Below are 72,089 nucleotides of genomic sequence, written 5' to 3' on the forward strand. Positions count from 1 at the left end.
CTAAGGCATGAGGGGCATGCTAGGGGTGTTATGCACACATGGTAACTAGCATTTCCCTAATATTGGTTGGTTGTAATTACATATACATAGAGAAATATAATGAATTGTTGATTGGTTGCAATCTAAGTATTTTGGGTAGTGTTTTGGACGCTCTCTCAGTTGTACATGTTCTTCTCTCTCTTTTGTTGCTTCTCATAGGTGGATTAATAACTTTAAAGGACATTTCTGAAAAAAGTTTCTCAATAGTGGCGAACTTGCTGTAGAATAGAATGTTTCTATCTAGACCAGAAAAAGCCAAGTCTGGTGGCGAAACATCTGCACGTGCACCAGTGGGTGGATGTTGGCTAAAATAACGTGTGCGCTAGTTTATAGGTGCCAGTAGAATGTTTCAATTATTACTGATCGGTTATTAATAAACCATTTTTTGTAGCACAGACTTGCTTTTCTTTTGATAGTCATATTAACTGAGAACACCTTAGTAGGGGATCTTCTCATTTACGAAGGAGCACTTTGCTCTCTCCATGTAATCCAGTGAGTCACCTGCAGCCATTGAGAGGTCAAGTCAGCACAGCAGCACTGGAGAGAAGAGAGTCTCTCTGTGTGTGCTCTCTACTCCACTTGCAAACCAGCACAGAGGTTGCTTCCAGAATGGCTGCCTGGCCACTTGTTGAAAGAGCACTCTCATCAAACTCCAGCCAATTTTACACTGAGTGAATAGTTACGAATGTGCGGATCAGCATCACCAATGCCCGCACACAAGTAATAATGTGAGATAGCAGTTCCCACTTATCCCAGAGACAGCTCACCGAGAGGGACCAGAGTGTGTTATAAGGCATCAGGGTTTACACCCGAATGTGGGTGTTTGGAAAAGGAAGTAGTACAAGTACAGTGGCCACTGAAGAAAGGACAGCCTGGTGGCAGAGAGGATGTTGGAAGTGAAAGTAGGATCAGGAAAAGAGGTGCTGAGGTGGAGGAGCTGTTTAAGCAAAACAAATGGTTAATTGTAGGAAGGTTTTGAATTTAACACAAGTCACTGGCATTGTTCTGGGCTCCAGACCATCGGTTTTCATCCTGCCATGGCATTGCAGAAGCGAAAAGACCAAATGCAAATCAGGTTTGGTCCCACCCTAAAATGGCCTGAACTTCTTGGTCACTTTCCCTTTGCATGAGCCTACAAACAACCCCAGACATGTTTCAGGCTCATTGGGCATCATTAGTTAGGAGAAGCTTAGGTCCCCTTCTTTTAGAGAACATGGGACATATTTCATTGGAGTTCTAAAATCTGAAGATTTTATGGAAGTGTCCAAGTCACATAAGCTTGCAGATTGCAACCATGTGTGCCAACATTTGGTCAATTAATTTCATTCTAGTCTAGATAAGCACTTTTTAATTCCAATGACTTAAATATTTAGAGATCATCCATCCAGTGGCAGTAACTTCACCTGGTCTTTTCATCCCTTCTTGCCCAATGCCCAGTCAGTCACCTTCCAGAGGGTAGTGTAGTGGTAGTTCATGTGCCCCTCCATGGCATCTACCACTGGTCCATCATTCAGCGCCATACTGAGTGATGTCATCTGGCACTAAAGACAGTGCATCCCATGACGCATCAATCAATATTTCTGCACTGCATGTTGCCTCGGAACTCTACAGCAACACATTTCAAAAGTAGTCTAAAAAAGGAGTGTACGCCAGGCAAGAAGTAATGAAACGTATTTTGGGCTCAGCTACAGATGGGAAAGCTAAAATCAAACAGAATCTTGAACAGAACTGCATGAAAAGCGCAGTCGTAGTTACACCCCAAAGACAACTCTTTTATAATGGTACAAGCTAATTAGCATCAAAACACAATGCAACATTAGGTCTGTCCCCCAAATGAAGCTAATTGGTAGAACTATGTTATTCCATGTAATATCCAGAGATGATTTGGTCCCGTAAATCTTACCAGACCACTCTCGACCCCCGCTCTGACGTCACAGTCCAACCCATGTTTCCCACATCATGGTGCCAAAACATTGAGACATTTGAGATGTCCAGCAGAACATTATTCATCTGCCACCAGACATCTCTGCATGTTTTCTCATGAGAGTGCAATCGATCATAACACTACAAGAGCCTTCAACTGTTAAAAAGTTAAGGACTTAATGTTGCAGGCTTGGAGCTCTTTGAGCCACGTTCCAGGCTGAGCTGTCCTGGGGGCGATTTGAAACCACCATGGGGCATTTTGAAACTGTCAGTAGACCAGTTTCCAGAACTAATATGCCGAATTATAAAATGGTTCTACATTTGGTGCCTTTCCCCCGCACCCATAAGCTTCATTTGCTGACCTTGAATGTATCAAGAGCTGTTGAATTCTTTCCGCAAGATCATGGGAACATGTAGTTTGCAATGTGCTGCCAGCTTCTACCACTGCTTGGTAAATTCATAAAATCATTTGTTTTCTAATGAGAGTGAGCACTCAGACCTATTTGCAATGTTTAAATCTAATGTTACGTCCCTCATACTCACCTGTAATTCAAACCTTATTTCCTTTCAGTTATTTATTTAGAATATCATTAATAGGGGCATTCTCCAGCTTAATGCATAACAATATGTGGCCACCACTAAAGCCCCCCTCCCTTTTTAGTGGACTATTCTTGCAGCTGATAAGTTAGCGCCTTTTTAATGCGCTGAACATGCATTTCCACTTCATTTCCATGCCTACCTAAATGGCAGCAAATGTAGAGATCTCCTTAGGAAGGGGAGCTGTGGTCCACACTGATGGTTCAGGTGGGCGAATGTCCTGTGGAGGTCCCTCTTTAGAGGATGACCTGACAATCGGCAACCTTCTAGGGCAGAAGTAGGGGAATACTCCCTGTGCCACAGTGCTGGCCTAATGCCCTGGAAGGAGGCAGGACTGAAGGGAGTATAAGGCTATGGCACTGTCCAAGTAGGTGATGCTGTAGTGAAGCTGGTGGTGAGAACAAGCCCCTGGTATTGGATTGATTGGGCTACTGCATCCGTATGCAGGGACAGCCGACTGAAAGAACATGAGAACTGAGGGCTCTGCTTGTGTTGATGAGTTTGGGCAGGTGTGTCATCCCTGCCGTCCTCACAACTGGATGATGTGGCGGGAGAGATTCATTGGAATCTGGCCTGCATTAAACATTTGCATTCCGGACGATTATGGCCATGATCTAATTGCAGTTCCTTGAGGTTGTACTTCGCAGTGTTCCCCAAGGATCAACCCTTCTTTGGTGTACCCCACTTCTCTTTTGTGCTGCATATGTTTCCTATGACAGTATTTTCCTGCTTTTTACTGTCTTATTTTCTGGCAATCTAGAGGGCTCCAAGTCCCATGATGAGTTGGGCATTTTCTGAACCTAGGATGTCCCCGGACCCAGCTAAATCCAGACACGGGATACCTGTGCTTGGAATACGCAATTTCACCAGCAACCAAAGGTGCAGATGTGTCAGGGTCTTCTTCCTCCTCAGACATTTGCTTGTGAACCACCTCTGTCTCCTTCACGTCCTGTTCTTTCTTCTCCACTTGCACCAACACCTGTATCAAATCCTTGGCTGCAATCAGTCATCTCAACACCTCTGTTACACCCTTTTCCCTTCTCCTTTTCTAAACATTTGTTATGGCAATGTCCAGGTGCAACTTTCCTGGACCCGCAACTACAATGCCCCAATCTGGCACCATGTGAGTTATCACTTGCCAGTCATCTCCAGTTGAAGCCAGCAAGATCTAGGATAAGGACTCCCTGAATAGCCATGCTGCCTCCAGATCCCCCTCCCCTGTCCTCTCCTGTGGCACTGCTACTCTATCAGCACTGCCTCCTCTTCCACCATATCCTTCATCTGTTCTAGTGGCAAACCAACAATTAGCCTTGCCTCCTCTCATCTTGCTGAGACACCCCACCTCAGGCAACATCTGCTGAGACACTGAATATATGGCACCTACAGATCCCAGACCCATAAGAGGCACACCATTCTCCTCCAGGAGCTCCACTTGGTAATTTGCATGTGCGTCCCACGAGAAGATCACCTAATTGTCTCCTCCAACCCTCCCACCTCCAAGTCCCTGCCCCACTTAAGCACATCAATACACTCCTTCTTGGAAAGGATAGTAAAACAATAATAAAAATAACAACAGACTGAAAAGGGAAACAAGTGGATCCACACAGCATTCTCAGGCACACAAAGAAACATTATTAAAACTGGAAGCATCTTCAGTTCTCACACACAAGGGAAGGTTGTTTTAAGTTCACGTTGGTTACAAAAGGAATCGGATGTTTATCTTTTTTTTCTTTTTTTGGGGTTTAAAGGCAAGGTAAGGGGAACAGATGGACAAAGTCGCACACGACCTAGTAGGACAAACTCACACTGTGAAATGGGATTATGAGTACATAAGGAAAATGCCTTTTTTTAACTTTTTGTAATGACGTATAAGGGAAAAGAAACAGAGAAGGACAGAGGAAACTTTTTGGAGCAAGGGAAAGTACGGGCAAAAATGAAAGGCGACAAAGTAAGTCAAATAAACAGTACGGGCAAAAAAGAAAGGCGACAAAGTAAGTCTAATAAACAGAGACAATAGGGGCTAAAGTGCATGCAAATATATAATGCACTGCCATTAAAAAATCACCAACCAGAGGCAACCAGGGAGCGTATGGATGACGGCAGCCTGAGCGCGAAGCTCCCCATTTACTGGGTGTAAAGGGAATCAGAGCCCCCCTATATCACCCCTCCTGGAACAAACGTACCAGAGTTTCCCCGGTGGGTGCACCCGGGGCACATTGCCATGAGGTTTGTGGTGAAACGGCCAGCTGGAAGGCAAGATTTTGAATGAAGAAGACCTTTGGGGAAATGGAGGAGGAGGTGCCTGTCTAGCTGCCCTGGGCTGGCTGCCGCACACTGGTACTCAATTCTATTGCACCATTATAGATCAGGGGCCCAGGGCCGAGTTGCGGTTGAGGAGCACACCCTGGAGGGAGGGGCCGGGTTCCCCCCCATGGTGGGTTTTGATGATGGGAAAGGGGGTTCTGGTGACCCCGGCGAATGTGGCTGAGTTGGGGACACAGAGGTGGAGGAGAGCTGCAAGGAGGAGGAGCACTGGCCGCAGGGTGCAGCAGGATGCACTGAGGTGGGAGACTTCCGCTCCTCCACCCCGGTGGAGTGGACAGAGGCGCTGCATCCCACCCAGGGAGCTGAGGTGCCCATGGGCTCTTGCGGGGCCCATGCCTGAGGCTGCCATCGCCACCCCCAGGGAGCAGTGGGGGAAGGTAACGGACAACGACAGAGCTAAGAGGGGTGATTCCAGGAGAGCTGGGCCCATGTGGTGACACCAAAGGAGACCAACGGGAGGTGACGCCTCCCTTTTCAGGGGCGTGTGTCCTCCTCCCGGACACCCCGCTCCACATGCCCAGCTCCCTAAAGACTGTACCCTGGGGAGGGTGGAGTAGTTCAGCAGCTGAAGGAGGACCACAGAGAACGAGCTGGAGAGCACTAGTCCCCCCAGCCCAGAGGGGCCAGGCGCAGAGTACTCGAGGTGAGGAGAGCATGGAGGCAAGGGAGGCATAGAGTGGTCTGCAACCGGGGAGTATAGGGCCCCCATGATGAGTCATCTGAACTGGACCCTTCCACTGGTGGGTCAATCCATAGGGCACAAGATACATCTCTTGGAACATACTTGAAAGCAGGTCAGCCCAATTCAGTGGGGCCCCCCAGACACGGAATAACACGCCCGCCAGTGAGGGATGTCGTATGGACATGAGATCTAAGCTAGCTAGCTTCAAGGACACACGGAGGGAGGGACCACAAAATAAAGACATTGCTGCACTGATGGAGGCGATCCGAAGAATTCAGGCAGACATCAGGGGAAGGGCCGATAGAGGATCAACAAGATGGAAGATAGACTGGAAGAAGTAGAGCACAACCAATCCTCTCGGGATGCCATAGAGATTCAAACGGATGTGAGAATGTCAGAAATGGAATGGAGAGAGGGGGAGATCACACTGAAAAGGTATCAGGTAATAATGTCCCCATACATAATGGTGCCAGGAAAAGCCATTGCCAACCTTATATATGGTGACATTATGTATGGCGACGGGTTGCGGGGATGTCCCCTGCTCCCATTGTAAAAAAATAAAATTAATCAGGGGTTGCAGGGGTGTCCCCTGCATGTTCAATGTAATAATGTCACTGCAAAAAAACGCCGAAAATTTTTGTCAGGAGACGTTTTTGCGGGGATGTTATTACATGGAACCATTGAAAATGGATGATTTTGAGAATAGAGAGAGGCGGAGCAATCTGAGACTCTTTGGGATGCCGTATAAGGAGGGGGAGACAGAGATGGACTTGAGGAGAATCCTCCACAAAGTCACTAAACTCATTTTTGAGGATGTCACCATTGATGAAGCCAAAATATAGATGATTCACAGGGCCACAGACCAGAAGGGGGTCCCGGATCGGTTCTTGCCCGATTCCACATTTATCCGGATAAGCACAAGATCCTTGGGAAGGTGAGGAAGTAGGGCACAGTGATGTACGGTAACTCCAGAGTAACTATTTTCCAAGACCTCTTCTCACTAACACTCGCAAGGAGACGTCTGTGCTCACCCCTAATGAAGTGCATGAATGAGAAGGGAATCCCATATAGGTGGGGTATCCTGTTTTCCATAGCCTTCGAAGTAGATGGGACTAATTACAAACTGGTCAGAAAGGAGTTGAGACTGTCCACCTGACAACCAGTAGACAGTGCACCCAGGGGATTGCAGGGAAGAGGTTAAGGGGTGTTAAATGACTAGTGGGTAAGGGTCTCTGAGATAAAGTCATCTGCCGTGCTGGGACCCGTGCAATAGAATCCGGTTGGTGGAGACTGATACTAGTGACCTTTCATGGTTCTGTTTTAATTCCCTGTGACATAGTTCAATTTGGTATGATAAGGATAGCCGGAGAGCAAGGACAAAGGGTTCGTAGTGGGATAACATGATGCGCCCACAAGAGAAGGCACTCAAGGGAGCCAGCTGAGGATTGTAACTCTTAATGTTAAGGGCTTGAACTCACCAACTAAGAGGTTCCTGGTTGCAAGGGAATAACGTAGGGTAGAGCTGGATGTTATGTTTCTCCAGGAGACCAAATTTTTAAAGGGGAGGAAAGAAGAATTTCCTGTGGTTTGCCGGGCCAGGTATACTGGGGGTCGGGTCCGGTAGGAAGGGTGGGGGTGGGTATCCTATTTAACAGAGCACATAATGTGGTGTTGTTCAAGGTGTGGTCAGATGTGGAGGGGAGGTTCTTGCTGGTCTCAGGCACCATTAGACAGGTGTGTTTTATGTTTGCTTTGATTTATGCACCCAACCAGTGGCAACTGAGATTCTTGAAGAATATCCTCCGGAAAATAATGGTGGAGAGTTCAGCACACCTCATCATTGGAAGCGACTTTAATATATGGGCGGGCATGAATTCGGATAGGCAGGGGATGCAGGGCAGGGCACAGGAGCTGGGGAGGCCCTGCTATGGGTAGATCCATGAGACTCTTGAATTGTATGGGCTGCAGGACATGTGGCACCACTTTCATCCACAACAGAGGGGATAAACTGTTTACTCACCACCTCATGGAACCTTCACTAGGGTAGACTGTGTATATGTCTTAAGGGGTCTGTGTGAGGAGGCGTTTAACTCACAGATTTGCCCAACATGTTGGTTGGACCACGATATGGTGACAGTGGACTTGGGTTGGGCAGGCATGAACCCAGGGGGGGCAAATGGAGATGCAGCGGTGGATGGATGGAATTGATGTTCTGACAGGAGATGGCTAGGGATATTGAGGAATTCTTCATCACTAACCACACAGGGGAGGTAGACATAAGGACTGTGTGGGAAGCTGGGAAGGCAAACTGGAGCAGGGTATTGATTAGGGAAGGGGAGCGGAAGAAAAGGGAGCGCGGGCTAATTAAAAATAGGTTGTGGAAAGAGATAAAATACGTAGAAAAACTAGCACAGGCATGGGGGAAATGGGAGGAACTGGGACTCCTTGAGGAAGGGTAGATAATATGCAACCTGTAGTTCCTTGAACAAGAAAATCTTCGAGAAAGGCGATAAGGCAGATGCGCTTCTGGCAGCCAGATTAAGAGAGCAGAGAGCAGATAGGTGGGTGGTGGAAATCAAGGGGGGTGAGGTAAAAGACACATCCACGGAGGGGATCCAGGAGGCATTTGCCTCCTTCTATGAGACCTATAAATCTGAACGTACCCCATGTGCAGGAGGGATTGCGGAGTACTTGGTGAATGCTCCCTTAACCAGACTGAAAGACGTTGAATCTGCCACACTGGAAGCCTACATAACAGCAGAAGCCATTTGGAAGGCGGTGGGGAGACTGCCGATGGGGAAAGCCCCGGGCGACAATGGGTTCACCATGGATTTCACAAAGCATTCCTCAATGTCTTATTGCCATTTATGGCTTAATTGTTTAACAACGTGATGAAGACGGGTAAAGCCCCAGAGTCCTTCTCGAGGGTATTGATACCAAAAGAGGGGAGGTACCACAAGAAATGTGGTGCATATCACCCGATCTTACTGCTTAATATAGATGCCAAAATATACACCTGGTTGTTGATGGTGAGATTTGAAGGCTACATGCCACATTTAATCCATCCAGATCAGGTAGGCTTCATTAGGGGAAGACAGGGGGTGGACACAATGAGGAAGACTTTACACCTTATGCACAAAGCCCGCGGAGTGGGTGGGGATCCCTTTCTTTTCTCAGTCGCTGCCGAAAAGGCCTTTGATAGTATGCAATGGGAGTTTCTCAAAATGGTGCTTGTCAAATACAGTATAGCGAGAGGCTTTCTCTGCGGGATAATGGCATTGTATACCTCCCCTAGGCCCTGCGTAGCGATGAACGGGGGATACTCCTGTTAGTTTGAGTTGAGTAGTGGGACTAGGCTGGGTTGTCCTCTTTCCCCCTCTTTGTTTGCACTCTCTTTGGAACCCCTTGCCCAGAGGATTAGAGAGAACATCAAAGTGGAGGGATTCTGTATAGGAGGGGTGGAATGCAAAGTCGACCTACACGCAGATGACATGTTGCTGCACATAGTAAAGCCTCTGATGTCCATACTGGCGGCTGTTCAACAGATAGAGCAAGACGGTGCACTGGCCAGACTTAAGGTCAATAACTCTAAGATCCTTTTTCCGCTGAACAGGGATAGGGATGGGGACACAGGAAGGGTTGACCCGCTGGGGATGCAGGTTATCTTAGGAACATTAAAATACCTGGGTATCAATCTTACTAGAGACATGGGGGAACTTTTTGGGGCCAATTTCACCCCACTGATGTCCACAATTAAACTGGACTTGATGAAGTGGAGTAAGCTTACACTATCATGGTTGGGGCGATACAAATGGTTGTCCTCCCAAGACTCTTGTATCTATTTCAGATTCTCCCTATCTGCATCCAAGATCCCTTCTTTTGGGAGATGAAGTGTTCCCTGCTGAGATTTCTTTGGCAGGGGAAGAAGGCCACGATAGCATGGGAGGTACTGGTGCTGCCCAAGGGAAAAAGGGGGCTAGGGTGGGTCTGTCAGATGTGAAATGGTATTACAAGGCAGCCCAACTTGGGGTTCTGATGCCACATCTTAGGGCCCAGGGGGATCTCCAGTGGATCTCACTGGACAACCTGCACCTGTGACAAGCTACGGTTAGGGAATGGTTATGGGTACCAAGAGACAGAATCACTGATAGAATCCGGGAACACCATATATTGGGGACCACCTGGGACATTTGTGGAAAAGGTGCTGAAAGGAAGGGAGTCAGTGTGGCCATCCCCGTTGGGACATCTGTGGGCCCCGGGAGTCAGAGTCAAGAGAAATTGAGGGCGAGTTGGGAACGGGATCTGGGGGGGAGAATAGACCTCACCCTGTGGGGAAGTCTCTGTAGGGGTGCCACGAGACCTCGATTTTAAGTCAATATAAAAAGCACAACATCAAGCTCCTACATAGGTGGCAATTTAACCCAGTCAGACTTGCTAAATGTATCACAACGTCAGCCCACTTTGTTGGTGGTAGTGTTGAATTAAGGCCAACTCCTGGCACATGTGGTGGGGCTGCCCAAGGGTGAAGTTTTACTGGGATGACGTCTTGGCGTGGATTAAGGAGGTGGAGGGGATCAGCCAGGCCAAAAGCCCCTTGTTGGTCTTATTTCGGGCTGAGGCGCAGGATGGGGAAAACTGAAGGCTGCCCGGGATGGCCTCAGCCTTACTACTAGCAGCAAGAGCATGTCTTGCCACAAAATGGAAAAGTTCCCACAAGCTGGATAAAAAGGAGTGGGCTAATGTTGCAAAGAACCTTTATGTGATGGAATGAATAACAGCGGGATTGCATGGCTCGGCTGGTCCATTGGAGGTGGAGTGGGGAGGTTTTGCTGACAAATATCTGAGATCGGAGGAAATGTAGGTTGAGGGGGAGGTGAGAGAATGAGAACAGGCGCATGGGTCTCTACGAGTGAAGAAGCAGCAAATGGGGCTGGCAATATTAAGGAATTAGGAGAACAGAGGACGCCATAGCGGTGACCTAGCGCCAATGGTTAGTGCTTTAGGTAGTCATAGGAGAAAAACCATTTAAAGAAGGGGGTTTGAGAGGGATTGATGATACCAGCTGGGGAGGTGGGGGCGTGGGAGTGGGGGGGAAGGAGAGCTGTTTATTGTTGATTCTTGAAAGAGGGAGGCAGAGGCGATGTGTTTTCCTTTGTTATGTTAAAGTTGATTGAATGTATGCCTTGCAAAGTTGTGCTAATACTTGTATTAAAACTTTCATTAAAGACGAATAAAAAGAAAAACACCAACCAAAATGTAGCAACACCTCAGTAAAACAGGGTATGAACTTTCCCGGAGAAATACTGCTAGTATGGCCTAGAATAGCCCACAAAGATAAGGTAAACATGATTTTGTCCTTATGTAAGGCTCCTGGACCTCAAAAACACACCCAATAATGCCAAATGAGTCATTGATGCTGGTTGTCCCATCAAAGAAGAAGCCTGTCAGCCTGGACCAGCGGTGCTGGCTGGTGCACCATTATGATTGCCAGTAGGTCCTGCAGAATCTCACAGGAACTTTACCAATGTGCGTATTTGGTCTGAGATGTGATCAAGACTGAGCAGCGGTTCATTCAGGAATGAGGAATGTGATTGCTCAAGGGCTACCTGAACCCTTAATTATTTCGATGTAAACAATCGTTGCATTATAACAACTTATTGTTTGCTCCACTGGTTGCACCATCTACTACATTAAAACATGTGATTGTGGATGAGAAAAAATAGAAACCTATCACACCACTATCCCGGGCCCGTTAAGGTTTGCTTAACTTGATTATGTAAGTCTCCTTTTGAGAACAAGGCTTTGGAGGCCTTGTAAGAATTTCTATCTGAACAAAAGAGAGCAGATATGTTATGCGGAGTGGTAACAAATCACCCAATGTCATTATGGACATGTTATACATATTTCTGGTAGACGTAGGCGAGTGGACTCCATTTTTACCCTTCTTTTTTCACTTCAAGGAAGTGACAAGGGAAGGAAACAGCTATCATAAAAGAAGAGGAACATTGAGCATGTGAGTGTGTGAAGATGACTGTTTGACTCTGGAGACCTTTAAGGGGAAGACTGAGGGGTCCAAGGGCTTTGCTGAGCCACTGGATGATGGGCTTAATGTAGGTGTTGGGAGGATCCTCTAGTCAGTGTCCTTTGTGGATACTATCCACAAATTAGCTAGCCTGGAGCTCTCTCTAAGCTGACCAGAATTGCTAAAGAGGAACAAGTGCTTCACTTTAACCAAAGTCAATTTCATTAACACAACACTAGTAGTGTTTGTGAAGATACTGTTGTAACTCAGACTGCAGTATCAAAGAAGTCCCTTTAAAGCCCCAGCAAGATGCTCCAGGAGCGGGCAAGACCATCACTTGATACTGTGTTCTAGATTTGCAGGTTTCTGACCATGTGTTTCACTGTGTGATAAATATAATAATTAATTGTCTCATGGCAGATGACTCGCAGCGCACGCTTGTCTAAGCATACATTGACACTGTGTGGAAACAGGAAACTTGGGACCTGCACAGGAAGCACTAGAAAGTGGCAGGAAGTGAAGGTGAATCCAGACAACATGGTGGAGAGGCCAGATGAAATCTTGACCAGGCCCGTAAGCCCAAAATGGGGCCAGGTTGATAGAGGTGCATCCAATTTCAACTCTGCCCCAATCACAGTTCACAGCTACATACACTCACCAAAAACGCAACCCAGGGGGAGGTGGGAGAATCCTATGAAACTCCTAGATCCCAGTTTGGAGGAGATTGTGGCTGGCATTTGAGCAGCATTGCAGAGCAACACAAGGATCATGAAGGAGGTGTAGGATGGGACAAAGGAGGATGGGATGGTTAAATGAGGAGGGGAAGGTGGCACAGAGGATGAGACATGGTAATGTGAGATGGTGAAGGTGGTATATAAGAGGAGGAGGAGTAAAAATCCCAAGGGAAATTAGGCATAAAAGAGGGGATAAGAACAGATGATGAGAGTAAGAACGAAGAGAAGGAGAAGGGCAAATATTTAGCCAGGCAGTGTAAGAAAGAACAAGGAGGCTACTTTGGCCCAAGGAAGATGAAGGAGTAAGCTCACGTCCAGGCAAGGAATTCAGAAGTGGAATGGTCAAAGTAGTTGAGCATTGGAGGTCCTGAGCACTGTGAAAAGAAGGGAACAGGTCCTGGAGACCAGCACGGTATTAGTACATAGAGGTGTCAAATCCCACCCCATCTAACACTGTTAGAGATATTTTACCTATACAGTTGATTGATGCAATGACAAGAATTACTCAAAGAGTATTGTGGAACCAGGACTAACAATATGGTTTGGAAAACTTGCAAGGGACTGCTGATAGACCTTCGAAGGTTCGGGAACCCTAGAAATCACAGGACACCATTGGGGGGTAAGGAGGCATTAAACCTAGTGTGAAAGTCATGTTAATTTGTTTTATCATTTTTCTGTTTTCGCTCCCTTATTTACCTTTTCTTTAAATAAACCCTGCACATCAAACGTACACACTCCAGCGTTCTGTGCATCTTGTGTGGGTTTCTTTGCAGGGGTGAAATGTTTAAAGAGCTTTTTACCCTATGTTTTCTTAATGTCTTGATTAAGGCACAAGACATTGAGATACTGTATGTACAGTACCAACCTTTGTGGATTATTTGTGAGTTTTGGCATGAAACATGGATCTATGAAGGACCCACCACACGTATTTCAGAGGTTCACACAGAACAACCATTGCCAGTGGTTGGGTCCATACCTGTGTGTGAGTGCCAAGGCTTGGGGGCAGATGTGGGGTGTTGCTCAACGCCAGTCTTCTTTTATATTCTGATGCGCTCCCTCCGTCAGCCGCAAAGTAGTGAAATGGTGTGGGCTGGTGCCCAATGGGGAGCTCGCACCAAAACCTGACTCTACCACTCAATATTTAAGTTATGACTGTGATGAAATTACCACTTCACAGACTATGTACATGCTTTACTATGAAATCTAATTGCAGTACTAAAATGACTGGTAAGTAAATCAATGAAAAAATAGATTCAAGTGTATTTCGAAAAGTCTTGCTTTAATTTCAGTTGTTGAACACGGTATCCGCTATACAAGTTTAAATATCAAGCAAACTATGCGTATTTCTTTGGAAAAAGGTGCACAGAGGCACACATATTGTTCATTTCCATCACATCAAAACCTTGGAAATTAAAAATAGGTCTGCAGTTCTATTCTCTGCAGCTACAATTAGAATGAAACTCATGACAAAGACATGCATCTATAATAAGATCTCAGTGGAGCAAGGAAGTAAACAATTGTGGACGGATTAAAAACGCCGTTTTGATTGAAGGCTCATGCCTCATAACGTATGATTGCTTTTTTATTATTCATGATATTGATATTGTACAGTATGAGCTGTATTTGTCATGGCTAGACCTCAGAATTGTACATTTCTGTGTCACACCCTTACTGTTTGTGTATTGGAATTAATGAGAAGAGGTAAATGATCCTTTCTTAGTTAATTGCCCAGAACAAATTGTTCAGGAAAGGTCTTAGAACCGAGATTGTTTTGGTTATGTCGTGGTACACTGTGCGAAATAACTGGAACGAAGGAGGCTGAACCCACATTTTTCTAACGTACGTAATTGCGGTTGCACAATTTATTCCTGCTTAAGAGAACAGCCTTTGGGGATTCTGTGATGCAAGTATCTGTTGCCTTTACAGGGAGTAATGGGTAAAATGAAGAGAAGTACTGGAAAGGGTGACTGCTGTGATCAGGGGAGTGTGTTGGAGCCCTGTGTGTCAGTGCCCCTTGGGCTCAGATATCGCTCTGCAAGAAGCCACCAAATTTCACTTTAAATACCTGTTTCGCAATCCGCAGTCTTCAGGTCTGCGACAAAATGGCCGAGGGTGGTTTATCTCCTTCTCTGCAATTCCCTGTATTAACACACCAATCTCAATTTAGTGCTGACTATTGTTGTATTCCCACTTATATTAAGAGAAAGGATGCCATTTCTAACAGAAGTGACATCATCGTGGGAACCATTACAGGTGATGGAGACAATCCCGGGTAATGTGCCTTAACAATGGGCAAATACTTTGGAAGAGAGTACATAAGGTGATGGAGGGTTAGTAAAATAAGACATAGGGCCTCATTACACGGTAGGCGGTAAGGGTTAACGGTCACCGGTAAGGGTACCAGTGACCGTTAACCCTTCCCGCCTTATTACGAGGTCCCTTTGCGGGTTGGTACTTTAACGCCTGCTTTTAGCAAAAAACGAACCCGCAAAGGGACCAGGGTGCTAATTACAGTACCGCAATTTGCGGTACCGTAATTAGCACCTTCCCCATTCCCGTTATGCCCTATGGGGCAAAAATGGGAATGGGAATGGGGAAGGGCAATGGAGGAAGGGGAAATTACCGCCCTGCCAACCTTGGAATAGGGTGGTAATTCCCCTTTCCTCCATGGCGGGACCGGTAATTTACCGGCATGGACCAAGGTGCTATTAGCACCTTGGTTTACCGCCTTCCGTGTAATGAGGCCCATAGACTGGAGTTCAGACCTAAATAAGGTGCAAACAAGCGCATAATGCCAACATCTACTTAGGAACAAGATGCGCTAAACTTCCAACAAGAGCATGGGAACTGAGAGTACATTCTCAGTGGGAAATGCCATCTAAAATCAAGATGGCGATTGCAAAGACTACCTCCACCATAGTGGCCGGAACCAGTAGCAGTGCTCCTGTGTGTGGCTAGTTGGAAGCTATAAATATAAAACCAAAATGGCGGCTTACACTAAACTTGTGGGCTCAAAACCACCACTTGCAGATACAAGGCCATCAGCAATAGATGTATGACTCTTGAATGAGTGTGCATGCCATAGTGTACTTACCAAATGCCTAATCTACATTGTACACATATGAGAATATCCCAATTCATACACGCCTGGCATAGAGTAAAATTAGAAAAAGTGGCACTGGGCTATATAGTGCCTTCCTTCCGCATATTACATCTGATATAGAGTTCACCAGTTGTAATAGTTGACTATTCAGACAGAACAATATCCCATTATTCAGATGTCATCTGTTTGTTTTGCTAAATGCAGCACTTGGACACTCTTTTGGATGATGCTATAATCAGAAGGCCTTGAGAAACACTGGATATGAATGCAGCCTTATGAGTCGAGTCAAGCACACTTCTTGAAATTTGAGAATTAGTTGCATCAGAAATTAGGGGGGAAAAAAACTCCTTTGGAAATACACTTGCTGTTATTTTTGAAAAATAAATGTCTAAATAAGTAAATTAAGAAACACATGTTCCTGTTTTAAAAAAAAGTTTTATACTTCTATTCTATGATTTAAATTAATTCGTTTTTCTCTGAATGAGACAAGGATAAGGTGGAGTGAACGTTTGTATGTTTACTATCCTTGGAATGTGAGCTTTTCTGTACTACAGGTCTCTTCCACATGTGTTGTATTGTTGTACATATGAGTGCTTTGTACCCAAATCAGTGAGCAAAGCATTTCAATATCACAAACTGTGGAACTCTTTTATAAAAATAGTTAGAAGCCTTTTGTATTAGAGGGACATCTTAAGGCAGCTTTTTATGTAGATAAATGTTCACCAAGATCAGCAAGTGGCCATCACCAAGAGGCACAAAGCACTGTGGTCTTCCAGCAGCGAAGAGGATTTTCTAAAGGTATCAGTCATGCGGTGGCTATCACTATGAAGCATCATAGTCAGGCCATTCTCTGGAGTGAAGAAGTCTCCGTTTGTTATGTTACTTGGTTATGTTACTTGGCATTTATATAGCGCCTTATGTATCATTGGTATGATCTCAAAGCGCTGGTAGGTTGAATGCCCTCGGGAACCGTAGTTCAAGTCAGTAGAGAGAGAGTGAGTCATAAGGTGCGTGGGTGCATCGGATATGTGTGCAGCCGGTGAGGCAGTTGCATGATAGCCGTTTCTTAGCGGTAGGCGTGGTGGTTGGGAGGTCAGGTATATGTGTTCATTCTGGGGGGTTGACAACCAGACTGGCTTCTGGCTGCATTAGGCCCGAGGAGATGCTTAAGTTAGCAGTGTGTGCTCGGCTAGCTGAGTTTAATTAGGATGATGAGGAGTATGTGGTGGCTGTTACTATGTGAACAGTTATACCGAATGTGTCATATTATTGCTGTGTTCTAGTTGTGTGGTGATGTATAGGAGAGAGTAAGCGTGGTAGTGAGGATGGTGGTTATCAGTAAGGCGCTTGAGATCGAGCATTCCATCTGTACCATCTATTCTATCTGTTTCATTTACTCTGTCTGTTCATTCCACTTCGACTGTTCACCGATTTTGTCTGTCTCATCCATTTAATCTTTCTATCCACTCAACCCTTCATCCACATGATTTGCTCCATCTATTCCGTGGGCTCATTTCATCCTTCCCATCTGTTTAATGTGTTCCATCCGATCCATCCTTCCTATTCATTCGATCCATCCATGTGTTCCACCCACTCCATCAGTTTCATCCACTCAATCCGTTACATCCGCTCTATCAGTTCCATCCACTCTATCCATTCCACCCACTCTATCCGCTCCATCCACGCTATCTGTTCCATCCACCCCATCTGTTCCATCCACTCCATCTGTTCCATATACTCCATCCGCTTGACTTGTTCCCTCTGCTCTATCCGTTTGATCCATTTCAACTGTTCGATCCACTTCATCTATTCCCTCCATTCCATCTGTTCTATCCACTCCATCCATTCGATTCACTCCATCTGTTCCATCCACTCCACCTGTTCCATCCACTCTACCTGTTCCATCCAATCCATCTGTTCATCCATTCCATTGTTTCTTCAACTCCATCAATTCTGTCTACTGTATCCGTTTCATCCACTGCATCCGTTCCATCCACTCGGATTCATTCCATCTGTTCTATTTGTTAAAACTACTCATCCTTTCCATCTGTTCAATCTGCTCATTCATCTCATCTGTTCAGTCCATTCATCCGTTCTATCAATTCCATCCCAACCATACATTCCGTTTGTTCCTTCCACTCCGTCTGTTCCCTCTACTCATCCGTTCCTTTCACTCCATCCATTCCATCCACTCCATCCATTTCATCCACTCCGTCCAATCCATCCACTCTATCCGTTCCATCCACACTATCCGTTCCATCTGCTCTATCCGTTCCACCCACTCTATCCGCTCCAGCTACTCTATCCGCTTCATCTGTTCCAACTAGTCCATCTGTTCTATCCACTCCACCCGTTCCATTGACTCCACCCTTTCCATCCACTCCGTCCAATCCATCCATTCTATCCGATCCAATCACTCTGCCCGATCCGTCCACTCCATCCGTTCCGTCCACTCCATCCGTTCCATCCACTCCATCCATTCCATCCACTCCGTCCATTCCTTTCCGCTCCAACTGTTCCATCTACTCCATTTGTTCCATCCACTCCATCTTTTCCACCGATTCATCTGTTCCATCCACACTACGTGTTTCATCAATTCCATCTGTTTTATCCACTGCATCCATTCCATCCATTTTATCCGTACCATCGACTTCATCAGTTCTAGCCACTTCATCTGTTCTATCCACTTCATCCGTTCCATCAACTTCATCCATTTCTTCTGTTCCCATCTGCCCCATTTGTTCTGAATTCCATTTGTCCGATCTATACCTTTTATTCCATCTATAACATCCGTTCCATTCATTCCAACTAGTATGTTCCATCTGTTTCATCATTTCCATTCGCTCCTTCAGTTCCGTCTGTTCCGGCCAGTGCATCCACTCCAGCTAGCACTCTGTTCTATCCACTCCAGCCAGTACGTCCTCTCCGTTCCATATGTTTCATTTGCTCCATCCGCTCCGTCTGCTCCATCCATCCATCCATCCATCCATCCATCCATCCATCCATCCATCCATTTATCCGTTCGTTCTGACAAGTAGACTCAATCCAACCAGCTCTCCGTTCCATGCGTTTTCATTCACTCTATCCGTTCCATTCACCCAATCCGTTCTACCCGTTCATTCCATTCCATTCGTTCTATCCACTCCATCTGTTCCATCTACTCCCTCCACTCAATTCATTCACCCTTTCCATCCATTTCATTACTTTATCCACTTTATCCATCCACTCCATCCTTTCCACATGTTCAATCTAATTTTCCGTTTTGCCTACTTCATCCACTCTTTATATTTCATCCATTCGTTGTATTTCATGCGTTCCTTGCATTTCATCTGTTCAGGCTATTTCTTCTATTCCCTTCTTCTGTTCCATCCAATTCTTTTTCCATTCCATCCAATTCGACCGTTCTAACTACTACTTCCGTTCCAACCACTTCTTCTGTTCCAACCACTTCTTCTGTTCCAACCACTTCTTCCGGTTCCATCCACTTCATTCCGGTTCCATCCACTTCATTCCGGTTCCATCCACTTCATTCCAGTTCCATCCACTTCATTACGGTTTTATCCACTTCATTCCGGTTTTATCCACTTCATTCCGGTTCCATCCACTTCATTCCGGTTCCATCCACTTCATTCTGGTTCCATCCCCTTCATTCTGGTTCCATCCCCTTCATTCCGGTTCCATCCCCTTCATTCGTGTTCCATCCCCTTCATTCGTGTTCCATCTCCTTCATTCCTGTTCCATCCCCTTCATTCCCGTTCCATCCCCTTCATTCCCGTTCCACCCACTTTATCCGTTCCATCCACTTCATCCGTTCCATCCACTTCATCCGTTCATCCACTACATCCGTTCTACTCAGTTTATCCATTTTATTTACACTGGCCATTTTAGTTTTCTGTTTGTTTGATCGGGTTTATATGCTGGATTGTTATTTTTGGTTCAACAACTCTGGGTTTCTGTTTATTGTGGTTGTTTATTCTGTTTGTGCTAAGATTTGGTTTTTAAGGGAAGAGCCACATTTTCAGTAATTTGCAGAAAGACATGAGGTCTTCGGTGAGTCAAATGTGGGGAGGAAGTGAGTTCCACAGAGTGGGGGCCAAGGCTGAGAAAGATGAACCACCTAGCCTGGCTGAGTTGATGTTTGGTATCACTAGGAGGCGGGCAGAGCTTGATCTTAGAGTGCAATTGGATTGTAGGGTTTTAGCTTGTCCTGAAGGTATTGAGTTCCGGTTTTATTCATTGCTCGCTGAGTGATGCATAAGGTTTTGAAGGTCACCTTTCGACCAACCGGGAGCCATGGAAAGTTTTGAGAGCTGGGGAGGTGTGAGATCTTGGGCCAAGTGCTAGTAGCAGTTTTGCTGCAGCATTTTGTGCTCTTTGTAGTTTAGTCAGGTGGTAAGTCAGTTTAGTTTATAGTTTCCTGAAAATACCAATCACTGAAAGCATTTATAGGGAGTATCCCAGCGGAAAAGAAGATTCTCTTAGACCATTTGTTCTGCAGCCACTATCCACCAAGAGATATCACTCTCAGGGTTTCTGACAGCAATAAAGAGGATTCTCTCATGGCACTGCCTTGCATGGCCTATGAAGCCCCTTTAGTCTTTTATCTTCAGAGATCTTACAAACAATGTGCAAATTGCTGCCTTCCTTTAAAATCACGGCATCGTATCTTGCCCGATCTTCAGCCTTTGCTTTCCTTTCTATTACCGCTGACATTTCAGTCGAGCCTCAATCCTCCTCTTTAGCACTAATTTATAAAATCTAGAAGGATATACTCATCATAGTGCCAGAGGTGGTCATGCTCTCTCATTGAGATGCCTCCCTTCATGGGTGAGTTGTCTATGTCCCCGTATTTATACAGGATCTCTGTGTCTTTTGAGATTCTCTTTCTTTTTGTACTAAACAAATTATAAATGTTAGACTGATTCCATGGATGTAACTCCCATCCTGGCAAAAAGAGGAACATGGGCAAAGTGAGCATCAGGAGCAGGATGGGCAGGAGTAGCAGGAGGCGAGGACCAAGACTTACAGTAAAATAGTACGATTTAACAAAACAATTGTATATTCGCACCAAATATTTTACTAGATTCCTGTAGTAAGTTCCATGTTGAATGTATTAGCGCCACATCCTTAGACTAGCAACATGTTTTTCACAGATACCTCGTTTTATTATCTGTGTAGTTCTTTTTTAGCACTATGTGCATGGTCTTGTATTAGCGTCCTCTAACCCTTCACCTATCCCGATGTATGTGTTTACTTAACAGAACTCTATCATGTACATTCAACAAGGTCACTATTCTGATGTGGCAATCTCCACGCATGTAGTATAGTCTTTAAAGGAGCCAGGAATGTGGTGGTATTTCTTCTATGTCTAGCTTTGACAATGTGATTTTGATATGGGTCTACAGGGTTCAATGTATGGCAGTTTCACCTGATTCCTCTCTCAGCAACAGGAAGTGCTATTCCCAGTGACCTTTCCCCCTGGGGAAAGCAGCTGGGCATGCACTCAGTGGCCAGCATCATAACCTTGGGGGCATGTGCTACCACTAGGGCAGGGACATGTACCTCTCTTCTGCACTTTTCCCTATGAAACTTCCATTCTGCATCTTCCCCTTTGATCACCTCCTTCATACACCCTGCTTTCCGAACCAACTTCCGGTCACGCATAACCCTTTGTGCACCAACAAACCTACTTCAGCTTCTCTCTCTGGAGCACCTACTCACTTGTAAAAAGTGCCTCCATGTGCATCACCCCCTTGGTGTATATTCCCTCCCTTGTGCATTTTACTTGTTGAAAACCTTTATTCAGTATGAGCCGTCAGGTAAAAATGCAAACATTCTTAAAAACGCATATATACAAAACCAATTTAAAATTCCATAAAACGAACAAAAAAGATGTTTCCACATTATCATTCAAACAAGCTAAAACCTTATGCTGCAAGCCACTAAGTATTACAGGCTGAAAAGTCATAACATGCTAGTGCAGGAAACAAATGAGATTCATCTTGTGAGGGTTGGCGAGTTATTCTTCTTGTACCATGCCAGTCGAATATACAAGGAAACAAAAAATACAGTATTCAAATTTTCGACTGATTTACAGTAATACACAGCCCCCTAATAATTCTCACCATTTGAAGAGTGAACAGTGGAATCAGATATTTGCTCCATAAGATCTTTCAAACCCGGGAAGTTTTTATTCACAGCATCACAGATTGGGCGACTTTTTCTCTGATTCTTGTCCCAACTGGCGGTAACGGACCTCAGCGGCAAAGTGCCCAAGCGAAACCTGATAGATAATGCTCAGGTATAGGGTGGAGCTATGACATCCAGATAGGCTTCATAGCCTGGCAGTAATTTGCAGCTCAAATATTCAGGTCCACTAACAAGTGCTGAACAGACCAGGCTGAGTTTATTTCTCCTGTGCCTTCAGTAGGCCGATTTAACCAGTAATTTAGCAGTCAAGGGCATGTTTAAGGGTTTTCCCAAAACATACTTTAGCCCAGCAGAGAAAGCCATTTCCTCACATGAAGCAACCAGGGACTTTGTAAAATCCCCTCAGGGACATCACATAGTAGAGAGCAACTCGGTACTTAACCAGGCCAGGAGTGCCCAATACTCTCAACCAGTAGAAAACAGGTCTAATTTCCACCTTGTCACCAATGAAGCCAACATCGCACTCCATTTGCACTGCTGCGGTTGGAGTACTTTGTGAGAGGAGTAAAATATTCTTAAGAAATGTACTATTCACCACTGTTAAAGCAGCAGAATTCACATAGCCCCAAACATGAGACCCAAAGATGGCAGATGCCTTTGCTTGAGCACGGTACACTACAAGGACTGGTTGAACTGCTCCTCCACCATGTCTAAAGTAATAACTTTTTAAATCCCCACCAGTTTTCTCCAATGCGGTGTTGGTTTTCGAAAGTTGTGCCAGCCAACTGCCGCCAAATTAAAAGCGAGTACCAAATAGTCAGGCCACGTACCTGCTCCAATACAATGCCTCCCACCATGGCATTCAAGCTTCTGCTTCTGGGATTCCTTTGGCTGAAGATCATTGACTTGGTTTTACTAGCGTTGATCTCCAGCCCAAGCTCACCACACATGTTCTCAAAGCAGTCCAACACCCGCTGCAGCCCCATAAGGGACATGGGGCCTCATTACGACCCAGGCGGTAAGTTACCGCCTGGGTCGTACCTTTACCACCATGGCGTAAACTATGTTTACGCCATGGTGGTTGGCGGACTTACCGCCCCATTCCGAGGTTGGCGGGGCGGTAAGTCCCCATTAACCCATTTACCCTTCCCCATTCCCATTTTTGCCCCATAGGGCATAATGGGAGTGGGGAAGGCGTTAATTACGCCACCGTAAATTACGGTGGCGTAATTACCAACAAGGTCCCTTAGCGCCATGGATTTTAACACCTGCTAAAAGCAGGTGTTAAATCCTCCATGGCGCTAAGGGACCTCGGAATCAGGCGGTAAGGGTCGGCGCTGTTTACGCCGCCGTAAACCCCTTACCGCCTGGGTCCTAATGAGGCCCATGGACAGCAACACAGCATTGTCCGTGAAGAAGAGGGCTGGGACCTTATCGCTTCCAAGCCTCGGTGGATCTGAATTGGTTACCAGAAGTCCATCAATGATAGAGTCTATATGGATGCAAAATAATAGGGGGCCAAAGCTAATCCTTGGCGCACCCCTCTGTTGACTTCCAGAGTTTTGGTCACGTCCGCCTCCAAACTCCATTGTACAACTGCAGTGTTACTAGAGTACAAGCCTTGTATTGGAATCAAAGTTTATCTGGAATGCCAATGGCTCAAAGTGCATCCCACAGCAGCCCCCTAGGGACCCTGTCGATGGCCATCTTCAGGGCCATGAACCCTGCATACAACGTAGTTTTTTTTGTCTACCTTCGATCCTCTTCTATATTTTTCATCCCCTTGTGTACCTTCCTCATGTGCTCCTTGTGCCATTGTCTATCTCCCCTTGTGTTTTCCCCAGTTTGAGTTTTTCCCCTCCCCTTTGCAGACCCCTTGTGCACCTTCTACCTCCTAGTGTGCCTTCTATTATCCTTGTACCTCCCCTCCTTGCGCACCTTCCTCGTTTGTAAAGCTTGCATCCGTCATGTGCAGCCCAAGCCCGTGTTCGTATACCCCTTGTGCATGGAACCCTCCTATGGTGTGCCTTGCTTCTGCTTGGGTGCCAGTTTCTGTGGAGACAAAGACCCAGCCTTGCTCTAGAATCCTAACATTTGTCTTTTTTAACTATATGTTTACCAGTTTGCAACCTCTTCACCTATTCTCTATTAGAATACCAATTTGACACCATTTTTCTTGTCAAGGTATGCCTTTTTGGGCCACTACAGTTTCTTTGTGGGCTCTGTCTACATATGTTTCGGAGCCCACAAAGAAATTGTAGTGGCTCAAAAAGGCATACCTCGCCAAGAAAAATGGTGCCAATGGTATAATAGAGAATGGGTGAAGAGGTGGCAAAGGAGACTGCATTGTAAACTGTTCTTTCTTTTGCACAGCCAGAAAATATGGTGAAGAGATTGAGTGTGTGAAGATACGAGTGTGTATGAAAGGTGGGATATATGAGGTGTTGTTCATACAAATTTGATTCGTTGTACAGTATCCCAGTTGTTTTAATGGAATTTGTTAAAATAATTTTTGGAATACATTTTGTGGGAACAATTGATAGTAGAGTATTTAGTCCAACCTCACGGCCCAGATCGTTTTTCTTGCATATAACTATATTGTTTACCTGCAGGATCGCTGGGAGTACAGGTACCCTTTTGTTTGTGTCTTTCTTCTATGTTTACATTTAACAATGATGTGTCTACATGGTTCAATGTCTGGCAATGTCTACTGGTTTCACCCGCCGCAGGAGGAGGTGGTCTCCCTGGCAACTTTTCCTACTTTTGCTTTAGGAGCCGGGAAGGAACTTGATACCTTAGTGGCCTGCATCATATCCTTGGGGGGGAGGAAGGGAAGGTGCTACCACTAGTGGAGGGACTTGTACCTCTCTTCTGCACATTTCCCTGGGAAACATTCCCTCCGTGCAACTTTGCCCTGTATCTTTTCCATTGAATAGCTCATTTTTGCACCTTACGTTTACATCTACCACCTTATGCACCTACTCACTTTGTTCAACTTCCCTCTCTGGAGCACCTTTCCAATTGTAAAAAGTGCCTTAAGGCCATCTACACCATGTGTATGTTCCCTCTTATCCTCCCATGTGCTCCTTGATCCACATTCCTATCTCCCCTTGTGTATTTGGCTTTTTCCCTTCCGTTTTCAGACCCCTTGTGCGCCGTCTACCTCATAGTGTATCTTGCTCATGTGTAAGTACATTATCACCTCGTGAAGTTTCCTCACTTTTGCACCCATCCCCCAGCCTCCCTGCGCACCTCCTGTCCTTGTTCATCACCCCCTTGTGAATGTTCCCTTTCCAATGTGTGCCTTACTTCCATGGGCATTTCCTTCCTTAGGTACATTTAGCCTCTGTGCACCCCACGCCCCTGGTATAATAACACTGCATCCTCTACTGTGTGCACCTTCCCCATTTTGCACACCACTTGCCCATACATCACAGATCTTTCTGCTACCACTCCAAATGTTGTCTTCCCTCTGCATCTTCTTCCTGGTGTATCAATCCTCCTATTGGGAAGCTTTTTCCCCTTTATACACCTTTCCCTTCTTGGGCACCATCCCGCCCTTGTGCACCTAGCCCTTATGCGCCTTTCTTCAGTCTAGCACCTTCTGCCTCTGCATATTTCCTCCCTTGTGCCCATCATACCATGTGTACTGACCCACCCTTGGGTACCCACCATCTACAAGGTTTCCCCCTGAGTACCATCACACAAGCACACCTACTTGTGAAAATGTTAAGGCATTTGAGCTCTTCCTTCTCTAATGTGCACTCCACGGTGCCCCTTCGATCGCAGTACACAGCACTTTCAGATAGGCAGATAGCATACAATGCGTATTTACAAAGTGTTCCTTCATCCCCACAGGGGTCTCCTGGCTCTCTAGACAGATGAGATCTTTATTGTTATAAAGCGCATTGGTATTCATCAGAAGAATGAAGAGCTGAATGGGTCTGCTGGGATTAGACCCTGTGACTATGAAATCAAATACAGATCCACTAAGCCACAGACCCGGCTTTCAGATAGCCAGATCTATTGGCTTTACTAATGTTCAATTTTCTGTTGTTGCTGCTTGCACTTAGACGGTCATTTTAACGTGAGGGTGGGGGGGGGGGGGGGTGGGTAAGCACAGATGGTCATTTACTGGTGGAGGCATGATATATTTATGTCATTTTTCAGCATGGTGCTAGCAGGCTGAGCCTGAAGTCCGCTTCCACTTCCTCCACAGCTCTATGCTGCAAATTCTCATGCATCTCCACCCAAATCAAATTTTCATGCGGGCATAGATGCTGCAATCCATACTGGATCAGTTCACACACAATTGGGATGGGGCTCTGATCGCCCAGAACCACACCCATTGTGGACAAGCCAAGCCAGGACAGTGCAGCTGAGCGACTGCTCCTGTCCTGCTTTAACTTGCAAAGGGGAACATAGATTCCCTTTGACAGATTCTGTTTCCAGCATGCATGTCCAATGGATCATGCAAGGCTGGGGCCCATTTTGCTTCTGCAGCCTTCATCCCAAATGGGCAATTTTCACTGGGCATCTATGATAAATTAAGCATAATAAGTGTTATTACATGGCTAAACTGGCATATTTTGGTGCAGCCCGTCAAGCTACAATTGGACATCAAAGGTGAAGCACGCATGATAAATGTTATGTGTCTAGGTTGGCCTACATTGGTGCAATGAGTTTGGACATCTTTTCTCGTGGCATGGCATTTTTAATGACAAAACCAAACAACAGGAGTATCTTCTTACATGGGGATACTGGCACATATTGACAGATCCAGCTTGGAAATGTATTCTTAAGTGTATCATTACTGTCATTATGCGCAAAGCAAAAAGGGGTATGTTCTCATATGGGAACACTGGCATATTTTGGTGAAGCTGGCATGGAAATGTATGAGCACAGCCAGCATGAACATTTGTTTGGAAATGCTTCTGTGCACTGTTGGAGACTTTTATCCATTCGTTTTTTGTCATGAGTTATCCTAGAGAACCAAATGCAAACTGTATGGCTTTTTACCCAATTCTTCACAGAAACTGTGCTGTTTAATGCACCATTTTAACCCATTTTTCAAAAAAATGGCTCGTGAGGAGAACCCCCTTCCCCCCAAAAAACTTGGTTGGTTCCTGGCTCCCTCCCTTCGCTTGGTTGCTCTTCCTTATTTGTGGGAAATATTTACACCCCTCCAAAAAAAGAAATTCAACAGCTGCCAATGAATCCCCATTTATGCTACAACATGTTTTTTATTTTCATCTAGGAAGGCAAGGTGTATTGCATAGGGATTCATGTTAATGCTGTCTGCCATACACATACGTGACATACGTGTATGGTGGCATTGACAATTGTTTAGTGAAGGGGTGGGAAGACGGTATGGAAATTCAGAACAATCCAGATTGCATGCTTGATTTACACCCGTTCGCTAAAACAATCAACATAGTTTAAAGTAAACCATGGCCGAACGTGTTATTTGTTGGGGTATTCTCTCTGCTCTTTACAAGTAATACAAAATGGAACCCACAGCCAGTAGACTCCAGCATAAAAAGAATGTACTGCCTCCCCTGTTGGGAATTCGAGTTGACCTATTGCAAAGGGTTTCTACTGGAAAATCGTACCGAGGAAGTACCAATTGCGATTGTATGGTATGTGCTTAAGCCTGCGCTACGAAGCTGCTACTGCTGTCCCAGCGGGAAGAAATAGAGATGAACATGATGGAACTAGAGTTATTATATAAAAGGGGTGGGGCTTGTAGGAACTACAAACAGCTCCAAGTAGCAAGGGCTGAACTCAAGGCTTTGTGGGCGTCAGAAATCAACTACAAACGACTCCATACCAAACAATTTTATGTTTGCGCTTCCAATAAGGCCTTGGGTTTTCCTGCATACAAAATGAAGGCCCAGATCTGTTGGATCTGATGTGTAGAAATGTCCAGGTGATTCCACTTGCCCATTTTGACTGGCGTCAGTTGCCATTTTTATTTGAATAGTGGATTGCCACGTGTTTTCGATCTGTATATGGCATTGTACAAAAACATATTTTTTGCAGCGGAAACCATTTGCTGCTGGCCACCAGAAATGTTCACCATTGTCTCTGCCTAGCGAATGTTGGTGGCGGATGCCTTATTTGGGCTGCTACATAGTGAATTACTGGCAGATAACAACAAAAAAACTGGTGCAATCGGCGTGGTTCAATACAAATTCACTGCACTGTTTTGGAAACCAATTATGTCAGGGGTGCACAACTGATTTTGACAGAGGGCCGAAAGTACCTTACTTGAGAGCTATAGTGGGCCGAAAAGTAAATGTGGGCAGGGCTGTAGGCGGGGCGTGGCAGGAGGCTTTTTAAACCCCCAATTTCTACTAAACACATGGAAAAATAATGTTTTTGAGGGGTAACGATTTTTATTTGCATTTCAAACTTACATTTTGTACTACACATTTTCCATTGTTATAATTTATTTCTATTTAGTTATTGTATCTCGCATGTTTAGTTAACTTATATATATTTTATTGACCCTAGATTGGACATGCCGTCATTTTGGACTGCTACAGTTTGCTATTTGGGTTGCCCAAGAGGAGTATGGCCTTCATTGAGTCAGGTTTCCTCAAAAAGCCAAAGATGTACATCTCCCAACTGTGCCTGTTTTAGCTTTATTATTGGGTTCACTCTTGGAGTGCAACACTATGCCCCATGTCCCTCACCCCCAACCAAACACTATGCCCCTTGGCCCCCTCACCCCCAACCAAACATTATGCCCCATGGCTCCCTCACCCCCAACCAAACATTATGCCCCATGGCCCCCTCACCCCCAACCAAACACTATGCCCCATGGCCCCCTCACCCCCAACCAAACACTATGCTCCATGGCCCCCTCACCCCCAACCAAACACTATGCCCCATGGCACCCTCACCCCCAACCAAACATTATGCCCCATGGCTCCCTCACCCCCAACCAAACACTATGCTCCATGGCCCCCTCACCCCCAACCAAACACTATGCCCCATGGCACCCTCACCCCCAACCAAACACTATGCCCCATGTCCCTCACCCCCAACCAAACATTATGCCCCATGGCTCCCTCACCCCCAACCAAACATTATGCCCCATGGCACCCTCACCCCCAACCAAACACTATGCCCCATGGCCCCCTCACCCCCAACCAAACACTATGCCCCATGGCCCCCTCACCCCCAACCAAACACTATGCCCCATGGCACCCTCACCCCCAACCAAACACTATGCCCCATGTCCCTCACCCCCAACCAAACACTATGCCCCATGGCCCCCTCACCCCCAACCAAACACTATGCCCCATGGCCCCCTCATCCCCAACCAAACACTATGCCCCATGTCCCTCACCCCCAACCAAACATTATGCCCCATGGCCCCCTCACCCCCAACCAAACATTATGCCCCATGGCCCCCTCACCCCCAACCAAACATTATGCCCCATGGCACCCTCACCCCCAACCAAACACTATGCCCCATGGCACCCTCACCCCCAACCAAATACTATGCCCCATGGCACCCTCACCCCCAACCAAACACTATGCCCCATGGCCCCCTCACCCCCAACCAAACACTATGCCCCATGTCCCTCACCCCCAACCAAACATTATGCCCCATGGCCCCCTCACCCCCAACCAAACATTATGCCCCATGGCCCCCTCACCCCCAACCAAACACTATGCTCCATGGCACCCTCACCCCCAACCAAACACTATGCCCCATGTCCCTCACCCCCAACCAAACATTATGCCCCATGGCCCCCTCACCCCCAACCAAACATTATGCCCCATGGCTCCCTCACCCCCAACCAAACATTATGCCCCATGGCACCCTCACCCCCAACCAAACACTATGCCCCATGGCCCCCTCACCCCCAACCAAACACTATGCCCCATGGCCCCCTCACCCCCAACCAAACACTATGCCCCATGGCACCCTCACCCCCAACCAAACACTATGCCCCATGTCCCTCACCCCCAACCAAACACTATGCCCCATGGCCCCCTCACCCCCAACCAAACACTATGCCCCATGGTCCCCTCACCCCCAACCAAACACTATGCCCCATGTCCCTCACCCCCAACCAAACATTATGCCCCATGGCCCCCTCGCCCCCAACCAAACATTATGCCCCATGGCCCCCTCACCCCCAACCAAACATTATGCCCCATGGCACCCTCACCCCCAACCAAACACTATGCCCCATGGCACCCTCACCCCCAACCAAACACTATGCCCCATGGCACCCTCACCCCCAACCAAACACTATGCCCATGGCACCCTCACCCCCAACCAAACACTATGCCCCATGTCCCTCACCCCCAACCAAACACTATGCTCCATGGCCCCCTCACCCCCAACCAAACACTATGCCCCATGGCACCCTCACCCCCAACCAAACACTATGCCCCATGTTCCTCACCCCCAACCAAACATTATGCCCCATGGCTCCCTCACCCCCAACCAACTCCAAACCCCCACCCCCCAAATCATCACACACACACACAAGCACCCAACCAGACCCGAACCCCCCCCCCAACTCCAAACCCCCACCCCCCAAATCAGCACACACACACACCCAACCAGACCTGAACCCCCACCCCCCAACTCAGCACACTCTCAAACATGCACCCATACAGACCCGAACCCCCCACCCCCAACTCAGCACACTCTCAAACATGCACCCATACAGACCCGAACCCCCCACCCCCCCAACTCCAAACCCCCACCCCCCAAATCAGCACACACACACGCACCCAACCAGAGCCGAACCCCCACCCCCAACTCAGCACACTCTCAAACATGCACCCATACAGACCCGAACCCCCCACCCCCAACTCAGCACACTCTCAAACATGCACCCATACAGACCCGAACCCCCCACCCCCCCAACTCCAAACCCCCACCCCCCAAATCAGCACACACACACACACAAGCACCCAACCAGACCCAAACCCCCACCCCCCAACTCAGCACACTCTCAAACATGCACCCATATAGACCCGAACCCCCCACCCCCCAACTCCAAACCCCCACCCCCCAAATCAGCACACACACACACAAGCACCCAACCAGACCCGAACCCCCACCCCCCAACTCAGCACACTCTCAAACATGCACCCATACAGACCCGAACCCCCCACCCCCCCAACTCCAAACCCCCACCCCCCAATCAGCACACACACATGCACCCAACCAGACCCGAACTCCCACCCCCCAACTCAGCACAAACATGCAAACATACACCCCCCAAACCCCCACCCCCAACTCAGCACACAGACCCGAACCCCCACCCCCCAACTCAGCACACACACAAACATGCACCCATACAGACCCAAACCCCCCACCCCCAACTCCAAACCCCCACCCCCCAAATCAGCACACACACACAAGCACCCAACCAGACCCGAACCCCCACCCCCCAACTCAGCACACTCTCAAACATGCACCCATATAGACCCGAACCCCCCACCCCCCAACTCCAAACCCCCACCCCCCAAATCAGCACACACACACACAAGCACCCAACCAGACCCGAACCCCCACCCCCCAACTCAGCACACTCTCAAACATGCACCCATACAGACCCGAACCCCCCACCCCCCCAACTCCAAACCCCCACCCCCCAATCAGCACACACACATGCACCCAACCAGACCCGAACTCCCACCCCCCAACTCAGCACAAACATGCAAACATACACCCCCCAAACCCCCACCCCCAACTCAGCACACAGACCCGAACCCCCACCCCCCAACTCAGCACACACACAAACATGCACCCATACAGACCCAAACCCCCCACCCCCAACTCCAAACCCCCACCCCCCAAATCAGCACACACACACAAGCACCCAACCAGACCCGAACCCCCACCCCCCAACTCAGCACACTCTCAAACATGCAAACATACAGACCCAAACCCCCACCCCCCACACACATCCAACACCCCCCACCCCCGCATCTCAACATACACATAAAATACATTCAGATCCAAACATCCGACACACATCCAACACCCCCCCACCCCAACATACACACAAAAAACATTAAAATCCAAACATCCGACACACATCCAACACCCCCCCACCCCCGCATCTCAACATACACACAAAAAACATTAAAATCCAAACATCCGACACACATCCAACACCCCCCCACCCCTGCATCTCAACATACACACAAAATACATTTAAATCCAAACATCCGACACACATCCAACACCCCCCCACCCCCACATCTCAACATACACACAAAATACATTCAGATCCAAACATCCGACACACATCCGACACCCCCCACCCCCGCATCTCAACATACACACAAAATACATTCAGATCCAAACATCCGACACACATCCGACACCCCCTCGCAACATACACACACAAACAAAGCAAAACAGACCCGACACACAAACACAAACAGACCACTTACCGGAGACGTGCTGGAAGGCAGGCAGGTAAGCGGCAGGTAAGCAGGAACGCTGGACTCGTACTACGGCTGGCGTGGTCCAAGGCTGAAATGCCTTCCGGCATCAAGCCTTATGGTCCACGCCAGCCGTAGTGCTGGCCCTCCATTGGTGCAGCACACACGCATTACGTGGCTCGTAGGAGCGACGTGATGCGTGTGTTTGCTGAGCCAATGAGGGCCAGTGTTTTGTCCGGCCCGGAAGACAACAAAGACTTTCTTAATGGAGGGCGGCCGCGGGCCGCCCTCCATTAGGAAAGTCTTTGTGCCTCGCGGGCCGGACAAAAGAGCATGGCGGGCCGCAACTGGCCCGCGGGCCGTATGTTGTGCACCCATGAATTATGTATAGTGCAGGTGTTGCTGCTGCACGTTTTCAATTTAAAACACTAGTCAAGGCTGATTTCCATCGCGCCTTGATGTCTCAGAGCGCCAGGCATTGTTAGTATAGACTGAATCCGAGAACATACAATGCAAGAAAATAACGTAAGGCAAAAAAAAATACAAAAAATGACGTTAAGATCTGTAGAGCTGGATCCACAACAACACATTCCAAGGGAAGCTGTCTTCACGAGCAGGCAAGATGGAGTGATCTGAAGTACCTTTCAATCAGAACAAGGACTCAAGGGCAAGGAGGAGGCTGCTTGCCTGCGCACAATCAACTTATCACAGGAAACAGCAGCGTGTTCAGAGGAGCACGAGAAACAAATGACATCAAGAGGACAGAGGACACAAACAAAAAAAAAGCTTGCGCACCATGCAGGAAAGCACAAGACAAACTCCCATCTGGGCGTTCAAAGAGGCCCTGGCTATAAAATGTCACACATACTGTGGTTTCCGAGATCTGAAGGAGGTAGAATACATAAGGAAAAATAAGGAACTGCACAGGTTTTGCACGTGAGAGGATCTGATACTTGCCAGCAAATATCGCCCACTGACTAGGTTTAGAAGCCATGTTTTCTTCCAAGGATATAGACGACGCAGCCAAAGAAATCGCCAGAGGATATGATAAATAACAAAAAACCGTTTCAGCGTGCAAATTGGAAAAAAACAGCTTTCAAAAGATGCCAGACCTTGACAAGAAATACGCAAAGGCAAATTGCACAATGCATTGATGAGGAATCCCATTTTAGCTGGCATTTATTTTATTTATTGGTCACTTGTTATGCGCTTATCCAATTAGGAAAACTGTTTCAAAGTGCACACAGGGCAACAGGGTGGGAACAGGGAAGGGAGACAAGGAATTACAACAACGATAAATGAGTTGACAGTACAACAAATCAGAAGAATAATAGGGAGGGTAGACAAACCTACTTTGCCTTGTGAGTGTTCAGAACGTGCAAGTGCACAGGGAGGGGGGTGTAAGGGATAGGTGCTGTGGTGCTCATGGAGAAGAAGGGAGAAGTGCTAAGAAGAGAAAAAAAAACGAAGTGCAATCTCCAGTGAGGAGGGTGTGCCTAAGCAAGTGCAGTAAACAGACAGCAGCTGGGATGAGATATGATATGATATGTTATGATATGAGATGTGGGGGGTAAGGGGCTGAGGACACATAAGGGCCCTGCACATCAGTCATGCTACTGTATGATTAGCATCGAAGAGGTAAAGAGAAAGGTCTTGAGGCTTGAGGATCTTTTGGAACTTAAGGAAGTCATGCTCAAGACGCAGATCAAGTGTATTCCATAATCCATGTGTGGAGCAGGGGGCTGGTTTTGGACAGGATGGAAGGACCCGAGCGTGGTTTTTACATGGATTGCTTCTTTCTGCCAAATCAGCCACATTGTCCACAGATCTGTAATGACAGCTATCTGGAATATATTGATATTTCTAGAGATTGATTTTTTTGCGGTCAAATATCCCTATTCTGATACCCCCCACCATGACAGTCCTATCCCATAACCTGGGACTAGAAACATGCTGTTTTTAATACAAATATTTTGTTGTATTTAAAATGGTATATCAAGGAATTCAAGCTGGTCCCCTAACTTTCAATGCTGGAGAAGTTACCCACAATCTTTAACTCGATACAGGCAGCTTTTCTACAGAAAGAAAAACACAGCTTTCCCACTGTTGTCTCACAAACGTTTTGTTACCAGTTTGCACAAGCATCCATACCTAAAACAACACAAATAAATGACTATTCTAGAAAATAGAATACAACATCCCACAATATAGACATACAAATTGCCATTGGTTGATTGATTAAAAAAATAATGTTGTTCTTCAAATAAAGTTTGAAACAAAACAGTTTACTTAGTTTTCTCTGAAGCCTTCAACAAGTTTTGGCATAAGAGAAAATGATTGTCTCAATGTATGGTTATCCTAGTCTAGGACTATTTCAAATCTAGAATGTTGGACACTATTAACTGCAACCTATTGGTTCCTAACCGAGCATAGGCATCATTTGATATATTTTGTGATGTTGAAATGGTTGCAAGTAATATGACAGGCTTAGTTTCAGGAAATCTGGTTATTTTTGAGTTCTGTAATTGGAACGCCTAACACTCTCTGTATTCTCAGGGAATCAGGTTCACCCTCAAAACAACCAGGTCCCATGTGTTTATTAAGGAATCCATTTCAATTACTCTTTTGACTATGGCAGATGCCGATCACAAAGTCTTGTGTTTTCACATTTTAATTTGGGATGACTAAGGCCTCCAGAGATCCCAAATGCTGGAGATAAGCCTTGTTCTGGTGAAACTTTCTAGGGTTTCATTTTAGTTATCAAGCACAAAAGACATATGTAACGCTCACCTGATTCCCGTAGAGGCGCCGGTCTTGACTGGGCATATACCGTATCCTCAAAGGTGATGTGTAACACACGGCTGGCTCTTTGGGCTGGACCTCTGTGCACTGTATGTCTGACTCGAAGGGTAAGATGTCTGCAGATAGAAAATATGGGAAATGAACTGGGTTATTGAATGTCTCTCTCTTCTTCCCTTTCTCTTCTCCTGTAGAACCCCAAAGGTTAACGCTCTCACCTTAGGTAAGTGAACGCCGTGCTCTCCATCTGCCTCGGGGCAGGGTGCTGTAACCAGTTTCTTCACTGGATAAGGGGAGCAGGCCTCTTGACTTCAGAGGACTGCTGTCCGTCTTTTACTGCACGAACGGTAAGTTTCGAGTAATTCTAATGTCTTTAAAAGTCTTTAGTAATGATGTCTCTTGTTTTGCAGGGTTCCGGCGATGGCGGATGACGGGCTGAAGTGAGTTGAAGACGGAGCCTGTGTGATGAATAGAAGCGCCTGGAAGCACGTAAGTAAGCGCTTGTTGCCTGCTTCACGATGCGCTCTAACTGTCTTTTTATTTTGCAGGTACAAGTTCGGAGCGGCTGCAGGGTGCCGGAATACCCACTGGGTTAGATGTGGAAAGGAGTAATGGCACGTGAGTATTAAAGTTCCCCAATGTCTTTAAACGCACCTTGTTTTGTCTTTCAGATGCGGGATGCAGCGCCGAAGACCTCCGGAGCGTGCGAAGAGTTGGTAAGCGTTTGTCTTTCAGATGCCGGAATGCAGTGCGAAGACCTCCAGAGCGCACGAAGAGTAGGTAAGCCTTTGTCTTTCAGATGCCGGAATGCAGCGCGAGGCGTTGGTGACAGCCGATGGACCAGGTAAGTGAAGTGCTGTCACTGAAGACTGTAATGCTAACCTGTTCTTTCTTGTCTTTATAGGTGTTGCTGAAGACTGGATTCAGGATGGTAAGCCTTTTTCCTTAGGCCCAGGATCAGATGCAGAAGACACGATGAGCGTTCTGCTGCAGAGGATGCAGAATAACGCAAAGCAAGATTCATCCATCGGGTGTGGTTTAAATAGCCTCCTGTAGTGCTTAGGTGTCTCCTTCCACAGCCACGCCTAGGTAAGAAAAGAGTTCCTGCTTTCCAGAAGAGTTCCAGTGTTCTGAACCTAGGGAGTGGCTCCTGCCCCACCCAACAGGAAAAGTAGTTCCAAACAGAAGAGGATCAGAGGCTCAACTGGCAGGCAAGTAAGCAGCATGGTCTGCTGCAGGTAAGTCCACCCAAGCATTATGAGCCCGGCGCTTCCAGCGATGGGACTGGGCACATTTATGAGCCTGGTGCCACTGGCGCCAGGACTGGGTCCAAAAGGTCCCAATTGGGACTGGTTGGCACTCGGAACCTGGGTTATGGATCTGCTTCCAAGGGAGTTGGGAAAACCCTGACCTTTTGGAAGCAGAGATCATGACAACATATGAATTATAGTATATGCCCTGCTTTTAGTGATATAGCTTGCAAAAATACAGTTCCCAAAGATACTTTATATAATCTGAACTTTAATACATCCTTAAGATATTTCTCTATATAATTTGGAGTCGTTGTACTAACCTTTTTGTTTGTATGAGCAGGTATGGATATGAACCTGCTTCAAGCATCACCACCAGATAAGGTATTCCTTTCAGTCCGTCCACCTCCTCCCAAAACCCGTCTCAGGTAATCTGGTTCTGTCTTGGTGAATACTTTTTCATTATGTCCCACCTGCAGAATTTCCATCAGCTACATCAAAGTCCCAATCCCCTTTTCTCCCCCCAAACAGGCTCTCTTCCTTTTCCAATTTCCTACGGTTCTCCTCTCCACCTACTTGTTTTAAAAACTCATCAAACCCCACTCATGCAGCGTCATTTGACACACCATTTATGGATTGGACAGTGTTTTGATAGTTCTCTTTGCATACTACAATTCCAAGGTTCCTCCCCCCAGGCTAACATTGGCTCATTAAATCATTAAATTAATTTAGACATATAAGGATGTCTTAGGTATGAGTCAGGCCTACCCTACAGAATGTGAAATCAAAATTAGACAGAAATATTCATTTTTCGTATGATTCCCAGTTCAGACATGTGATGTTAATAAGAATGATATACTCAGATTTGCAAAACTATTCTGAATCCCGAGACAGCCTATATGTTTTCGTAACTGCATATATAACAGAGTGATCGATATATGCCCCTTGTGCCCAGTTCATTCATTTTTAAATATACATTTTATATACATGTGATTAGTGTGGAATTCAGATCTATTTTTATGTTTCAAATCAGACAAGCAGTTCTAAAGTTATAACTATAAATGTATTTCCCACTTTCCCTCTAAAAATATTGTTTTCTTCTGCATATTGCAAATAGGCTTTTGGCATGTGCATTCACTAACTTGTATTTCTGTTACATACAGTCTTGCCCCTTGAATCCACAAAGACTTCTACTTATGAACAAATTACCATTTTAATAGGCTGCTTAATGTTATGTTATGTCATCTTGCCTTTGTGAAGCACCTACTGTCATAGTTTCTGACGTTTAAACACTTTTTGCCTGACAGAGAGGCAAGGGAGGCATACGATAGAACATTCAGTAGTGGTAGGGAGGAGGAAAGTCAGGTAGATGTTTGGGATGAGGCTAAGGCCTACATAGGATGCTCAGGGAGGCACTGAAGGAAAAGATGCAGGAGCTACTTGTACAATTGGGTCAAATGTATTGTGGGATACAACTGTATTTTATGGGATGCTGCGCTGAAAGGCGAGAGAGATTAGAAAGGTGTTCGCTGCACCAGGGGGTATGTTGAATGTTATCCACTCATGGTGAGCCAACCCATGTTGGAGTCATGCCCACAAAGATACAGACACAAAGCCCCTCTCCTTTCTTCCTTAGGCCCAACAAAAACATTTGTAGGGTTTGCATGTCAGAAATCCAAATTTGCCAAGTGTGAACAAATCTCTCTGAAAAGCAAAAACAATCTTAATTTTCTGTTTTGTGGGAAGGAGAGCTTCCTATTTATGTCATGGTTATCAAAAGGATTTGTTTTTTACCAAAACCCTAGGCTTGTGCTTCTGTGCAAGGTGCTTAAGGACCCAAAGCATGTCTTTTGCTCTTCAATGGTCAGACTTTGAGCCATTCACAGCGTCATGGTGGGCCAAGGCATGCTGAAGCCATGCCCAAAAAGACACATATGGCAGAGCCCCTTTACCTACTTACTTTCCTAGAAAACCATCAAACATTGTAACATACACAACACTGGAACAGACACATTCTTCCTGGGGCCTAATTGCTCTGCCAGGTCACCATACAGGGTTAGTGTAGGCATCTTCTAGTTTGAAGTGCCAATTACTGAATTACTGCATTCATCAATCTCTTTCCAGGGTGGCCTTCCAGATAAGCTTAAAACAATAGGCCCTTAAAAACTCTAGTCTTGGAATTTATGTTGACTTATTTTTTGTATTCACAAACCATGATGACAGATTTATTAGTATGGAAAGCTGTACCATTAGCCTTTTTAGTGCCTTTATTAAAGTGATGGATAACGGGTCTCTTCATTCCTGGTTTTAAGAAGATCTACACTTGCACAACAACCCTTTCAGAGTTCAAACTAACTTCAAGATAATATGTGAAAGGAAAATGCTGTCTTTATGCCATGTTTACTGGTAATGGCTGTCTAATAAAGTGTAGGCCTATCAACAGATTAAAATCGATCTATCATATTATTTGTATTACAGATTATGTCTATCATTTACGTGCAGAATACTAAAATACAGGTTGCACAGTTTATCAAGTTGTCCAGGCAACATGGCAGCAAATACGCAAAAGCATGTTTGAAATTGCATTTTATTTTTCATTAATGTCTGCAACAATGTGAGTTTTCCTGTTGCTTTGCATAATCTGTTTAAAATTAATTACATGAGATTTCAGTGTAAAGCCAATCTGAATGTGCATTATTCAATGGAGAGCACTGCATTTAATGAAATAATACCTAACATATCTCAATGCCAGTTTTCCTCCAATCTGGCATTGATATTGATCACGCACAAGCATTCGAGACACTGGTTATCATTTTAAAACTAGGAGGCTCCTGGTCATTCAACAGGGACATAAAGACCTGTACCTTCATGGTGTGTGGAAAGGAAATGTGACATAGGTGTACTTTTAACCACAGCAGGATTGCAAGCCTGTCTGGTGCACAAATGGTAGATTCATAACCATAGTTTAAACCTTGTGTGAGCCTCAACTGGGAGAATGCCTTTTGTTACGTTATCTTCTATTTCTATAACGCTTAGTTGAATCCTAATCAACTGAGCCCCAGTATTTGATTCACCTTACTGTTGTTACCTTCACTGCATTCATTAATTCCTACACTTGACACCTATGACATTTATTGACGATGATTTTGTTTTTGATGTATCCCCTGTTTTTTTCATGTATATTAAAATCTCAATTTTTGTAGGTGCTGGAAATAAGCACCAGAAATAAGGTTTGGCAAGTGTGTGCAACATGCAATACAAATAGAAACAATCTACTCTACAGTACACTTCTCGATGAACTCCCCAATCTACTGCCTTAATCAAGAGCAGTATTAAGTTAAAGGTGCCTTCCTCTCGCTCATAGACGCTTCCCAAGCCATTGACACCTGAAAGTAACAGGATCGCATGTGAAAAGGTGCAAAGTCATTGCAAATGGCCGAGGTTGTATCACAATAAAGAAAGAACTACTTCAGATAATCGGGTAAACATGCGGCAGGGGCTTTAGACAGCTCTTCTTTGAGTTTGCTTATTACCTCATCAGTTTCAGGGGACCATGAAAGAGGTTTTCTTGTTGAACCGTGGCTAGCAGGCTAGGTATGATGTTGATGGCACCAGTTATTCCAGTAAGCTAAATGGCGGGATAGATTGAGTGTAAGGTGATTCTTCAAAGATTTATTTCACAGCACTGCAGGAGAAACAAAAAATAAACACAGAGAGACCCATGTGCAGCTCAATATCCTTTCCCCGAACCCCTAGATACAGCATATTTTAATGTTATACCCTTGTGTCCAAATAGCCTTCAATGCAAAGAGTGGAATATTACAATGTCTTAATTAGGGAGTACCCATACCATGGCTCAAAAAATAATATGCATTGTGAGTGATGGGCTAGACACTTTCAAATACTTCAAGGCCAAAAGTTCAGTCAAAGTTTGACACACATATAGCTATTGGGAAAAAGAATACTGAAGCTATTTTTGGTGGCGGTAGCAGAGAAATACATTATCAGTATGAGCTAATACATTATTGGCAGTGAAAAAGTTTCCTGTGGCTAATTGTGCTGGCATTACAAAAATTTAAACCAGTAAATGAATATTTTTTTTTCTCTTCAGACTCCCATCATGTTTTCTCACGTTAAACCTGCACCGGCTAGCATGACTTCCATTCGAGCTGATGTTGGACCTAGTGCACTGAACCACATTTTACAATAACTTGCAATAAGATTTCAAATGTAGTCTTTTTTTTGTTGAAAACTTGTTGTGTAAAATAATAATTAATCACACTGGTGTCTCTTTATCGTGACATCTTTATTGAAATGTGCACTATGATTTGGGATGCCATTTTCATTTCTTGTCATTTTTATACCTTTGAATTCAGGATTGTATGGCTGTTTTGGTGGAGATCTTAACTTCCTGCTGAGTGCTTAATATTACCTACGTTCACACCTTGCACCTTTTCACAGGGTGTACATAGTTGCTCTCAGGTGTGAACCACTAAGGGAGGACAGGTTGATCATTTAAAGACATTATTTGCGATACACTAATAATCTTTGTCCATGCAAGTTCCTATTTTTACAGTTTTCATATTAAGCTTTACTTTACAAAAGAAAAGAAAATGGATTAAAAAATAAATGAGAAAATCGGCATTGGATGACAAGTGGTTTGAAACCTGACAGCGTGGAAAATTAATTTTTAACCCTCAAAATACTTTTGCACCAAGCGATTCAACCTGGTAGGTTAGCTGCATACTGTATTGCCAATTACATCAGCATGTGTATTTTAATTCTGTAAGTTTGTAAAAAAAATAACATACAAAATAAAAGGCTGATTCCAAAAAGGTATTGGTGGGGTTGGTATTCATCCTACCTCTCATGACTGCTCCTCGTTCGACAGGACATGCTGTATCCAGTTGCCAATTCAACACTGTGTGAGTAAATCCTGAAGAAGTGCAGTTGATCTTTAATGCATCTCCATATATCACCATGCACTCAGATCGGCAAAACTTTGCACACAAGTAGTCTAGTTTCCATCAAGCACCACACCGTCGATAGAGTGAAGAGATGCAGTTACTTTCTCTCTAGGCATATCAGCAAAAGAAGAAAATGAGCATAGTTCACAGGGTGAAACAATGGGTCTCATAACAGGGCAACGGGTGCTTCAACTGTTGACCAGTGTTACAACTAAAATTACATAACAGGTGGATTTGTTGAGCACACGTTCCACCCCCCCCCCCCGCCAGTATCTTGTCGATATTGACAGATAACAGGGTTCATTGTTACCCAAATGAATAGTACTAATGTTATTGACCTCATAAGGATGAATGGTTGAGGTCACCTGCCGTGGGAATCGAAATTTTGACAATGAGGTCAAACAAAGGCCCCTGTAGTGGATGCATTATTCCACTGAGCCACAGACCTACCATCTATCAATTATATCTACTTTACAAGCTGATGAACAGTCTTTGAATGTTAAACAATGTTTATTTATATTTTTATGGAAATAAATACAAATAACTGAGTTCAGTCATTGTTCTGCTGAATTACGAGTTACATTTTGCAGCACAATTTTCCTTAGATAGCATGTTAAAATACATAGATCTTTTAGGAAGTTAAGTACTTAGGATTGATGAAATATTCAATATTAGGCAAACAACTATTGAACCCACTTTTCTGAACCTAATTTCTTTATAAGAGTTATTGGGCTGGGTTGTTTGTTGAGCAGTTCCTTGAAAAATTCATATATACTGTTATTGTAACGCTCACCTGATTCCCACAGAGACGCTGACCCGAACTGGACTGCTTCCGTTTCTTCTATCGTGAGGCGCAGGGCCCGGAAGATGCTCTGGACGGGGCCTCCGAATTTGGATTGCCGGGCTTGTAGAGTAAGTTTTCTGCAGGTGGAAGAAAAGGGATTGATTACCAGCTGGGGTGGATATGTGTTCCCACCAATCTCCCGTTTCTCACTCTTCTTGACCCCCAACTTGGTTTCTGCGAGCTCTCACCTTAGGTATTGTAAAGATGAGCTCTCCATCCTGCTTCAGGTGCAGGGGTGTGTAGAATCCAGTTACGTCACTGGATGGGAAATAGTTGCGGACACTGTGTCCTTCGTTTCTCCTACGGTAGCCGTAAGTATGAGTGTCTTTTCTCCACAGGAGCCGGGGCCCAGAAACCTAAAACTGGTAAGTCTCTTGGTGAGTATTTGTTCTCCGTGCTTAGTTAGTGCTCACCATGTATTCCTCTTATGCAGGTGCTGGGATGTAGCTGGCGTCGTAGCCGCGGAGGAGGAAGGTAAGTGAAAGAAAAGCGACTGCTTACTTCTAATGATTGTATTTTTCTGCTTACAGGTGCCGAGATGCTGCCGGCGACACAGCCGCTGTCGTGCGTGATGAGGCACGTAAGTAAGTGGAAGAAATGTGGCCGCTTTAGAGCGGGCACCTCTAATGACTGTCTTTTTCTGTTTTTCAGGTGCCTAGATGCTGCCGGCGTCGTGGCCGCGGTGGAGTTCGGCGAGGCCACGGATGGGTAAGGCAAGGCAGCGCGGCTGCGAGCGTTTGAGAGCGCTGCTAATCTTGTACCTTTCCTTTGCAGGATCGTCGGAGGTAGGATTGCTGAGGCCGGATTCCGGTAAGTAATTTCTAATGCTCGCCTTCTCTTTTCTTGTCTGTTTGCAGGATTTCCGGGTGCTGGCGGGCGTGTCAGGAGCCAGGATGCAGGAGCCGACTCGGTGAGCGTCCTGCTGATGATGCAGAATAACGCGAAGTACGTGTATTCCATCGGGCGTGGTTTAAATAGCAGAGAAGTGCTTCAGGTGTGTGTTCTTCCACCGGCCCCACCCAGGTAAGAAAAGAGTTCCTGAATAGAGGAAATAGTTCCTCCCAGCCCTGATGGCTGGGGACTTCAGCCAGACTGGATTGTTCTGGGTAAGTATGCAGCATGGTCTGCCTCAGGTAAGTCCACCCAAGCATTATTACACAGTTTATCAATATGAGCCCGGCGCCTATGGCGCCGGGACTGAAGTCCTTTATGAACCTGGCGCCAAAGGCGCCAGGACACGGTCCAAAGGGCCCCTGTAGGGGTCTGCTGGGTCCGGAGATGTGGAAGAAGGGTCTGCTTCCGGAGGCGCTGGGCCAGTCCTGGCTCCTCGGGAGTAGTGCTCATGACAGCACCCCCCCTCAAGGCCCCTCCCCAAATTGTCTTCCCCGGGGGTTTTGGTTTATCCGGAAAGGTTCGGTGAAATTTCTTGATTAGACGAGGAGCATGGACGTGGTCATCGGGTTCCCATGAACTCTCTTGAGGCCCGTAACCCTTCCAGTCAATCAGGTAGAACAGCTTTGATCTGATGATCTTAGAGTCCAAAATGTATTTAATCTCGAATTTAGGTTCCCCATTCACTTGAATTGGTTCTGGAGGTTTGGTTAGTCTGGTTCCAGATTGCATGGGTTTCAAAAGCGATATGTGAAAAACAGGATGTATTCGCATGTGAGCTGGCAATCCTAGTTTAAAGGCCACTGGGTTTATTATGGCCGTAACTGGATATGGCCCCAGATATTTGGGATTAAAAGTGCAAGGTCCTTTGAGTGATAAGTGTTTGGTGGACAACCAGACCTGGTCCCCAATCTGGTATTGAGGGGCCTCGCTTCGGTGTTGATCTGCTCCTCTCTTGTACCTTTCTTTAGCTTGTTGTAAATGTGCAGCAGCTTCTTTGAAGGCTTTGGTAATAGTAGTGTGTAACTGATCCACGGCGGGTGTTCCAAGATCTTGAGGTGGATCGAGGTTGGAAGTTCGAGGATGAATTCCATACAAAGTGTAGAAGCGGCTTTGCCCGGTTCCAGAGTGAACGGAATTATTGTATGCATACTCAGCTATTCAAAGGATGTCCTTCCAGTTGCTCTCTGACTGTTGTAGCATGCATCGTAAATATTGTTCGAGAGTCTGGTTAGTTCTTTCAGTTTGACCATCGGTCTGGGGGTGATGGCTGGTTGAGAGTCTTACATCGATTTGAGCCAATTGACAGCAACTACGCCAAAAATGGGAAATAAACTGGCTTCCTCTATCTGAGATTAGTACCGATGGGAATCCGTGTAACCGGACAATGTTTTCAAGAAATTCTCTGGCTAGTACCGAAGCTGAGGGTAAGCCTTTTAACGGAATGAAGTGGGCCATCTTGGAAAACAAAGCCACAATAACGAGAATAGTGTTGTACCCGGAGCAGGAGGGTAAGTCTGTGATAAAATCCATAGAAAGGGTGTGCCAGGGAGACGGTGGAATGTCTAATGGTTGGAGAAGACCAGCCGGTCTTTTCTTTTGACCCTTGTTTTGAGCGCACACACCAAAGGACATCTCGAATTCTTTTATGTCTTTTCTCCACGAAGGCCACCAGAATTGTCTTCTCACTTTCTCTTCTGTTTTGGCAATGCCAGGGTGGCCCTCTATCAATGAATCGTGATAGCAGGAGATTACTTGCCTTTGCAAATCGGCGTGTGGTAGGAATAATCGTCCTCGGAAATAAGGCAAGTCATTGTTTAAAGTGAAATCCATTCCTTTTTGTAGCCAGTTCTGCAAGTCTGTTGGGTTCAGAAATTGTTTAACTTTTGCATCAATGTCCTCGATGGATTGTGAAGAAATCAGGCCCAAGATCCTTTGTTCAGGAATTATTGGTACAGGCTCTGGGTTGACAATGGTGTCTCCCATTCCAATCCGGGAAAGAGCATCTGCTTTGCCATTTTTGCTGCCGGGGCGGTAAGTGATCACAAAGTCAAATTCGGCAAAGAACAGGGCCCAGCAGAGCTGTCGAGAGGATTGAGCCTTGGCGGTTTTCAGATACTGTAAATTCCGATGATCGGTGATCACCGTGATGGTGTGTCTGGCCCCAAGGAGATAATGACGCCAGGCCTTAAAGGCAGATTTAATAGCTAACAGTTCCTTGTCTGTGATGGCGTAGTTAACTTCAGGCGCCGAGAATTTTCGAGACCAGAACGCCACGGGATGTAATTGGTTAGTCTCTGGGTCTCTTTGTGGGAGGACCGCTCCCATTGCTAAGCTGGATGCGTCGGTTTCGACGATATAAGGGAGATCTGGGTGTGGGTGCTTCAGTATTGGCGCAGAAGTAAACTTGGCTTTTAGCTCTTGGAAGGCCTGTTCAGCTTCTTCATACCACTAAAAACTTTTATTCTTTCTTAAGAGAGCTGTGATGGGTTGTACCACTCGTGAAAACTCCGGAATGAATCTGCGATAAAAATTGGCAAAGCCTAACATGCTCTGAACGCCTTTTACAGAAGTAGGTGATGGCCATTTGAGAATAGCGTCCACCTTTCGCGAGTCCATGTGGACGCCTTTGGGTGTCAGGATAAAACCCAGAAATTTGACTTCAGTGGCATGGAAAACACATTTTTCAAGTTTGGCAAATAGCTTGTGTGGGCAAAGTTTTTTAAGTACTGTTCTAACATGATTTCGGTGATCCGCTTCCGAAGAGGAGTAAACAAGAATGTCATCCATGTAGATGACAACACAGACGTCAATGAGCTCCCTGAGGACATCATTCATAAAATATTGGAAGGCAGCCGGTGCATTACATAGTGCGAAAGGCATCACTTGGTACTCAAATAACCCATATTTAGTGCGAAACGCTGTCTTCCATTCATCGCCTTCCTTGATCTGTACCAAGTGATAAGCCCCCGATAGGTCTAGTTTTGTATATATGCAAGCATCCTTCACCTGGTCAAGGAGTTCCGGGATCAGAGGTAAAGGGTATCTGTTTTTTACCGTTATCTGATTCAGAGCGCGGTATTCTATACAGGTTCTGAGGTCACCTTCTTTTTTTGCCACAAAGAACAGAGCCGAGGATGCAGGGGACTTCGATGGATGAATAAAACCATTGGCCAAGTACTGGTCCAGGTACTGTCGCAGGTGAAGGTTCTCGGGCTCGGTAAGGGCATAGATCCTGCTGCAAGGAGGAGTTGCACCGGGTAGTAGATCTATCTGGCAATCGTATGACCTGTGGGGAGGTAAGGTGTTAGCCTGTTCCTTTTGGAAAACATCTTGAAACTCTCGATACTCTAGCGGTAATTGCAAACTGTCGGCCGTTACTGACGCTAGGCCAATGTCTGATCGTAGATAGCAGGTTTGCGCACACTCTGGGAACGTTATCGTCTTTGCTCGCCAATCAATCTGAGGATTGTGTTTTTCCAACCAAGGGATTCACAGAATGATTTGAAATTGCGGAGCCTTGTTCACGTCGAACACTATTACCTCGCTATGCCCGTCTTGTCCTAGTAATGTCACTTCAGTAGTGGTATGGGTTACCGGCCCGGAGGCGATCTCAGTCCCATCCACAGTGGTGATGACATCTTTAACAGCTTTTGGGCAAAGAGGTAGGTTCATCCTGGAAGCCAACTCGCGGTCCACGTAATTTCCTATAGCTCCACTGTCCACGTATGCCTTAATTGCATGCAATCTTTCTGGCTACTTCGGATTTACGAGGACCATTGGCATAATGAAGTGCAAGGTCAAAGAACTGGTTTTTAAGCTTGGCAAGCGGACCTCTACGCTTGTCGGGCAAGGTCGTTTCCCGGCTCAGACTTTTCGGAATTCTTGTCGGAAGCTCCTACGGTCTTCTTAGGTGGTTTTACAGGGCAGTCTCGAAGGAAACGTCCCGAGTTCCCACAATAGAGACACAGTTGCATTTGCCGTCTCCTGTCACGCTCTTTCTGGGTTAAGGGGCCCTTTACAACCCCAATCTGCATAGGTTCGGTGCCATCAACACTTTTGGAGTTGCTCTGAGTCTTAGTGAAGATTCGGGTTTCAAACCTGCATCGATCCGCCTTCCTGTTTTGAAGCCTGCGATCTAATTGGACCACCAAATCAATATAATCCGAACAGTCCTGAGGTGGATTTACGACCTGGGCCAGGACGTCTTTGAGTTCGCCGCGTAGACCTCGGTGAAATAGCGAGATTCTTTTCTCCTCGGGCCATCCAGTTTCCACAACTAACCTATTGAAGGATGCAATGTAGGCTAAGAGATCCTGGTTGCCCTGTCGTAGGGAAAGGAGTTCATTGTCCAGGGCCTGCCCTTGGGAATGCCTTGCAAAAAGTCTTTCCATACTCGTCTGGAAGGCTTGGAATTTCCAAAGGATTGGATCATCTTGTGTAACCAGTGGAATTGACCAATCAGCGGCACTGCCGCTAAGATATGAAAGTACAAATGCTACCTTGGTCTGGTCATTCGGGAAGGCCGCGGGCCTGCAGAGAAAGTGCAATCGACATTGATTAATGAACACTGCAAATCTTTTAGGGTCTCCAGCAAAACGTTCAGGTGGTGCCAGTGGCACATTTCCAGGTAGGTTGATTTGAACGGGATTGGTTGAAGTAACTGGGGTAAAATTCCCCCCTGGATTGGGCAGAGGGGTTTGCCCCGCTTGGCTCTGTAATAACTGTCTGGCAAGGTCGTCAGTTCGTTCCTTTGACACTATTAACTCTCTCCTGAGGGCGTTCGTCTCCTGGCGAGCAGCATGAACTTCAGCCCTTAATTCCCCCAGTAGCTGGGCCAGTTGATCTGTATCAGAAGTTTCCATAGCGACTGGGTAGGAGATTATTGGTAGGCTTCGCGTTCTGTAACGCTCACCTGATTCCCACAGAGACGCTGACCCGAACTGGACTGCTACCGTTTCTTCTATCGTGAGGCGCAGGGCCCGGAAGATTCTCTGGACGGGGCCTCCGAATTTGGATTGCCGGGCTTGTAGAGTAAGTTTTCTGCAGGTGGAAGAAAAGGGGTTGATTACCAGCTGGGGTGGATATGTGTTCCCACCAATCTCCCGTTTCTCACTCTTCTTGACCCCTAACTTGGTTTCTGCGAGCTCTCACCTTAGGTATTGTAAAGATGAGCTCTCCATCCTGCTTCAGGTGCAGGGGTGCGTAGAATCCAGTTACGTCACTGGATGGGAAATAGTTGCGGACACTGTGTCCTTCGTTTCTCCTACGGTAGCCGTAAGTATGAGTGTCTTTTCTCCACAGGAGCCGGGGCCCAGAAACCTAAAGCTGGTAAGTCTCTTGGTGAGTATTTGTTCTCCGTGCTTAGTTAGTGCTCACCATGTATTCCCCTTATGCAGGTGCTGGGATGTAGCTGGCGTCGTAGCCGCGGAGGAGGAAGGTAAGTGAAAGAAAAGCGACTGCTTACTTCTAATGATTGTCTTTTTCTGCTTACAGGTGCCGAGATGCTGCCGGCGACACAGCCGCTGTCGCGCGTGATGAGGCACGTAAGTAAGTGGAAGAAATGTGGCCGCTTTAGAGCGGGCACCTCTAAGGACTGTCTTTTTCTGTTTTTCAGGTGCCGAGATGCTGCCGGCGTCGTGGCCGCGGTGGAGTTCGGCGAGGCCACGAATGGGTAAGGCAAGGCGGCGCGGCTGCAAGCGTTTGAGAGCGCTGCTAATCTTGTACCTTTCCTTTGCAGGATCGTCGGAGGTAGGATTGCTGAGGCCGGATTCCGGTAAGTAATTTCTAATGCTCGCCTTCTCTTTTCTTGTCTGTTTGCAGGAGTTCCGGGTGCTGGCGGGCGTGTCAGGAGCCAGGATGCAGGAGCCGACTCGGTGAGCGTCCTGCTGCTGATGCAGAATAACGCGAAGCACGTGTATTCCATCGGGTGTGGTTTAAATAGCAGAGAAGTGCTTCAGGTGTGTGTTCTTCCACCGGCCCCACCCAGGTAAGAAAAGAGTTCCTGAATAGAGGAAATAGTTCCTCCCAGCCCTGATGGCTGGGGACTTCAGCCAGACTGGATTGTTCTGGGTAAGTATGCAGCATGGTCTGCCTCAGGTAAGTCCACCCAAGCATTATTACACAGTTTATCAATATGAGCCCGGCGCCTATTGCGCCGGGACTGAAGTCCTTTATGAGCCTGGCGCCAGGACACGGTCCAAAGGGCCCCTGCAGGGGTCTGCTGGGTCTGGAGATGTGGAAGAAGGGTCTGCTTCTGGGGGCGCTGGGCCAGTCCTGGCTCCTCGGGAGTAGTGCTCATGACAGTTATGATTACTATTTCAGTTATAAGTTGAACCTATATTGTAAGGTCTAGCTTTTCAATTGGAAGGAAGCATTGTGACAAAGAGTTTGGTAGGCTGTGATGTTTGTGTTGTGGTTTAGCATACATTTTGTGATGATGTTTACACATGATGACTGGAGGTTGTCTGATAGTGTGATGTGCTGAATGAGCTTGTGGAAAAATTATATTTGTCTCCCCTTTTCTCCTTCGATGAGTTATAATGTGTTTTGTAGTGTCTGGTGTCTAGTAGTGTGGTACGATTATTCAAGTATCAAGGGTCATGTGACCGCTGCACAAACGAAAGTAGACAGGCGAGGAAGGTATTGCAAAATCCGAACACGAGAGCACGTCCATGGTGCAGTGAGTCGTGGAACGGATTGTAAAAAATAGAAAAAGAGGAGAAAACAATGCTGTGAATGTTTATGATGCCCAACGGAGCCAGTCGTGTAATACCGTCGATGGAAATTTGATGTGCCTTCCATTATTACAACCCAAGTCCTGTTAGAGGATGTCCAAACAGTCCCGTTCCAAGGACACTTTGAGATTTCGTGCACGACCAAGGACAATGTTGTGTCACGTATACCCTAGATGAATGTTAAGAAGTCACATCTGATTATGTATTGTTTTGGTGAAACGTTGGTCTCCTGAAGAAGTTCTCAGACATTGTGCCACTAGCCTTCGAAGAGTGAAACATGTTGGGTTGTTGAGCATTGTTATAGACGATGGTGCTGAAAACCAGATACCATTAATAGGGTTTTTCCTTTCGCGGAGAAAGGATTTATTTATTTGCACTATTAGTTAGGACAAAGGGTTACCTAGATTTAAGTAGGTGCCTTCACTGTGTGTTCCAACGTTTGTTTCGTACTGTATTTTTGATACACACTTTATTTTATATACAAACTTTGCACTTCAGGCAGGATTTCACCCATAGTAGGCGATGGGCTATTGTGAGGTGCCAACTGAACTTAGATAATTTTGCACTTTGTGTTATTGTGGTTTTATGATGTATGAATTGTTTCATGACTGCTTATATTGATGAATGACACTATGTATGTTTTATGATTATGTGATTGTACACTGTTTTTTTACATTTATAATGACTCATTAAATCAATGTGAATTTGTATAATAAAAATTGTATTTATTAACCTCTTTCATTCAAAGGTATTTTTTGTATACTCAGTACCTATTTGGTACATGGGCTGAGTAGTCCTTGGCAGAGGTAGAGGATTAGAAGAGACACATCGTTTTATTGTTTTTTTTTGATGTCCATTGTGTACGTAGGGCAGAACCTTTGTGTCTTTAAACCCGCCCTTGGTCTCTCTTTGTATTGTTACGATTATTCATGAACATTGCTTCCATCAACTCTAAAATATTTTAGTTTTGCTTCTAAATGTTGCTGCTAGCATTGATTGTCCTGTTAAGCTTTTTATGTCAGGGTGGTCTGGTTCCTTACTCCACTTGACATTGTGCAGAATAGAGTTAAACCTTTGTCTCTTTAGGTGCAGTTTATACCCTAATTGGTGTGTGCGCATGTGGGTTGTGTATGTGTGTGCGTGTGCATGTTGTGTGTCAGGTTTAAGGTTTGACATGCTTATTTACATCTATATCTTGGCCATTGTTCAGTCTGAATTCCTATTTTTGGTGATCCTAGGGCCATTTTCTTGGGCTCCTGAAATGTTTGCTTTTTAACCTTAATTGTTCAGACCACTGACTTATTTTTGGTGGCCAGATGGCCTTCAATTTCTCCCCCTTTTCCCTTACTTAAGGTAGATGGTCGTGTGTTGCCCATATGGCGGACAGTCCCTATGGTGCCACTGAGGTTGTCCATTTTCTCTTTTGGGTGCTTACATCACTGCATTGATTTTAAGGAGTAGTCTAGTGACAGCTCTAATTTAATTGTGGCTTCACCCGGGGGTACAAGACATTTTACTGCATTTGTCGCCTAATTTACCTTTTTGGTAGCCATTGGGGTACCAATATTTGTTTTAAGTCCTGCTATCTGTCATTTTCTTTTGTAGTGATTTCTTTGTTCAGGGAAACCACAAGATAAACCTGAAATGGCAGTTATCAAATGGGTTCTTTGTAAACCCACATGGCAGCTTGCATATTGACTCTAACTGGTTAAGGCCAGTATAAAACCTTGAGACAGTGGTATTTCAGGCCCGCTGCCCAGTGCTATCTCTCTTGTTGCTGAATCTCAGAACAAGTAGGACTGCTGTCCTGCTTGAGAAGTTTCCTGGCAATGTTTACTTTCATTGTTAGGCACCCATCTGTCTACAATGGGTAAATGTAATGGATTAGGCATATCCTGCTTAGGTTTCTCTGCTCCAGGAAGTCTAGTCCGGGCAACCTATATCCTCCTGCCAACTCCACTTCAGTGCTGGGTCAAATTTCTTCCTGGAATCCTCTGCCAGCTGTTTTACGTTCACTGCTCACCATTTTCTTTCAGGGTTTTCTTCCTTGCTGTGAGTAGAAGCCATCACATGAAAGGAAATGGTAGTGGTAAACATCTACCCTACCTCCTCTGCTCACTGGGCCATTCTAGGTTTACTTCATCTCCATTCTCATTGTGGGACTGTTTTTTGTTGTTGTGCCACCCTACTTGTGTCCACGGAGGCACTGGAATTCACCTTCATAACTTCATGGGTTCTGTTGTCTTCCCTGAGTCTTCCTCATCAGTGTTTTCACTTCTGACTTGAGGAGATGTGTCATAGGAATGCCACTTATTCTTCCCTTTGCTTGCATTGGGCATCCTTGATCAAGGTTTTAAGTACCTTAGCATCAAATCCTTGTCATCTGCACTTAGGAAGAAGCCTGCCCTTAACTGGGTTGTTTTGCCTAGCTGGAGCCGTTTTAATTAAAACTGCTGCAATGGGCACTTAGCGGTGGGTCTTAGCCTGGCTAATTATTTGAGATAATCACAGCCATGGATCCCTTTTCTCCAGTGTTGACATTCCTTGGAAGCGAACCTCTACTGCATCTCTCGTTGACCAATAGTTGGGGGTCTTTAGCTTTGCTGCATTTTATGCTGTGGCTTCTGATTCTTCACCCGCCCTTTGGATCTTTTCATTGTGTTGTCCTCTGGTCTTCTCTGTGGTTGTTTGTTGCCGAATCCGCACCTGTAGGGTAAAACTGAGACCTTCATTTTCCCCGTACAAGCGGAAGGCCTACTGACTTGTCTATGAAACTTTCCGTTTAACCTGTAACTTTGCTAAAACACATTTGGGGATAATTTGCTTCCCCTGGAAATTTATAGTGTACCTACATGGGGGTATCTGGGAGTTCTTGACCAATAACTGGAGTTTTAGCATTTATCTGGGATCTTCAATGTGTTTTAAAAATCTGCTCTCCTTTCCTGTAAAGGTTAAACCATACAATGTAACTAACTTCGGTAACTAACTATTTTTCCTGGGAATGAATTGGACCATTAATTGTTTCTAAAATCTATCTTCTTTTTTTTGGTTTTCATTGGCTGTGTGTAAGAATTGTTTCAGCATAAACAAAGGGGTGATGGCTGGAAGGTTTAGAATGAATCCTAACCACTGGCATTGCTCTGGGCAACCCTCCAGACCATCGATCTTTGCCTGCCAAGCCATTACAGAAGGGGAAAGACCATATGAAAATCAGGCTTGGTCCCACCCCAAAAGGGGCAGTGCCAGTGGTTAAGATTCATTCTAAACTTTCCAGTTATCACCTCTTTGTTTTTGCTTTATCACCCCGAGTGCGACTGGTATGCCCTGACAGATTGAGAAAGTGAATTACAAAGTGAGATAAAGTAAAGGAAAGGGTGAGAGCAACCTGCAGGTTGAAAAGGGCCAGTACAAGAACCACAATACAAAGAAAGGAAGGTACAAGGTGCACAACTAAGGAGCAGAATGTGCCAGGGGCACGATAAAGTCCAGAGGAGTGTGCAAGAGGCACAGCAAAGAGGAGAGAAGGGTGCAGATGTGCACCATAGAAGGAAAGAAAGGTGAAAGAGAAACAAAGCCTGAGTGGAAAAGAGCACAAGAGGGAAAGGTGCCCAAAAGGAAGAAACAGAATACAAAGAGAGGGGTCAGGAGTCAGAGTGGTCACACAGGGGAGGAGCCAAAGCTCAGCGTTTTCCAGAGTCTCTAACACTACCCCATGGAAAGAACTGTGTGTTAAAATGTTGCATTTATACAAGGTGACATTTTGTGTGAAAACAGAGGGGCCTAGGCTTGGGCAAGGGACCTCTGAGAGGCCCATAAAAGACATTGTTGAGTTTGAAGAGGAGGGGCCTTAGCTTGGGTAAGGGAACCCTGAGAGGCCCACAAAAGATATTGTTGCGTTTGAAGAAGAGGGGCCTAGCCTTGAGGAAGCGAACCCTAAGAGTCCCACAAAAGATATTGTTGAACTTGAAGAAGAAAGGCCTGAGCTTGGGGAAGGGAACCCCGAGAGGCCCACCGGAGACATTGTTGAACATTGTGAAGAGAGGACTAAACCTTGGGGAAGGGAACCCTGAGAGGCCTAACAGGAACTGTGTCTTTTTTGTTTGGAATAGAAAGGATTGAAGCTTGGGAAAGTGAACCCCAAGAGACCCAGAGACATTGTGAACTCTATTGACTTACGGCAAGAGCCCTATGTGGAAGGTTCCAAGCGCAACCCTTTTGAGTTGAACTATTTTGAACTGGCAGAACTACAGCTATTGTTAAGACTACCTGCAACCAGCTGTGGATTACATTTCCTTTTTATCCACCATTTTTGTCTTTAAGAAGATCCCTGAACACATTTTGTCTAAGAATGAGGGCAAGCATAGGTTTAGACATATACAGGGCCTCATTACGAGTCCGGAGGTAGCCGTGCTGGAAAAACCGGTAGGCTGCCCCCGGACCTGTAATACCATTCTGCCTCTGTGATTGCTGGAATTACTGGAGCATTACAACCCCAGTGACCCGGTAATTCTGACGGCGGAATTCTGTAAATCCCCATTCCCATGGAGTCCCAGCGGACTCCATGCGGATGGGGACCATGGAAACACCGGTTCCGTCTATGACAGAGCTGGTGTTTCCATGTCCGCCTGCAGGCGGGTGGTGTTAATACCACCAGGTCAGACCTGGGGGGAGTGATGAATCCCGCCTGCAGGACTCAGAATCAGCCGGTCCGGAAACAACAGTGGCGGCAGATTTACTGTCACTGTTGTTTCCGGACCGACTGACTTGTAATGAGGCCCACAGACTTTGTTTTTGGACTTACCGACATTGACGGCCCTTAGAAGCATGAAGCATCAATTGAGGGAACTACCCCTTTAGAGTTACGGCCAGTTAGGCATTCCCGCAACGCAACAAAGTTTATAAATAAAGGTTTTTAAACTGTTACTTTTGAGTCTATGTTTCACTTGATACCATTCCTGTCTCACAATATACCTTATAAAATCTGCTCAGGGATGTATCTCAGAGGAAACATCCTTCAAAAAATTTACTAACATTAGTAAAACACAAATTCCATATTAATAGAACATCAAGACCACATTACTCAACATCAGATTCAAGTCATTCCAATTATAAAGGGCAGATATGAAATAAAACAAGCAATACACTGTATCAACTTTCTAGAACTATAGTAAAGAACTTAATTTAGACATTTTGCATGGGGGAAGCAGTCAACTATAAGGAGTGGGGCATGGGGGGATTTAATGCAGCCTCCCGACCTAGGGATAAAAACATTTGGTCGTAGGCAGCGAATCAATCAGCAGAGTGAGGTGGAGGGTTCCATTGCACTATAGCCTTATGATCTTCAATGAACAATGTACATATCAATCCCTTTTGTTCGAGGGAGCAGAAAGCAAATCACTGGTGCTTCTAACAGACCAAAGAAATTGTTTGAGATCCTTAAATCAATGGAATCACCCAGAGCCCAATTGGTACCACTTTCGCCATCAGCTCAGAACTAGCCCGAGATTCAGGCAGCATTTGCATTAAGAGTGACCAAAGCCTGCAATCAAATTAAAAAGACCTGCCCAATTCTCCACCTATGGGAAGCATAGCACACAGTGTCTTACAGAACAAGGAACACCATGAAGTTAAGGTTTTCACCCATTACTCCTGCTTACATGGAGCGAAGATTTGCCACCATGCACCCTAAATCCTGCCTGAAAACATCTCGCCACCAAAAATGATCCTGGACCATAAAAGATCTTTGTTCTTTTTCTTACTCCTGTTGTCAATTAGTCTTTCCATGACAAGCACGTCCCATAGTCCATCAAAAGGGTTTCAGTTACCCTGCTGGTTTATCAGCCTGGTTTGGATCCCAATGATACGGCCAACCTACAACCCATTACCAACTATAACATCATCCTAAAAATCCTAGAAAAAGTGGGTACTTCACAGCTTCAAGCTGCCGTCCAAACAAATGGGACCCTCCACAGCAGGCAATCAGGCTTTAGACCAGTGCACAGCATGGAAACAGCCATTTTTGACTGTCCGACACATATGCTGAGTAGCATAGACAAAGGAAAATCTGGATTGCTGGTCCTTCTCGACCTGTTGGCAGTGTTCGATCTCCTCGACTGCAAACGCCTGCTCCAGACGTTGGGAGATCTTGAAACTGTGCAAAGGAAACAACAGACTGGGTCAAGTCATTTCATGCGCATCGCATTTCCAGCATCTGCTGGGAGGGCTTTTTGGCCCATCCGGCTCCCATTCACTGCGGTGTTCCCCAAGGTGCATGCATGTCTCCGGTCCTCTTTAACATACATATCTGATCACTCTGTACATTGCTAGAGGAAAGGGGTATATTGTTTACTCACTATGCCTATGACACACAGTTCGTCTTAGAGATCAGTGGAAACTATGAGCTTGACAAGGCCACCATTGAACAAACATACAAACTGGTAGAATGTTGGATGACAAATAACTGACTGTGCCTCAACGGTAGTAAAACTGAATTATGGATCTTTGGTTGCATGAAGTGCAGCTGTGTTATGTTATACAAATTCTATAGTCTGGAGGGATTCATTGCAGTGCAGCTTTGGAAACTTTGGGACTACCACAATCTGCACTATTTTGTTTCCCAGTGTGATACATTGTGAGCTCTTATGTTCAGTTATAAGGAAAGCAATCAGCAATGAGGGTTCGAGCAATCTGTTGTAGGGCTGTTTTGATCTTGGGAAACAACAAAATAGTCCAAGCTGTCACTGCAAGGGATCATTAAAAAACTTGAAGCCAAAGCCTAAAGTTCAAAGTTTTTTTTAACTAAAACAGAAAAGCTAAGGGATTATATTTAAATGAGGTTACATATAGTGGGTTAAAAAAATATACACAAATTATAGGATGGCGATCCTCATTCCTTAGACTCCACCCCCTCATAGGTAAAAAGTCATTCATAGTGATTGGGGGTGCAAAAAGCTGGTTACTTTCTTAGAAGTTGTCAGGAAATCTCTTGTTCTCTTATAGGACAACCATCAACACCACCCCTTGTGTACTGTGCCATCTAAACATGGGCCAGGCAACAGGAGTTTACAAAAGATAGTGGGAGAGCCTGGGGTTAATATAGCTTCATAGACCTGCAGCGAGGGCCATTCCGGACGTTATGGGCCCTGAAGACTGAGTTAATCGCTCGGGCCTTTAACAAGGTATGAGGGACCATAATGCCCGGTACGACCCGAGCTGCAGGTCTATAAAGCTATTGGAACACCCTCAGTGTTTAAGTAAAGTAGAATAAATGAGACATGTTTAATTGTAGTACCAAAAATTCCACAATGGTAAATAAATGTTGCGGACATTTACCATTTTGCAATATTTTGTACTTAAATTTCAATTAAACATGTCTCATTTTATTTTATAGGGTGGTGGAACAGAAATCAGGTGTGGGTATGCCTGCCCAGTGTTTGACTTAAGGTAATTTTCTATTTTTCCCCTACATACACATATGCTTCCAATTACACTAAAACACAGTAACAAATCATTACCGAGGTAACTCTGCATATTAATGACCTTAGCGTGCTACTTACTTACATTTGTCTCCTGTGGTTTCCTATTATCCTTTCCATACTATGCTGCTCCAAACAACCAAACAACGTGAGGAGGCGAGGGCAAGCGTCCCCGTATTTTCATTGCAGTGGAAAAAGATAATGCCACGTTCCATGAGAAAGAAAACAGAAGCTTTTCTTTCTCGCCAGTTTCACAGTTTTTGCAACACTTTCCTTACATAGCTAAAGCAGAAAGCATTTCTTCCGGCTTGCAATCAGTAGGTGGGGCTGCGTTGCACACGCTGGTCTTGCAAGTGTAATTTGGAACGGAAAGTTAACTCTTTCTGTTCTGACATTACACCCAGACCAACGGAGCAACTTTAGGCATTGGCAGCTGCAACACGTAAGTAATTTAAACACTACTTGCGGGGCGTACTCAATCTGCAGGCTATACCAATTTGTATAGCCCGCAGATTGACCAATCACAATTGTGAAACACCAACTGTTTTCTAATTTGGTGTAACCCCCATTCTGTTTTTTACAGACCTGCCACAGGTTATCCAGGCAATTGTGTCTAAACTATCCATCCTATTCTTTATCCTCTCTAGATATCAGCTACAGTCTCACCTTTTCCTCCTCCGTGAGTCTTTTTTCCGCGTATCTGCTCCTCCCTCCTTCTGATTGCTAGCATAAATAAGATGTACTCCATCTCTGCGAAAAATGTGTGTGCTACGAAATATAATATTTTCATTGTGAAAAGAGGACATGCCAACATCTCTCGAAAAGGCACAAACAGCCTTGTTGACATTGTGCCTCGTTTTCTCCATTTGTGGACCAACTGAAGAAGAACGCAGCCATATTTGTCTCTGCGCAATACGAGACGAAATTACTCAGGAGTTTGGAAACATGTCCATAACTTTCCCAAGGTCTTCTTTCATTGAAAATTGCAATGATATTCCAGGCACATGTCCTAAACTGTTCCCTCCACAATGAATTATAAATTTTGTCTGGATGACACTGTGTCACCAAAGTAGCACAAAGAGGTACCAAATCTAGCCACTTCATTCCACACACTCCATGCCAGTGCACTTCCACATGAGGGCATCTAAGATGTGCAACCACTCCACTGGGATCTGCATGCACCTCCAACCAATTTATCCACAAATCTCCCAAAATCCAGACAATCTGCTTTCTGACACAGACAGCCATAGCTATCTGCTCTCCTCTCAGAAAAAAGACTTTCTGACAAAGTCTCTCCTTACACATCACACCCAGTAAACCTTATTGACAATCCCAAAAAAAAGGTAGCAGGCGCTCCTCTCCAGAATGAACATGGCATGATAACCTGTTCTGAGGTGAGAGTTTGCAGCACAAGATTTTTGCTCACTGTACCTTTCACAGATGGGAAATATCCATTTGCATATCAGTCTTTGTCCCGCCCACATGGGCAGTCCAGCACCGAAATGCTATGGCAATTCCTCTCTGAACAAGAGTACCAACAGCAACCCCATACATGTGTTTCAGCCTTGTTCGGCCTCATCACTGAGGTGAAGCTGTGCCTCTCTGAGCACAGTGAGCAGGGAGTCCACGTCTGGTTGCCTCCAGGTAACTCAGGGTGACCAAACCCAAGTTCCTTGCACATATTTCCAAAAAACGTAGCAGGCGCTCCTCTCCAGAATGAACATGGCATGATAACCTGTTCTGAGGTGAGAGTTTGCAGCACACGCTTTCTGCTCACTGTACCTTTCACAGATGGGAAATAAACATTTGCATATCAGTCTTTGTCCCGCCCACATGGACAGTCCAGCACCAAAATGCTATGGCAATTCCTCTCTGAACAAGAGTACCAACAGCAACCCCATACACGTGTTTCAGCCTTGTTGGCCCTCATCAGTGAGGTGAAGCTGTGTCTCTCTCTCTCTGAGCACAGTGAGCAGGGAGTCCACGTCTGGTTTCCCCCAGGTAACTCAGGGTGACCAACCCGAAGTTACTTGCACATATTTCAAAAAAAGGTAGCAGGCGCTCCTCTCCAGAATGAACATGGCATGATAACCTGTTCTGAGGTGAGAGTTTGCAGCACACGCTTTTTGCTCACTGTACCTTTCACAGATGGGAAATATTAATTTGCATATCAGTCTTTGTCCCTTGCTCTGCTAAGTAGAATTTGCATGCCTCTCAACCGCAGAAATCCCGTATGTAATATGGGCTGTCCATGGACAACTGCGGTGTCCGAGGACAAATAGAAAAATCTGAGAGTGGGGAATGAAAATTTAAATAGTGTGCCCCATTTCCCCTTTAATGTAGCCTATTTTTTGTTTTTTTTCTGAGATGCTTCAGGAACACCTTTGATTTTGTATTTCTTGAGGGGGGGTGGAATTCCTTATTTTCCACCAAAAGTTTTAACGCTAGCTTTTCCAAAGCAATCCTTATGTTCCAAAACAGCATGGCATTTCCCATAAAGGATAAAGACATGCCATCTTCTTTTAACTTTTAAATAATCAACATTACCAGAGTCAATGTTGTCATTGTTGCAAAAGAACATGCCAGCTCTAAGCATAAAAGCAAACATGCCTCGATTGATTAAACACCTAGCAATATTTTGCTGAGGACAAACAACAGAACTGTTGTCCCACATTGCCCTAGGTACCAAACCAGAAAAAATGACCTTGACATTTGGAAGTAGTTTCATTACTGCCTGCACCAAGTTTTCTACATCTTTCAACAAAGTAGGGGTACTGAGATAGCCCAAATGCAAAGCACCACAGTGCAGACAACATCTGGACTGTTCACCTTGCCCATATCTTCACATACTTGTGCAATTGTCTGCAAATTGAAACCGGGCACAGTGCTCCACACCACCTCCACTCCTTTTACATCAAAATTGTTTGCCACATTCCTACATTTAGCATACTGCTCCAAACTATCAACAAACATATCTCCAAGCACTAACACCCTGACTTTCTCCACCTCTGCCATCTTCACTACACACAGCCTCTCTCAATACAAACCAGAACCTCAAAACCTGATTGGCTGATCCCTATAGTCCTATTTCCATGCCAGATATGTTGAGAAGCCCTGTATGTGGCACGCCTTGTCTGCGGACAGCCGTGGTGTCCGCAGAGCGCGTAACAACGGGGCAGCCCTTCTACCCTTTCAACTTCACTCTCTACACCATTTTCTTATTGGCTACTGTTAAGCAGTCACACAACCATCCACCAATCACATCCAAGATCTCTACATCTAACTCCATCATGACAGTTCAGCACTTTAGATGTACTATTGATCACTCTGAGTACAATTGGGCTCTGACTGCAAAGCACCTACAGCAACAACTACTATAAAACTCTCCAAGATTTCTACTTGCAGATACATGCACATCCATATGCATGAACACAAACTACAGGTATGAATATTTTTTGCACAGTGCATGTACAGCTATTGTATAAATGCATATCAACAGAGTAACTGCCACTTACCCTGTATAACCTGTAAAACAAACTTACTGTCATTTCTCCCATCTGGTATGATCAAGTGTCACTATCAAACGTGTCTGCTCTTCAATTTTTTGTTTACACACACAACTATCTAAAAAAAGTGTCATTTCATTTTAAAAGATGGGAGAAATAACAGTATAATTGTGGAAAAGGGCTTTGTAGTGTGTTATAAAATAACACGCAGCCAGGATCAGTACATGCATCTTTATTCATGCACACAGAAAGACAATATCATTTGAAAGGCTCCCAGCTGAAACAACACCACTGCCTCTACATCAAATCCTTCTGCTTTATTTCCCACACCGTCACAAATGCATACATTGCATGCTTTTCTGTACAGTTCCTGCCATTTACCCTGTAAAAATAGCAAAAAAGCACATGATTATTTCTCCTAACACCCAATAACACAGACTTAAGAAGCCAAGTGTACTCTGTGCGCTTACTATTGTACTCATTTGTAAAGCAGGTTCAACTAACAGATTCTAAGTAAAATATACCGGATGCTCATAGGCAAAGGAAAGTGCATGTACATAATATGCTCAGTTATCAGAAAGAACTAATACTGCAAAAACAAAGAAATCAATGTCTACATTAACAACAGTGCTATTAACACACATATTTACTAACTTCTTTGTTTTACAATTGAAGTGAAGACCACTCACCTGAAAAGCAGTAGTGTCTGAAGTATGAACACAAATTCAGAAGAAACCAACTCTTTCCATACAAAAAAGTAAGTGTAAAACTACCATGATGTTCTAACTGTTACTCAGACACAGTAGAATTCTAGTATTGTAGAACAAACAATTGTATTAACCCTGTAACATTAGATTCACTATTAGTGCTTCCCCTCACCAGCTGCATACTTTGTATTGTTATCTGAACCCCAGTATAGTAACACACAAATGCAACAATAGCCTTCCCAACCTGATGTAGCTGCCCATCGCACAATCACACACCTCCACATACATCCTTACCATCATACCCAGACACTCATGCACAAAGGACACATACACTGCACAACAGCCCAACCCACACTTTTTTCTCTCCAACAGACCTAAAAAAAATCCTACCAAAAAGCAACTCTGTAGAAAGCAACGCAAAAGTAAACAAAATCAAAATAAAACTCTCCAAAATAAGCATCCACCTCTAGCAGAATTTATACAAAAAGTTCAAACAACACAGCTAATACAGTCATAAAGCGAAACAAAACAAGCTTCCAGTACAGAAACTTTGCCTCCTCTTTCAAAATGTAAAACGAAACAGAAAGTGATAAACAAGACTTCAGCTACCACTACTGCTAACACTGCACCTGGACTGTTTACAAAAAATGTTCCACCACAGAGTCCTTCAGAACCTTATAAAAACAGGAGAAAAATCATGCACAACCCTTAAAATCTAACGTAGAAAATTAATCCTAGAAGCTCTCATAGACAGTGCAATCCTTCTCAAAAGGAAGTTATTTATTTTTAGTTTTAAACAGCATGAAACCACTAACAAAAATAAGTACTAAACTACAAAAAGGACTTCTCAATAAATGGAATATCAACAAAAATAGCTTCTCAAACATCTGTGGAGGTGAATGGAATCACACCACGATCACATAACCATATTTCAATGAAGAAGCATACAAACAAATGCAAACAAACCCAATTGCCATACATAGCAGTGGACGAGGGTATGAAAAACGTAATAATACCATTATGGAACAAGAAACGCTGCTCACAAAAATATCCCCAGAAAACTCAGTATCACCTCTCCACTCCACTGAACCAATAGGTCCAGTCTACAAATGGCTGTGCACATCAATGTGTAACATTGCCAAAAAACCTTTCAAATCTTTATGCCAGTTCCTCAATCAGTATGTGAAAGGCAAAGACACATTCTAAATGAAACTACTACAAAATATGGATGCCTGTCCAGTGCACAAATACACAGGACTACAAGGACATTCATTAGCCTGCATTTGTCATGATGCCTACCCCCGGGGACCCAGACCAGGTCCAGCAACCCCGGAAGCAGGCATCAAGTTATTTTGGGCAAGCTCAAAACCCCCTGCTAGGGGCTGTTTGGGTGCGGTCCTGGCGCCTATGGTGCTAGGCTCATATGGAGAGTCAGTCCTGGCGCCATAGGCGCCAGGCTCATAGAGTAGAACTTACCTGATGCAGACCATGCTGCAAGCTTACCTGATGCAGACCATGCTGCAAGAGCTCCAAGCCAAATGAGGCTTGGAAGGGACTATTTTACCTAGGGACTATTTTTTTACTCGGCGCGGCTGGGGAGGAATACTTACCTGGGACTACTTTGGAGGCTATTTAAACCACGCCCGAAGAGCAGCACATGCTTCGTGTTATTCTGCATCCAGTCTTCTGCCACGCCCGCCTCGAGTTTGGAGCTCCTAGAAAAAGGGAGAAAGAAGGAGAAAAGGTTAGAACAAGAGCAATACCTTTGATCCTTAGCTGAATTCCCGATCCATCGCGCCTTCGAGCTGGAAGAAAGAAGTTATTTTATGCTCGTCGCCTCGCCTGCTGCAGCGCTGCGCTGAACTCACCGGCCTTCGCAGCATCTTCACATTCCACTGCATCCTCCTGCATGTTCCTGCCACATTCCGGCACCTAAGGAGTAGACAAGAACAGCAAGGTGAGCCAAGGGAATACACAGAGGAATATTAGTAACCCCCCATAGACTTACCAGATTTTACCACTGGGGATACTATTCCTCTTCACGGGGCGGCACAGCTTCCACTGCATCTTTGCCGAACCCCAGCCCCTAAGGGGAAACAAAAGGACAGCAAGGTGAAACAAAGGGACTATCAAGGGGAACCCTCCTCACCACATTAGACTTACCTGATTTTACCGCCGGAGGTATTATTCCCCGAGACTTCATACTTTCTCTCAGTGCCTGAATAAGGGAGAAAGCAACAGGTTACATATTGACATTATTTATCGAACTGTGTTGGAAATACAAATCCTTACCAGAATATTACCGGTTGCCACGAGGAACTCTTCACTAGGGTCAAGCTGCAATCTGCAAGGAATCGGACAAGAGTGAAAGTCAGGCATTTGAACTCTTACGAACTACATACTTTTCGGAGTCAATATTGTTCTGGAACTCACCAATTCCTTCGAGCCAGTGAAGCAACTGGTTATCAACGCGCCCCTGCGCTCAATGCAGGATGAGAGCTCATCTTTTCAAACCATCAGGTGAGACTATAAGAGGGGACATCAAAGGTGATCCATGGGGAGAACAGCAGGGGTGGGGGGATTTACACTCGACTCCACGGGTGGTTAATTCCCTTTCTCCATTTATAGGAGAATATTCCTATGGGCCAAGCAAACGAAGCTAGGTGGGCCAGTCCAGTCCGTCATCTCGTCGCTATGCGTCACATTGGTGGAGACCGCAACTGTCCAGTTCAGATCAACGCCTCTGTGGAAGCCAGGTGAGTGTAACAGAACACGAAGCCTACCCACAAATTCCCACCAGGGCATTATGAATACCTCAGAGACTGACCAATTGGCCCAATTACTAGGGGAATTGAGGGCTGAAGTGCATTCCGCCCGTCAAGAAACCAATGCTCTTAGGAGAGAACTGATTTTGTCCAAGGAGCGAACTGATGATCTTGCTAGGCAACTATTGCAAAGCCAGGCTGGACAAGCACCCCTACCTGGTTCCGGGGGAAATTCAGCTCCTGTGTTATCGGGTAACCCTGTGCAAATAAACCTACCAGGAAATATTCCATTAGCTCCACCCGAACGCTTTGCCGGAGATCCCAAAAGGTTTGCTGTGTTTATGATCCAATGCCGCTTGCACTTTTTATGCAGACCTGGAGCCTTCCCAAACGATCAGGCCAAGGTAGCCTTTGTATGGTCATATCTCAGCAGCAGTGCAGCTGATTGGTCAATTCCACTAGTTACTCAGGATGACCCAATTCTTCGGGATTTTCAGGGCTTTCCAACGAGCATGGAAAGAATATTTGCCCGGCACTCCCAAGGACAGACCCTGGATAATGAACTTTTGTCCCTACGACAGGGTAACCAGGACCTTATATCCTACATCGCGACCTTTAATAGGTTGATAGTGGAAACTGGATGGCCGGAGGTAAAACGAATCACGTTATTTCATCGAGGGCTTCGAGGAGAACTCAAGGATGTCTTGGCTCAAGTCGTGAACCCACCTCAAGACTGCGCTGAATATATTGACTTCAGAACAGAAAGGCTGATCGAGCCAAGTTTGAGAATCGGGTGTTGGTCAAAACCCACGCTAACCCCAAAGGAGCAGATGCTTCAGAACCCATGCAAATTGGAGGGGTTAAAGGACCCTTAACACAGAAGGAAAGAGAAAGGAGACGTCAAAATCAATTGTGTCTATATTGTGGAACTTCTGGGCATTTTCTACGGGATTGCCCTGTAAAACCACCCAAGAAGCTGCTGATAAAAGCTATATGGAGTCAGACTCGTGAAACGACCATGCCCGAAAAGCGTAGAGGTCCGCTTGCCGAGCTTGAAGAAGGATACTCAGGCCTCGCATTTCATCATACCAATGGTCCTCGTAGATCCAGGGCAGCCATCGCGTATGCACACAGTAAGGGCATACATTGATAGCGGTGCCATAGGAAACTATGTGGACTATGAATTGGCTTCCAGGATGAATCTACCTCTCTGCCGAAAAACCACCTCAGATGTCATCACCACAGTCGATGGAACTGAAATTGCCTCTGGGCCTATAACTCATTCCACCGCAGAGATGACACTATTGGGTCAGGATGGGCATCGAGAGACTATTGTGTTTGATCTAATCAAAGCCCCACAGTTCCAAATAATACTGGGGATACCTTGGTTGGAAACACATAATCCTTGTATTGATTGGGCGAGAGAAGAGAATAACCTTCCCGATTGTGCACAAACCTGTTACCCAAAGAAAAATCAGAATGCAGGCCTGGCCACAGTAACCACAGCAGTCATGCAACTACCTCCAGAATACCAAGAATTCCAGGATGTCTTCCAAAAAGAACAGGCAAACACCTTACCTCCTCACAGATCGTACGATTGTCAAATCGATCTCATACCCAGTGCACAACCCCCTTGTAGCAGGATTTATGCCCTTATGGAACCTGAGAACCTTCACCTACGACAATACTTAGACCAGTACCTTGCCAATGGCTTTATTCGCCCATCCAAGTCCCCTGCCTCTTCAGCTTAGTTCTTCATGCCCAAAAAGGAAGGTGACCTCAGAACGTGCATAGACTACCGTGCATTGAACTAGATAACTGTTAAGAACCGATACCCATTGCCTCTGATCCCTGAACTACTAGACCAAGTGAAGGACCCTTGTATATACACTAAATTAGATCTGCGGGGGGCATACCATCTGGTACGTGTAAAAGAGGGCGACAAATGGAAGACTGCTTTTTGCACTAAGTATGGGTTATTCGAAAACCAGGTGATGCCTTTCGGGTTGTGCAATGCACCAGCAGCCTTCGAATACTTCATGAACGATGTCCTTCGTGAACTCATTGACGTTTGTGTTGTTGTATATATCGATGATATTCTAGTATACTCCTCTTCAGAATCTGACCATGTGAAGCACGTCCGAGCAGTCCTTGAGAAATTGTGCCAGCACAAACTATATGCAAAACTAGAAAAATGCATTTTTCATGCCACAGAAGTTGAATTCCTTGGGTTTATCCTGACCCCAAAGGGTGTCTGAATGGACTCACGAAAGGTGGACGCAATCCTTAAGTGGCCATCACCAAGTTCAGTTAAAGGAGTACAAAGCATGCTCGGCTTTGCCAATTTCTACCGCAGATTCATCCCAGATTTTCACATGTCGTACATCCCATCACAGCACTCCTGCGAAAAAATAAACGCTTTATGTGGACTGAAGAAGCTGAAAATGCCTTCCAAGCGCTGAAAGCGAAATTCACGTCTGCACCTGTATTAAAGCACCCGCGCCCTGACCTTCCATACATAGTGAAAACTGATGCATTCGTCTAGCCATGGGAGCTGTCCTGTCTCAAAAGGACCCTGATACTGGCCAGCTTCACCCAGTAGCATTTTGGTCCAGAAAGTTCTCGGCACCCGAGTTAAACTATGAGGTTACCGAGAAGGAGTTATTAGCCATTAAATCCGCCTTCAAGGCTTAGCGGCACTATCTTCACGGTGCCAGGCATATCATTACTGTAATCACCGATCACCGGAACTTACAGTATTTAAAAACAGCCAAGGCCCAATCGTCCCATCAACTCTGATGGGCATTGTTCTTTGCCGAGTTCGATTTTGTGATAACCTATCGACCAGGTTGTAAGAATGGTAAAGCAGACGCCTTATCCCGAATAGGGATGGGAGAGACAGAAGTGAACCCAGAACCAGTACCTATAATTTCCGAACAAAGGATTCTTGGCATGACTACTCTACAGACACTAGAGGACATTCAGGTAAATATCCAGCAACTCTTTGATCCTACAGCCCTGCAGGACTGGGAAAAGAAAGGCCCGGACTACTCTGTCACGAATGATCTGCCTTATTACCAAGGGCGGCTATTTCTGCCACACAAGGAACTACAAGAGCTAGTCATTTCCCGTTATCATGATACCCTAATGGAGGGGCACCCAGGTATTGCAAAAACTGAAGCTAAAATTAAAAGACAATTCTGGTGGCCCACCTGGCGAAAGGATATTAAATCATTTGTGATGTCTTGTGGCATTTGCGCCCAAAACAAAAGTCAAAAGAAAAAACCAGCTGGACTCTTAGAACCTTTAGACATTCCGCCTACACCATGGCACACCTTATCGTTAGACTTTATTACTGATCTACCTCCTTGTAATGGATTTAACACCATTCTAGTTATTGTGGATCTTTTTTCCAAGATGGCCCACTTTATTCCTTTAAAAGGATTACCTTCAGCCTCAATCCTGGCCAAAGAATTCCTCGAAAACATTGTTCGCATACATGGATTTCCGTCTGTGTTGGTCTCTGACCGGGGCAGTCAATTCATTTCACATTTTTGAAAGAAATTGTCATCCGCAATCGCTACCGCGGGTGGCGGCTCCTTCCACGTTGGAGGCTGCAACCCGGCAGGTAGGGCAGTGCAGTCCCTTCTTTGTGTCTGGTCTCGGGTCATTGGCCTATCGTAGCACTGCCGGAAGTTATCTGCCCCTCAAGCCCGACAGTCGCTGTGTTTCAACCCTTTGCTGGCCCTTGCTCCAGCGGCTCTGGTTCTTGCGCTCTCCCAGCTGTGCCTTCTGTTCGCCTCGGCGTGCGGTGGGTTGTTTCTGCCGGCTCGTTCCTCATTCTTGGGAACGAGCTTCCTCTCTCCTCCCTGTCTGCCGGTTCGTTTTCTGGCGGCAGCTCTCCCTCTTCCAGTCTCCCCCTCGCCGACCTCTCGGCACTTTCTCGCTTCCTCCTCCTAGTCTCGGTCGCTGCTTCGGCGGCAGGCGTTTTTCTCCTCTTTGCCGCACTTTTCACTCGCGGTTCTCCAGTTTTTCCCTTTCTTCTTTCTGTCTTGTCTCTCCTGTAGAAACTCTCTCTTTCTACCGCGCCTGTGTATTCCTTGGGCCGGTTGATCAGTGGCTTCTTCTCGCCTCGGCTGGTGGATCCCGTTTTTCCTAGGGATCCTCCCCTCTCCTGCTCCCATTCATCGGAGTTTTGTCGTTTTGGACTTACTTCCTGTGGTCAACCCTGTGGATCTCGTCTCTGCTTCCAGTCCTACAGCTACATTGGATCTTCACCTACTTCTTTGCCAGAAGTCTCCTAAGGGTTTTTCCCACGAGTGGGTTTTTTCCCTTTTTTCCGGCCTGTTCCCGGAAAAGGGGCCCCAGGACGGCTGTCTATTCAGCAGTCACTGTGGCTTCTCACCGAGACAGGTAAGTGCTACCTAAAAAAGAACGGGACTACCTGAGCCGGCGGAATCTACGAAACCCAGGTCACTCTGAAGACTCAGGTGAGGAGAGTGTGGAGGGACGTGAAGACGAAGGGGTTCGACAGCTTAAGCAATCACAGATTGAAATGCCAAGAAAAACCAAGATGTCAGCCGAAGAACAAGTTCAGGAGCTATGGAAGGCTTTCCAAGCCATGTCACTGGAATTACAGGGGGTCAAGACTGAGAATGCCCTTCTCAAACAGATGGTAGCGGACAGGGAACCCTCACATCCCCCAGAATTGCCCCCTATGTCTCTTTCTTCAGGAAAATTTGATGGCTCACCTAAGAAGGTAAAGGAATTCTTGGAGGCCTGTACTGTTTACTTCACCTTCAGACCGCACACCTTCTCCACGGACCAAGCCAGAGTGGGGTTTCTTATCTCCAATATGACGGGGAATGCTTTGGCCTGGGCTACTCCGCTAGTGACAAACAGTAATGCCATCCTACAGGACTTCTCTGGGTTCCAGAACCTACTGAAACAGACCTTCGAGCGACCCGAACTATCTTTTACTGCATGTGAGGACTTGCTGGATGTACGACAGGGTGCTCTAGATATGCTGTCATACATCTCCTCCTTTAAGACTCTGGCAGCAGGGGCGGGATGGCCCGAACAAGCACAGTATGCTGTATTCCGGAGAGGGTTGAGAGATGAGATCAAGGATGAGCTAGCCAGATCTCCACGCTCTCCCACGTTTCCAGATTTACTTGCTGCCTCTCTCCACATCGAGTACTGTCTCCAAGAGAGAAGGGCAGAACGCCGGAAACAAAGAGGATCGGGTAATCCCGTAGACCTTCCTTCACACTCTCCCTCTGGACGCTTCTCTTCTACTCAGGGCGAAGAACCGATGCAAATTGGAGCCACAAGGGCACCTCTGTCATCTGCTGAGAGGCGGCGAAGAAGCGAAAAAGGTTTGTGCGCCTATTGTGGTTCCGACCAACATGTTCTAAAGGACTGCTCTGAGGTACCAGAAAGGAAGGCGGGAAACGATTACCCTCAGCGTCAATAGGGACTGGTAGCCGGGGGTACTCGGATCTTCTTCAGCGTCCCTACGTGACACTTTCGGTGTCGGCTTCAGAATCCCAAGAGGATTCCAGACTGATGGTACTATTCGTACCCTTGAACCTCAAAGGTGTACCGGTGGAAACATTAGCCTTATTGGATTGTGGCGCGGCAGGGAACTTTGTGGACACTCTGTGGGCCGACAAAATGGGTCTCACTCGGATAGTCCGGAAGGTGGGTCAGAAAGTGGAAGGAGTCGACGGTACACCTTTGTCGTCCGGACTAATCACTCATACTACCGAACAACTCTCCTTGGTCATCAACCAACACACAGAGGTCCTGCAATTCGACATTATTAGAGCCGCGCATTTCCCCATAATCCTAGGCATTCCTTGGCTGCGTAGGCATAACCCGCATATCAACTGGACGGAAAATCGACTGAGTTTTTGTTCCACATACTGTTCGGTCAACTGTCTTCCTCCCGATTCCAGAGAAGATCAACAGTCGGTTAGGGTTCTCTCCAAGGATCATGTGGGTATTCACGCTCTTCCAAATTTTTGTGCCAAATTCTCTGGGGTCTTCCAAGAGAATCGCCACGCTCGGCTACCTCCTCATCGGCCAGAAGAATGCTCAATCGATCTCGAACCTAATGCACTGGTTCCATTTGGGCGCATGTTCTCTCTTTCTCAGGCCGAAAAGAAGATATTAAGGGGCTATCTGGACACCAACTTGGAGAATGGTCTTATTCGACCTTCGAAGTCACCTGCTGGCGCCTCCCTGTTCTTCATCAAGAAGAAAGACACAACTGATCTCAGACCCTGTATTGATTACCGGGGCCTCAATAAGGTTACGATTCGTGATCGGTATCCTATGCCACTTATAACTGACATCATTGAGGCGGTACAAGGGGCTCGAATCTTCACCAAATTGGATCTCAGGAACGCATATCATCTGCTTCGCATCACTGAGGGGGAGGAATGGAAGACGGCTTTTCGCACCCCATATGGTCTTTTTGAGTATAGAGTGATGCCGTTCGGTTTGGTGAACGCACCGGCTGCATTCCAGAGATTCATGGATAGGTTATTTTCAGATCTGCTGTCGGTTTCAGTCATAATATACCTCAACGACATCCTGATTTTCTCCCCTAACATGAAGGAACATATCAAACACGTCACCCAAGTTCTGTCTCGTCTTCAGGAGAATCAGTTGCTAGTCAAGGGCGAGAAGTGCAAGTGTGCGGTATCCTCGGTTCACTATCTCGGATTCATTCTTTCCGAAGAAGGGGTGGCCATGGACCAAACCAAGGTGGATGCTATTCTTGATTGGCCAGCCCCTACTTCGGTTCGGGAAGTCCAAAGATTCTTGGGATTAGCAAATTACTACCGTAGATTCATCTCAAATTTTTCGGAGGTAGTATACCCGATTACGCGCCTACTCAAGAAGGAGGCGGTTCAGTTTTTCTGGTCGGACGAGGCGGAGAAGAGTTTCGGTTATCTCAAGAGTTTGTTCTGTACCGCTCCCATTCTTCAGCATCCTGATCAATCACGGCCATTTATTTTGGAGACCGACGCATCAGCTGTCGCAGTAGGAGCGGTTCTGCTCCAGACCATCCAAGGTGTGGAACATCTCGTGGCATACATGTCAAAAACTCTTTCTCCCAGCCAACTCAATTATTCTGTACTGGAGAAAGAACTACTGGCCTTGAAACTTGCCTGTGAAGGGTGGCGCTATCTTCTACTAGGAGCCAGACATCCGTTTCTGATTAGGACAGACCATAAGAACCTCAAGGTACTACAAGAGTTGGAGTGTTCAAATTCCAGACAAGCCAGGTGGGCCCATCTTTTTGCACAGTTTGAATTCCAAGTCTCGTATATCCCAGGATCACAAAATAGTCTGGCGGATGCCTTGTCGCGCAAAGACTCCACCAAGGAACACATGGCAATCAAGAAGGAGTCCATGTTCAACCGCAACCAAATCCTGGCTTTTGTTGGTTCTTTCCTTCAAGAGGTGAAGACTGCCCTCATTCAGGAAAAGCCCCAACTACCCCCACGTCTTACCTCTCCCTTTCAACAAAGAGGAGACTGGCTTTTCTACAAACAGAAATTGTACATTCCTGAAGGTCCTCTTCGCTCTAGAATCCTGAAGTGGAGTCATGACTCTCGCTCGGCCGGCCATAGAGGGGCCGAGAATACCCTTGAGCTCCTCTCTAGAACGTTTCTTTGGCCAAACGCTAGAAAGGAGACCTATGAGTATGTCAAGGCTTGTCCAATTTGTGCCAGAGCCAAATATCGCCTGGGGAAACCTTTGGGTCTGCTTACTCAGGTCGAACTCCCTACTCGCCCATGGGGTCTTATATCTACTGATTTCATTGTCGATCTACCGGTCTCGGAATCCTGTACCTGCATTATGGTTATGGTAGACGCTTTTTCTAAGATGGCACATTTCTCTCCCCTTCCAGATCTGCCCACTGCTGCTAAAATGGCAGAGGTTTTTTCTCGAGACATATTCAAGTTACATGGTCTCCCCGATAAGATAATATCGGATCGGGGAAGTCAGTATATCTCGAAGTTTTGGACTGCCTTCTGCAACCGTCTGGGCATTGAAAGAGCTCTGTCTTCAGGGTTTCACCCAGAGACCAATGGTCAGACGGAACGCCTGAATGCGACACTGGAA

Source organism: Ambystoma mexicanum, chromosome 7q, assembly GCF_040938575.1.
Source record: "Ambystoma mexicanum isolate Mex_15411 chromosome 7q, UKY_AmexF1_1, whole genome shotgun sequence".
In the NCBI taxonomy this organism is placed as follows: Eukaryota; Metazoa; Chordata; class Amphibia; order Caudata; family Ambystomatidae; genus Ambystoma; species Ambystoma mexicanum.